General features: G+C 37.4%; 1 protein-coding gene across 1 annotated transcript; it reads left to right on the forward strand.

Moving 5' to 3' along the window:
* Positions 1-25,690: 25,690 nt before the first annotated feature.
* On the forward strand, positions 25,691-26,393 carry LOC141435538 (uncharacterized). Its single transcript, XM_074098236.1, has one exon. The coding sequence runs from the start codon at positions 25,787-25,789 to the stop codon at positions 26,093-26,095; it is 309 nt and encodes a 102-aa protein (XP_073954337.1). The 5' UTR covers positions 25,691-25,786; the 3' UTR covers positions 26,096-26,393.
* Positions 26,394-51,199: the final 24,806 nt, after the last annotated feature.

The raw sequence follows: 51,199 nt of genomic DNA on the forward strand, positions 1-51,199 counted from the left end.
GCGAAATAAGTGCTCAAAAATATCGCAAGACTCACTTGTATGATTGACAATACGTTAATGTTCTAATATTTTTGAGCATCTCTAGATTAGATACCTACCTCCGTTTGAATGATGTTGTTGTAGCCTACCGACAAAAAAATATTCAAAAGAAACAGAGCATGACTCGAAGCAAAACGTCGCGGACGCGGAGTCTTTAAAAGCATCTTTAATTAACGATTTGTGTTTAAGATTCCTTACACACGAAAGCGACACGCTTTACCAGCGACACATTGTACCTACTGGCATTTTTCAAGGTTTTAAATCACGCCTGGAAAAATAGGAATATAACTAAAACGATTTAATTTACACGTCTCCAGATATTGTTAGCCTATTTGAACTCTAAACAGGTCAAGGCGCTGTTTAGCTAAAAATATTAAACCTAAATTATGGTCATTTATCTTTAAATATACTGTAATGTTGCTAAACGGAGCAACCATTTATTTTAAAAACATTAAACAAACTTCAAGCTACACATGCTTGTGTCTTCATAATTCATTTTCAATGGCTGCCATTTATTTTTTAATGTAAATATCTAAGAAAAAATTATGACGTCTGTTACGCTAAACGGTTTGCACAATGAGTCTTTTATTTTGAAAGATGTTTCAATTTGCAATTGTTTTTATCTTGCATGATTACGAAAATAACTTCCAGTTTTTGTTAGTATTTGATTGCTTACTTACAATAAGGTGCAATGCACCTCGATTAGTTGAAAAGCACATTTTATCATTAACTAAACATTTTCTAACAGAAAATGTGATCAATCGACCAGAAGATCCTCCGTCTAATACTACCCGCCCGGAATGGTAAAGGTACTTCGACAAAATCCAGTTTAAAATTCTTGCAGAATTTTCTGTAAATGTGACATGACAAGGTTGAAAAGGTATGTATTAGCGAAGGGCATGCCACCCATGTATCGTATTCAAATTGTTTTTTTTTTTAAATTAACCTATTTTGCTTCCCACTGGTGAGCAAAGGCCTTTCTTTTGCTTCACTCTAACCTATCGAACGTTCAATCCTCAATTGATACAAAAAAAAAACCTTCTAAGAGCGTGTCGGACACGCCCAAAATAGGGTTCCGTAGCCATTATGAAAAAATTAAGTAATATTTTTCTAAGGATTTCGTATTTTATACGGAATCTTTCAAGTTTAGGTATATTTTATACCTTAGGCTGCTATTTACTCATAAACTACGAATAATTCTCAAGCAAACTTAGCCGTTATAGTTTTCCTTCAAAGTTTGATATACTTACTACCATCCCGATTTTTTTCAAATTTTTCCACTCACCGGTTTAGATTTTAGAGGGGGGGGGGGGGGGACGCTCGATTTTTATGAAAGTTTGCACTTTAAAGTTGAATATCTCGCAAACATATCACTGAATCGAAAAATTGTCTTCGCAAACCCGTATATTTATGTGTAACATATTTAAAGGTTTAATAACATTTATAATAAATTATACGTTTATAGTTCAACCTTTTTAATAACCCAAAGATGAGGCTTTTTGCAGTATTAAAAAAATTAGTATGACATATTTTACAAGAAGTTCTAAGTTCAAATTACAACGCATGTTATGTATGAGTATGAGATTTGTATTGTATGTACCTACTGGACACTTTTTCGTTCCGAATTCAATAACCCCTCTACTTACTTACCGCTTTTCAACAATGTTTGGCATTCTTAACTTATTTTGACTTTTAAAAGATGTAATCGCGACTGTATGTACGTATCATTTTTGATTAAGGGTTTTAAATGTGATTATTATATTTGTTTCTTAATCGAATTATATTTAAAAAATGAGTTTGTTTTGTAAACAGGTAGGTATATGTGGTTTTATTCGTATGTTACATTTAAATTATGTTCTCGCGGCTGAGGTGAAAAATTGTATCTGTAAAGTTTTTTTGCATCTCGTGTGTTTGAATCCCTTGCTGCTCTCAGGATTCTAACCTAGAATCACTCGCTGATTCAATTAAAGAATCCTTCGCATACTCGGGATTCAAAATCGACACTCGCAACAAAAAACAACTTTGCTCTCTTGTTGCACAAATAACTATTATCAATTAAAAATATATTTATATATAGGTATACTTACACAATACAAATCATCATTCGTTTATCATCTTTCATTGTATAAAACAGTCGCTATGAATGAATGTACGTTTTCCACGCTATCAGATGATAGGACTTGTAGGTTTGTAATTGAGCGCAAAAACTTTCCATGCGGTTCAAATAAATAAACATTGATATTAAACAATGGTTTTATAACGATGTACTTAACCCATCTTCTGATCAAGGTCACTTATGTCGCAGGCGTTAAGCAAATATAGGTTTATATTTAAGTAACAACATAGCATTATCAAAGAACACCTATACAAATAGCGTACCGACATTTCTGCGACGCTTATTTGTGGTTTAAGAAGCCACGGTGTGGCTAATAAGCGTAAAAACGCCAATTATTAAAATCAGTAATTTCATAAAGATGATGTCTAAAATATGCTTATTATGTTCTTTATTTTTCTTTCATTCTTAGGTTTAGGTTTACAGAAAAGTACATACAAAATAAAAATATTGTAAAAACCTAACCTAGTTTGCCGCCGGTGGCGGGGCAGGGCCCAAGCTACCGGTGGTCAGGGCCGCAGAGTGAGGAACCTCCGACGATGCGTGCCGTGTCCAGACGTACCGCCTTCTGTATCTGGCCATTGATCCAGCCATCTAGCGAGAGCCTCTTGAGATGTTTGCCGAAACGACTAGGTATCGGGACAATGATCGTCGAGTCAGCATCCCACATAGCGGTCATCTCGTGAGTCAAGTCAAGGTACTTGCTGAGTTTTTCCTTCTCGGCCTTCACGAGGTTCTCGTCATGTGGGATGGTGATGTCGACGAGCACTGCCTGGCGGTTTGATCGATCATTAATATTATTATTATTATTATTGTTAGCCTATTCTGTCCCACTGCTGAGCAAAGGCCTCCCCCCAATACTTACTGCTCACTGTCCCCTGCATACAAGGGCCAGTCCTTCAAGAAGTAGTCCAGTTCATCCCGCCATCGCCGTCTAGGCCTGCCAGGTCGCCTTTTCGAGTTGGTAGGCATCCACAATATGCTACAATACAATATAATACAATATAATTTACACTATATTTAATAGGTGGTGTGTTTCGACACGTGACAGGAAGGTTGAAACCAGAAATTCATTTTATACGTCATCTCATTAAAAAAATAGGTGTTTTTCTTCATGAAAATAATTAGGACATTGCATCATTACATAACTGAAGAGTTTTTGTCGGGTCAGTAACATTCGATAATGACTGTTAGTTCTAAGCCTGCACACGCCTGTGTGCTTGTGAAGTTCCCAGTCCGCATTGGGCTCGTGTGGGAACAACGGCTCAAGCCCTCTCGTCCTAAGCGGCTTGTGCCATGCAGTGGGACGTTTATTGTCGATATGATGTGATAATATTTTTTACCTTGTTTCTCAGCTACCAAATTATATTAAAAATAGCTTTTGGCCGCGGCTTCGTCCGTGTGGAATACGGTTATCGCGCGCTGTTCCCTCGGAAATGTGCATTTTCTGGGATACAAAGTAGCCTTTTTTTTTTTTTTTTATAAAACGAGGGGCAAACGAGCAGACGGTCACCTGATGGAGAGCGATCACCGTCGCCCATGGACACCCGCAACACGAGGGGAATCACAGGTGCGTTGCCGACCCTTTAAGGAATTGATAGGCTCGTTTTTAAAGATCCCTAAGTTGTAACGCTCCGGGAATGTTGCCGCTGTAAGCTGATTCCAGATCTTCGTCGTGCGAGGAAAGAAGTTTCGCTTAAAACGCACGGTACTAGACTGCCAATCATCAAGATGGTGAGGATGGAAAGACAGACGGTTCCTCGAAGTGCGGTAGTGGAATTTAGCCGCAGGCAGCAATTCGAAAAGTTCGTCAGAACACTCCCCATGGCCTATGTTACTCTCTGGCCCATAAAGTATCTCTATGCCAAAAATCACGTCAATCGGTCGCTCCGTTTCGACGTGAAAGACGGACAAGGATACAAACACACACACTTTCATATTTATAATATTAAGTATGGATGATAAATTTGTCTGTCTGACAAATACTTTATTAATCAATTATTTGTTAGACAGTCAAGTCGATTTACTCTTAGCATAAATATATACGCCTATGCTTATGACTGTCTGTAAACATGAGCACATACTTACGCCTCAAAAAAAGATATACCTATGCACTATTAATATTAAAAATAATCCTCTAGCTTCTAGAACCTTGATTTGGGGCTGCGCAACAGACGAGTAGACTGACTGACAGGTCAAGGTGAGGGGATCACGTACATTTTTACTGCGTTCTTCGTTATTTGGTTTTGACGTAACCGTGTTCTCTACGACATATAGGATCCTTCTGTAAATTTCTATCTTACGGCGTCAGGTGTACGTGTACCGCGGGTTCACGGAAAACATTCAGTTTTTTTTTAAACATCTGTAACCCCATTGTTATCAGGTAGTTAGGTAATAAGTTTTGTAGTTATTTTTATTTTATGGTGCGTGTAATAGTTTGACTTACCTAAGTATTTAACTTAAAAGGCTAATTTTTTAATGAACTCTCACTAATGAGCGCACATCCGTTGCCAACTGAGTTGACAGATTTTTAGAAACGTAAATCTGATAAATACAGTTTTTCATACGATCTAGTTTGAAAATATGAGCAACCTTTCCACTTCAGTTACCAATCTACCTACATCTAATTAGGAAATAGATATCTATAATTAGATAATTATACAAGTACGAGCCACTTAGGCAAAAAAATATTTAATAGAAATATATATACTTACCTTAATCAGGTGTTTGTCTTAACTTACTGAATAAAATACTTATGTTACAGTTATGTGATGTAGGTAGTTTGCATATTTTTCCTTAATCTACTCCCAAAAGATACCTCCATGTTTAAATTCATTTACCTATTTACACGTCCGTCTTTTGGATCATAGACTTACGGTGTTCCAATTTTCAACTCAATAAGGGTTCCGTTTTTTTAAAGTACGGCGGGACCATAAAGAATCGCGTAATTCAAACCTACGCATTTCCGTTCATATCAGCCTGTGAGTTAACCACAAGCATACGTAAACAGTTATCATATGCGTCGCAAAATACGTAAATATCGTTAAAAAGCGTGAAATTCCTTGATTAGATACGCAACGCGCGATAATCTAATCTCCGCGTCGCGTGACGTCGGCTGATCACAACATTATTAGAGGTTCACTGGCTGATCACGTGTGTACGATACCTTTCCTAATAAATTATTAGTAATTACTAACAGATGCAATTCAGTCAATATTAACTCATATATTTTTTAGGCTCAAATAAACAAGCGGCACAAATATTGAGTTTGCGACACTTGCTTTTGAGCCACTGGGACCACGTTTTAAACTTTAGGGTTTTTTTCTCATAGTTATTACAGCACCCGGGACTTATCAGGTTAACAAAACGAGTAATAATTGCCTTGAGATTTCAGCAGAGCCGGATTAACCCATAAGCAAATAGGCGATTGCTTAGGGCATCAAGTCTTGGGGGGCACCATAAACCCGTGACATAAACAACACCAAAAAAATAATTGCTAGCACATAGAAAGTAAGGCTGTTTGAAAATCAGCGCGTTTTAAATTGACTAGAGCGACTGACGTTCGGGAGCATTTTATACCCTGCTTGCTCTCTACGTAATGATCTATTAAAAGATCGATATTAGGTTACTTACTTATGAATGGAAGGGCACATGCGTTTGCTTAGTTAAGTCATCAAATAGTCTTAATCCGACACTAGGTTTCAGCCAAATAGCAGTGGCCGGTGGTCACGAGTAGATACGAAGAGAGTCTACTCGTGACCACGGCCACTGTAATGTGGCTGAAACTTCGAGGTTATTATTACTAATTATTACTCGTTTTGTTAGCGTTCCGGGTGCTATGGAGGTAATTTTGTATGGAGAGTGGGCCAAATTTTGTGCCGCTGAGTAAATAATAGTAATGGGACCATGGTCAGAACACACTAAATAAATATTACTAAGGTTTATCTGGCCGTTTCATTATGGCCGCAGGCGACTCCGTGGCTGGTATCTTGTCTACCTCTCTCAAAGACTAGGAATAGCAGTTCAAAGAGGTAATGCGCCCAATGTCCTGTGTAGGGTCGATGCCTGTGGCACAAAATCTCGACTAATTGTTTCCTAACTTGACTAATAGTTGTATTTTAGTTTATTTAAAGTTTTAGTCTATAATTGTATTTTATAATATTCTTATCGTAAATAGCTGGTATGTATTCTATATAATTACTGGCACTTGAGGTATCCCATCTTAGGCCTCTAGGTTGGCAACGCATCGCAATACCCAGGTTGCAGATGTTTATGGGCGGTGGTGATCTCTTACCATCAGGAGACCCACTTGCTCGTTTTCCATCCAGTCGAATAAAAAATAAATAAAAAAATATTTACAAATAATAGTGTTTCCCGGATAATATAAGTTTTAGTCCAAAATGTCCTTTATTTTTGTTAGGAAATACCAGACCTTTTTATAAGAGATCGTCCAGAAAATGTAAACATGTCATGTCGTCAAACACTGAAATCGACAAAATGACAATATTTAAAAGGTCATAAGCTAACAATATTCTGATCAGGTTAAAACACGCCACTCCTAGTTTCTTGTTTCACAATGTTTGCCTCTTATCTGTTCTTTCGTAATCATGGTGTAATCGTTCATAATTGGACATAAAAAATAACGTCAACCTTTTATACAATTCCGTTGGCAGATTAGAAATCCTTTAGTTCCAACTCTAATCTATGTTCTATCATGAGCTAAATTATATGATACTTAACTGTTGTAAAAATACACAGTGAAAATTTAACACCGGGTGTTACAAGAGCAAATAATTAAAACATAGATCGTGCTCGTCAAACTGAACTACATTAGTTCAGCGACTTTTAAAAATAATGGAGTCTTTAGATTTTTCCTTTTTCATACAAATTAAATACTGTAATCAATGTACGCCATCCTTGAACCCAACTGACGTCGCCTGTCACGCTAAAACATCAAGCATTTTGCTTTACATTGCTTCTTCGAATAAACATTAAAGTGTAATAAAAATTAAAAAAACTAATTATTTTTAAAAGTTGCTGAACTAATGTTGTTCAGTTTGAAGAGTACGGTCTATGCACTTGAATCATCTGTAAAAGATTTTTAAGTCCTATTATATCCTTATAGTCGTTACCCGTGACTCCGTCTGCGTAGAATTCTATATAAATATGAAATTTCCCGGGATAAAAACTATCCTATGTCCTTCCCCGGGACTCAAACTATCTGTATACCGAATTTCATCTAAATCGGTTCAGCGGCTTAGGCGTGATGCAGTAACAAACAGACTTACAAACATTCGCATTTATGATATTATAGTAAGATATTAGACGAATAGATGGGAGCAGACAGACTCACGGATAACAGCTAGGTTTGATAATATGGCGTAATATTCACGACAGGTTTAAACCCACTAAGTAGATCTATTCGCTTGTTAATCCAGTTAAAGCGAGCGTGACGCGGATGGTTCTATTAACATGACAAATTGTTGTGAAACCTCGTTTATTATACTTACGTATACAAAGTTTTCCAAATTATTATAAACCCAACTATCCCCCTCCCCCCCTACTTCCCCTTACTATCCCTTACTTCTGTCCATTGTAAAGGTTGCCTGGAGAGATCGCTCTGAAGACATAAGGCCGCCTATTGCTTACCTTAGAAAATCGTGTTTTCTGTACTGCTTACTGTGTTGGTGTGCAATGAAGAGTTATTGTATTGTATTGTATAGATTAAGCCGTGGTAGCCCAGTGGATGTGACCTATGGCTGCAGAACTTAGTTCTGAGTTCGACCCCAGACTTATTGTATCTCTGTGTTTTTCGGAGTTTATCTATAAAGATGTATTGTATGTATGTAAACTCTTAATTGTACAAAAGGAAAAAAAAAGAAAAAAAAATTGTCGAACTTTGAGATACTTGTACAAAGGCGGGCTTATCCCTTTATTAATGTGCGAAAATAAACTTGTTTACCATGAGCGTGTGCGAAATTTTCAATCCGTACTGTGCCGTAATTTTGGAAAAAAGGGGGTATAAAATGTAAAGTTGTTTTGATTAATAGATTTTCCTTAATATTCACTTCTTTTTTTATTCAATGCTACATCCACGATAAGCCTCACTAACTAGTTATAGTATGTACCTAATACTCGTTGATATTGTAACAAACAAGTGAACGCACACCTTGGTTTATAACAGCTTCTAGTCGATGCCCCCGTCGGTAATCTAATCGTCGGGTATCTATTAAAATAAATTACTTAACGTTTCTTTTGTTAACAACGTAAATGTAGACCTAGCTTACAAAATTTTAATGGCATTTATCTTCAATATTCATATCAACATTGTTTGGCGCGTGGATCACAAAATACACATTGTCTGACGCGACGCCGACGCACTACTAGGTACAACAAAAACAAGAAAACAAAAACTTGGGACATAAGAAAAAGGATTTTCTAACTCGCTACACTCTTCTTTTTTTTTTTTTTTTATTCGATTGGATGGCAAACGAGCAAGTGGGTCTCCTGATGTAGCGAAGATCACAACCGAGCCATAAAGTATCCTGCAACACGCCCAAGATGTAATTTTGCAGACGCGTTGCCAACCTAGAGGCCTAATATGGGATACCTCACGTGCCAATAATTTCACCGGCTTGTCTTACTCTCCACTCCGAAAAACAACAGTGCAAGCACACTCCTCATCATCATTTGTTGTGATCATGATTGTTGGGTGGGGATTGGTATTGATTATTAAATTCGATTGGTTGCATTCTCATTTGGCGTTCAAAAAGTACCAACTCGGCTCAATACTTACTACATATTATAGTACCCCCTTTCAGCACTCTCTCATAAAAACTATATCAAACAAGTGACTTATGACATCTCGTGTTCTTCTTTAATCCGGCTTATCGTGAAAGCCTTGCCTGCCATTACCGTCAGCTGCTGTTTCTCGCTCATTATGACCGTCTAAGACAATCGAAAAAAAAATCAGCACCCTTTCAAAAAATTAATACTACTTAAGTACTACTTACTTTACTTTTTTTCTCTGATGATTTCTTTCAAAAACTAACTAGGACAAATGTACCGTTTTGGCCACCTTAAGCCCGTTTTTGGCCAGTTAACATTTGAAGTCATATATAAAAAGTTATAGTATTAAAATAATATGTTTAGTTAGTTTTCAAAAGTTTATACTGAAATCAATAAAGTTTGTAATGATTTATTACTATAAATTTATTTCAAACGTATATTTAAACAATAAATGGCCACAGACGGTACTTCTGCCCTATATTTCAGTTATTTTCACCCGTTTTCTACTGATTCATAATAAGTAAGTATTATGGTAATGACTTCAACAACAACAATTTAAAACTGCACAAGCAGTTTTGACTCTAAGTAGACATTTACGTAGAGGCATTGAACTTTACTCATGAATCAGTGAAAATAAGTTGTTATGTGTTTGGGTATGGTTTGGAAACGCCTAGAACGACGTTGTTTGGATAATAATGAGACGCGGCACGAAAGACTAACTTTATATCAGAGGGTAAAGTTTTGTCGTAAAAAACAAAATTATTTATGTGTCCCACTGTCTGGCCTAGTTCCATTTTCAAAAAAGGAGGAGGTTCTATGTTCCAATGTTTGTATTTTTTTTATGTATGTTCACCGATTACTCAGTCAATTGTGGACCGATTTTCAAAATTCTTTCTTTATTCGAAAGAGTATTCTTTTGAGGTGGTTCCATTGTCACCAAGTCAAGATCTGATGATAGGATCCTAGGGAAATCGAGGGCAAACCTCAAATTTTATAGGCACACCTATGGCGATTTTGGCATTTTTAGCATTAAGATGAGCATTTACATTCAGAAAGTATCATTTGGTAACCTGTACCTGATGAAGAAGACCGTAGATAACCAATGGAACTCATCAAAGCTAAGTTATGCTCGCTCGTATATAAACGATCATGATTAATATACCTAGATAAGCAACTAAGAAGAAGCTTTAAGTTAATGATTCTTTCGAACTTATCTGATGCTGAAGCCAGAAGGTAGGCAACGGAACTCTGTTATAAAACAACGGAACTAAGTCGTGTTTGGGCTTAATGGAATCGTTGTAAGTACTTTGGCTACGAATCACTAAAAAGTGAGACATAAAGAAATTTTTTAACGAAAAAGTAAAACCGACTCCAAAAAAATTAAAAAAATAACAAAAAATGGAACCGACTACAAAACCTTTAAAATATTTTTCTAGGTACGCACTAGCTCGAAGTCGGTGACTCAGCACGACCTAGCAGGAGTGATTGAAGCCCATAGTATGAGATGAGGTGAGGTGTAGGTAGTCGTCTACACTATTGTTCCACACAACAGAGCATGCCTTAAATAGTAAGTAAATAGCATTGTCTTTTTTGATCTGCAAATTACCCATTTATGCAAAAGTGACTAAATATTATTATGCAGAATAATTAGCTCCGTTTCACATCACGCGACTTCTGTTTATGTGTGATTATATAATTACGATGTCCCAAATTAACGTTAAAATTCTTTTCTCGAAATAACTTTAGATTACACTAAACAAAGATTTCAGGACGAGACACGGCGAAGAAAGAAGCTCGCATTTAACTTGCAGATTTTGGCCGGATGATTATTTGCATATCTTAAATTTACATACTTTGACGTCATAATACGTAGATAAAATACAACTTGACGTGTTGTGATGTTTAATTGCTAGACATAATCTACGTCACGATAACTGAAAATACATATTTAAGTAACAAAAGTAAGCTAAACAAGTTTTGTTTTTAAAACAAGCTATTATTTAGATACTTAGAGGCCATCCATAAGACAACCATGGGGACTTTACGTCAAAAGCGAATCCTCCTGTGGCTATTTGACTAACGCTCTGGTATTCATTCACCATCTATTTCTACCATCATCTTATATCGTGTGAGGGAAAGAAGTGGTGAAAATCACTACTCAGAATTACCATTAAGTGCGTTAGACTCTGGCTTATAAATCAGATTTACGAGTAGGTACGCTGCCATTTTTCAACGTCTGATCAGTTCTATCACGAGCGCTTCCATAATCAGTGTCGACAAATTAGTGCCTATCTAGCTGTAAGAGTCAATGGAAAGAGGCTGAAAGGTATAGGTACTTTAGACATTCTAGCCCCCTCACTCCTCTATCTAATTGCCAATTGTCAAAAAAAAATCAAAATCAAAATATTTTATTTATACAGTATAAAACTAAGCTAATTACAGAAAACATATTTATCAACTACGGTGTTGTATACTGCTCAAAAATTCCCTGACCGAGTTACCTCCAATTAATTAATTAAGTTAATTGTATTCCAGCGATATCACATTATAACACATATTAAAACGACAGGTACGAAATATTTTCCAACATGACGTAGTAGAACATTATAAGCCCCGTCGTAAAATACGTATACTGCCACATGTTGCGCCTAACGTAACTAATTAGGTTCACGTTCACGTATACAAAACGGCTTGGTCTCTACAGTTGTTCTTGGCAATTTGTAATTAATTAATCATTTGAAAGAAAGAAAGGAAATACATTTATTTAACGCCATAAAACAAACATAGAACAGATAAAGACATATGACGCTAAATAGGTCCCCACTCAGCATAATGGCACGGCTAGCCGTGGCGCTGATTTTCAGTGAGGGCCTTATCTAAAAACTAACTTAAAATAAAAATCAAAAATAAAATAAAAAAATATTAAATTGTATGGCAACACCGGCTTAAACAGTTCATTTCGTTTTGCACTATACTGATACAACTTCTATTCCCCTGATTTGAATTGTTGAGGGACTTCAGGAGTAATAATTACGATTAACAGTGTATTTTAAAAGCGTACTAGGTTCTTTATGAACTTCCATACCTATCACTGAACTAAAATTAGAGTAGTTAGCTAGTTTTTTTATCCAACCCGGATCCAGAATCGGAGCCTACGCCTACGTGATAGGTGGACGAGATTTTAGTGCAGCACGTAAGCGGGACGATGAGCTCCCGCGCTAAGCATTGACATCCTATATGACTTCCGTTTCAAAAGTAACGGATCGGAACCGAAACGGATGTGTAATACCAAACGGAAGTTCCGACTTAACGGAAACGGAACCGGAGCTTCGTAACAACCCTGCCTCACAGCATGATAATATTTTAGGACAGTATGACCACTTTCTTGGGAAAATGGTGTAATGATTTCCCCTTGTTTTACACACCGTACACACATACTGACGACCGGATGGCCAAGTGGTTTTGAGAACCTGGCTACGAAGCTTGAGGTCCTGGGCACAGCATAGATAATACTTATCCTGGGTTCGATTTCCGGCCGGGATAGATATTTGTATGAATAATACCGCCCTGCTGGGCTACTACGTAACTCGAAACTCGAAGTTTTTATCGTACCGCCCCTCTCGCTCTCGTATTAAACAGTATAAGTGTCACGACACGAACTTCGAGTTTCGAGTTTCGTAGTAGCCCTGCTGCTCACTCTCACGTCAGGTTCTGTGGACTAAGGACAGAGTAAAAAGTATTAAGAATGATATTGGAACGCTTGATCCCAAAAATCGACCCAATAAAATCGAAATTATTCGACAATTTTAACTTTCAGTGAAACATCACCTACGAGACAGAGGGCCTACTCCGACATTCGAAAATCGAAGTTCGTATCGTACCGTCCCTGTCACTCGTATTAAAGAGTGTAAGTGTCAGGGGGACCGAAAGACACGAACTTCGATTTTAAACCCCGCAGTTTCGTGACATCGGCTTCTTGTTTGTCTCTTAATAAGCCCATCACCATAATTACCTACGGGCGAGTGCCATCCAGTGTCGTTCAAACTAATCCAGTTCAATCCAGATCCATTCCGGTAGGTTTTGACCATTAGTTTAAATTAGGTAACGATCGGGAGCGAGCATTTCTATCCAGTGATATCTGGTATTTGAAGAAGTCTTTATAGTTACCTAGTGAGAAAAATGCTGAAATGTATGTATACATTACAGGTTTTAAAGTTTCGCGATTTTCACTCATAGTTGTAATTACAATCGGGATTTAAATACGACAAAATTCAATTAACTTCAATTATAATTCAATTAATCTTCAATTAATTAATTTATATATTGAATGCACTGATTGAATGAGTAAAAGAACTAAAAGTTCTTTATTAAGTAAAAATCATTCATTCATTACATTAATCATTAATAAATTAGTTACTATTTACTGCACTGGGATTAACTTCATAAAATATGTTTTGTCTGTTCTAGAAAAACAGTTCTTATAATTTAACTTTGAATTTTGCCGTACCTACTTCATTCGTTTGCCTGTATACATAGGTACGTTATGTGACATCGATCGGTACAATTATATTTTACATTACCTACACACAAAGTATGGAATATTTTTGGTAGATAAAATATTTTCAACTGAAATAACCGCAGATAAGAAATGTACACAGATAAACAAAACAGTGCAATGATGTTTGTGCTAAAATTGTGTTATTTCAGTTACTATGTATTTTTACACTAAAATGTAGGTTAGGATGAGTAATTTAGAACAATATTTTTAAAGAAAATAGAATTATACTGTGGCAGGAAAAACAAACAACATTTAGTTAGGCACACTACGTACAGTAAGAGCTATAAAAACTGCTGCTTGTTTAGGTGTCATTCATTGATTTTGTAGTGACGATTTTGGACTTTTTACCTCCTTATCCCCATGTAAGGGTAAATTAGATTGCTCGGACTTCCTTCTTAAGTAAGATTTAGGTATCTTGTCATTATTGCTCTTGACAATAATTTGAGGAATTCGTCAAAAGGCATTATTCCGTTGAATTCAACGGGAAATGTAGAGCAAACGAAAATATTCAAATTATTCTGTCGTTATTTCTGTATAAGGTGTCAACCATAATAAAAAAGTAGGATTAGGATGTGGAAAAACTAGGACAATTAAGTACCTGTACTGTATATGAGTAGTAAGCAATATTTCAATTACCTAATGTATAAAAAACAGTTTTAAATAATTCAAGGTTACTTACACTAAATATATGGAGCTCATTATAGGTATTCAATGTTTCAATCCCGTAACAAATGTATTTAACGTAGAAAAAAAAATGCCTGCCCAAATTTTAAAATTCTCTTATCAGAGCGCTTTAAAAACGCAACGCTTCTTAAAAACTTTCCAAGACGCCCGGGACACCTTAAAAAGCAGGATATCTTGGGAAAACAGGACAGTTGGCAATCCTATTTATTTTCGAATGACCTCAATCCAAACTTCTAGATACCGCGACGGCATAAAAACTTGACACCGAATGAGATAGGTTTCTACTTTGGCCAGACAACTGGCAGCTACTTAAGTATTCTTCTTTTTTTATGGTCTGCTATACGACACTGAATTTGTTTGCGGCCTGTGTTTTTCCATATTTTCGTTTAAAATGTGGAACAATAGGGAACAATCGTTCGGTTTGGCCGTGACTTGTCTGTCTGTCTGTCTGTACAAACATAACAATGCACGTCCGCGATGTTTTTTCACTTCATCATGGTTTTCAAGTTTCAACTCATGTGTGTCGAATGTGTATTCTTTTATGCTTAAGTCTAAAATGTTGCTTATTTAAATATCATTGCAAATAAGAACAATTTTAAATTACTCTTTAGATGAAAACTAACAGAATTAATTTTCTGCTACTTTGAAGTTATTTTATTATATAGCAGTCGAAATTGTATTATTTAGTTTTTACGATATTAATTAAAACTTAGCACCTCTACAAAAGATTGCGAATGCGATATCTGTTTAGGGATATCTACTCATACCAAACCAAGGGAACAGTCGCTTACCTGTAGCAAGATCAATAATGTTACGATATAACGATTCTCTTTAGTTAAAAGTATTCCGTAAAAGTCCATTTTTCATCAATTAACTTAAATCGCAATAAAAGCCAGGAAAATAAACATCTGGCTTTTCAGCCACATTTTCTTCACGCGTTTCGCTCGCGGAACATTTTATTTCTTTAATCGTTCTTTCTGATACACATAAAACAATAAAGTATGCTATAAACTAGGCCAGCTGCCCTACTAAACCATTTAAGTCGCGTGCGTTGTTGCGTAATGTCACTTTTTCATTGCCTATAGGGCTTGTCTAGTATCAGGGGGACTACTACGAAATTCGGAAATCGAAGTTCGTATCGTACCGTCCCTCTCACTCTCGTATTAAATAATATTAGCGTCAGCGGGACGGCAAGATACGAAGTTCAAATTTTGCATTTCGCAGTATCGGTAGGGCCTGGAACGGTCGATGTCCGGCGACAGCAGGACCTACTGTAACTGCCCCGGATCTTATCGTGGCCGTGAAGTGTTGTGTGTCAAGGAGAATTGATGAAGTCTTACTTAGATGAATATTGTAATACAAGCTTTTTTAGCGACTATACTTGCATCAAACACCGTTGCTATAATAAAATCATTCAACAATATACAGTCAGTCAAACATCTAGGTTATTTTTAAGTACAACACCTCGGTCAATAAAGTAACCAGCATTGTTATAAAATTAACGTATATAAAATTTCAAGTCAATCCGACCGCTGGAAGTAGGTCAAAATAAACCCCCAAGATTTGACCCGACAAGAACACAAATAAATGAACTATTGTTATTATTAAAGAACAACAACAAACAGGTCAAGTTAAATAAAAGTTTGTAAAAATTGGCCAAGTACGAGTCAGATTAGCGTACCTTACAAATTTGTTGATATAGTATATGAATATCCAGTGTTAGCAGAACCCCTCTTTTAAGCAAAATATACGCAGTGTAGGGTTATTTTAGATGGTATAGACAGAATACTTTATAAAGTACACTATCTCATCCCACGTAAACATTCTCTAGACTCATAATCAAATGAATCTACATATTTCTTGCTACTTCATTTTCATCTTTCAAACTAACCATCTTAGTGCCGATAAAATTTACAACTTCCTTCTGCACCAAGATAATGCAAACATTTTATATTCACGAAAAACGCTTCCTATAGTCTCGGACTAATACTAACACAAACACAGGAAGTTTTTCTTCTACGCATTTACAACTCACTTGTAAATAAAGCCCTTTTCCTTAAAATTAACTCAAATACATCACTAATAAGCCGGCCTGTTCCTCGGTAACCTCTATTTGGCTTATTGCCAGTGCTGATGAACAGTTCATCTTCAAAACTTCGTATCTCACAAGATTATTCAGTTCTATATTCCACCTTACCTCTCCCAGAGAGAGCTGATATTTGGAATTAATGAAGTCTCTATACGATACGATTTGAAGTGAATATAGATGAGATCAGAGTATCGTGTCCGTATTTTCCTTGGAAAAGCGATTTTCCGAGTAAATCGTGCTTGACGGACGACGCGTACGCATAAATCTTAATTTTTAACGAGATGTTGGCGGTTATTTTGTTTCTCAAGGATTTAGTTTGATTTATATTTGACAGTTCTTCGTACCGGAGTCACTCTGTCTGTAACGAACTGATTTTGACAGGGAAATGGACCGACTTTGCGGAAGAATGATAGCTAATAAATATTTGTGATTGAAAGACAAATGACTTCGTTCCTGGGAAGTTATCTAGATTATGTATACCTACCTTCAGAGATGAAATTAAATCAACTTAATCAATAGATAATATTTACAAATAGAATGCATTTCCCTTCGCGCCTCGTCAAAATCTTTATAATCAATTCAACGTGTTTCATTTCAAAAGTATGTAGTTTATGGCAAATACTACTTGATATCGATCACTACTTAATATTTACTTTTATTACTTAATAAAACTACTATTTACTTTCGACGTATGGTCAACGTAGGATTAGTAGGACATTTTGTCATTATCTAAAGCCAATTGCTTGTTATTGCGAACCACAAACACCAATATTCCCCAACATACTCGTATGCATCAAAACAATAACAAATTAGGGCAACCCAACTGCGTTGTATTTTGTTATCACTCGATTATAATTATTAATTACCTATACCCAAGTGGGGAAATAACAAACATGTGTATCAATCAATACATAAATACGTAGAGATAGCGTATGTCAGATTGAGTGTGAAGATTATCTTGATCAATGGTCATATAGCGCTGCCAAATAATGCGTGATTTTGCGTGATAGAAGACAAAATTAAACTTGGCCGTTTTGCTTCGTACATTGTTTTCTGAAACAATGGGCTTCTATCAATGTGAACCCTAACAATAGTCAAAGAAAAGGGTCGGATTCCTTAGAGAATTATACACACGCGAAGAATTTAACCCGATTTTATTACTATTGTGTACATTACATTGCTACTTATATTCGTTTCTCTAAATTCTGTTTAGATTTCCCTCTTAGCATGTTAAGTTTAAATAGTACCGTAGTAGTATAGTAGTGGACCTAAGATGCTACCTTTAGGTAAGCTTCGTTAAATTTTAATGCTTGCACATCCTTGAGGTAACTCACAATCTGTATTAGGAAATAATTAAAAAAAAAATAAGTCACACGTCAGTCTGAGTAAGCGGTTAGGATTTAACTGAAGGCTTTATACGTACTAAACTTTTAAAGTGCGCTTTGTTATGGGTAAATAGGGTCACAAGCTTGTTTATGGTCACAATGCAATAAACAACCTATCTTACTTTACTACACACTTCGAATACCCTGATGCGACAATACGGTTTTATCGGCTAGTCGATAAAATTTTATACGATTTATACGGGTTTTCCCACATTGTTATCTGATAAGAGGGCAAGATTGTCGTCAGGATAGTGACAGTTTCCAGACCGTGTAAACTGTACCAAAAATGTTTATCTAACATCACATGAGCATGAATCTGTACAAAAAAGAATGAAAGTAAATTTTTAGTCACCATCCTAATTTTTGATATATGATTGTGTGCCGTTTAAGTATTTTTCATCGCATTATTAACATTTTTAACGTTGAGTTGTACTTAGTAATGCGATCAGATGATTTGAAAATTTCCATAGAACAACACATTTAGAATTTAAGAGTATAGTAGATTAATATTAAATTATTTTATAGTTTTTAAGTAGGTTAATAATACCATTTTTCATACTTACAAAATGGTGGCGATTGTAAAGTAGGTAGATAATAAATAATTTTCATACGTAAAACTGTAGCCATCTGGGTGTGCCAAATATCATTGTAACGACCATTAATGTGAAATTTATTTTCGTTTATTCAACCGCATCACAAACCTGATATATGTGTGCGTGTTAACGATCATGTCTAATTGATTGCTTGTATTTCATAATAGTTTGTGGTATTATCAATTAAGATCTAGTAGAATTCGACACGTGTTGATGAGATGAGATAGGGCAGTTTGAGCTGGACTTTGAATGTATGGGCCAAAAATTCCGTCGTCTTCATTTACAATGCGTACTTAGGTACATAAAGACATGCAGATTGTTCGTGTCTCTAGGCGTAGCACGAGATTCCATTCCAAATCCATCCAAAAAGATCCCAATTAAAAAAATAGCGGACACTCAAACAATGATTCTCATGGGTTAGTAGAAGCTTACGAACTAAGTATGTTAGTAATTTATTTCTAAAAGGGACATAGGTTTATTGATCATAGTGCCGATCAGTTGACGGTCCCCACTGACGGCAATCACGTTCAGTACATTAGCAGCAGAAGTGGATGAACAGTTATGGTGCTCAAACTAACCTACACACGACTCTACCACAAAACAGATAGATACAGAAGTCAATCACATGTATGTACTTCACTTTTCATATCTCCGCTCGGCGGTCGCACTAGAGTTGTCTGTCAACTATGGCTTATGCACAAAAACTATCGTAGTAGTGACACTCGTATCTAGACCAAAATATTTTAATTTTAATGTCATTGTTATCATACTGGTAGCTTAAAAAACGACAATTCACCGTTTAATATTATTTTTATTTCGAAAATACAAACTGAAACATAGATGCACAGAAAAAGAGACCAGCGGTGGGAATCGAACCCAGGTCCTCAGCATTCCGTGCTGCGTGTCAACCCCTACACTACCACTGGACAGAAGTACAGACACGAATTTTTCCTATGCACCACACTTTATTGTATGGAGTACGTAGGACACCAATGCCGTGGGAATATCGGGACAAGAAGTGTCTGTGTTCCAGGGATTCAATTACCTACATACTCGTAAATATGTACCATCAGCCAAATATGTGGTCTACCACCCTAAAGTTGATAATCAACGTGTCAAGCAAATTGTCAGAGACTCAAAACGAACGAACAATCGTATGCATGTCATAAAACAATAATGCCAATCTTGTTGAGAGGGCTGAATCACCACGCGAATATGTTAGCGCAGGTTGTGGTGGGATTTCCTCGACAAATAAACTTCAAAGTATCTTGTGATGATCACTGTTTATTTACCATAAAATAATGGTGGCAATCTGCCTTAACGATTACACGTATAAAACTAGATTTAATACTATCATAACAACAGAGCGAGATCAAAGGTGATAAGTTTGCTTGCAGCCATTGCAACGGAAGGAAGAAAAGTGTTGCATGCATACAAATTCCAATAAATCTGTTAAAAATTTATAGACCACTTATTTGGCTGATGGTACATATACACACACAGGGGCCGGCACGCGCTAGAACGCACGTCGTCGCCACCCATCTAGTTTAGACCGACCTAAATTACATTTAACAATTTTATGACTTTAAAGATTAGTTAAATGAATTTACTTACTTCATACAATTTATTCCTACTGCGCAGTGGAAAGATTACCTATCAACTAAGACAAAGTTATTTATTACCAACTTCGTGTCCTTGCGCGGACATCTCAAATGTCCGGTCACAAGAAACATATCGAATTGAAATTGCACGAATGTAAAACTTATGACATTTACAGAAGATTCATGTAAGCAAATGTATGGAATTATGCAAGTGGCGGATATTGGCTGTTATTATTACAATTATATCAATTTTAATTAATACCTAAGTGATCATGATCAATGTGGTGATTAAGATTAAATGTTGCATGTGACTACATGTGCAAGATAGCTACGTCTGTGCGACAATATGTATATTTCATGCAAAGACCCACCTACCGCTACCTCATATACCGCTTAAAATAATATCTAAAATGATCCCACACTGTGTTCATTTTGCTTGGGATAGGGGCGCTGCTGAGACTGTACTAATTTGTACGGAACTCCCGGTGCACAAGTCCGATCCGAACTTAGCCGGTTGTTTTTATGATATGATGATATATGTAGGTATGAGTAAAAATATCCTACAAATGCCTATAATATTCGGGAAGTGACGAGCACGTGACGAGCGAGTTCCCAAAGTTCCGGGGAAGGGGAATGAAAGCAAGGGGGGGGGGGGTGGCGTCCGGCACCTTCATTTACCGCATCAAATGTACAACTCAAAATGCGCAACTCTGTTATAAATAGGCCGAAAGAGGCTTTCTCATCTCAACATATAACATAACCTTTGGTTCACTCACACACTTACCTCTTGTTTAAGTAATTATTACTCACATACATGTTGATACAAAATTTTTTGAAGGCACTTTTTTCTCGACTACACTTGGATTGTCATTAAGTCTTTATCCGTACTAAATTTCAAGTTAATTGACTGACAGTAAATAAAAGCTAAACTGCTTCTGACATTTATTTAAACACATTTTATAGGTACATTAATAAAAAGAAGATTAAAAAAACAAGAGTTAAAGGTGTATGACGTAAATTTTTATATAAAACCCGTCAACATTGATTTATTGACATTGTCAACCGTTGTGGTATCTAAAACTGCCTAACTACAAAATGCCTTAAATAGGGTTACAATTTTAAAAATTAATCACCAAACTTCTGTAGCATAAAATCGGGAAAAAGTTTAAAAGATTCTCACTCTTCTAAAGCATTCCCGGTTTAGTCATAAAATACGTCATCTAACTTCCATTTTAGGATATCGTATCTCTGTTTATATCCGGTGCGTCAACATGCCAGGAAATCCAATCGTCGTATAAACTGTCGATTTTCCCTGACTATAATAGTCGGTGATTTTCGGGGAGAATTCCTCAAAGGTAATTGATAAAATTTATGACACGAGGTCAACAAACAGGGCGCGATTAAATGATCAGTCGTAGGATCAGTCCTTTAAATTGGACCTAAGTTGTAGTGTAGCGTCCGTCTGTCATCCGTGTCCTACAACTTTTTGACTGAGTAGTCAAAGAAAATCCCTGGGGCCCGACACGAGATTAATTCAATCATTTCGTCTTCGCCTATCCCACGCGTACGCACAGCAAAATGAGAGGGCTTGAGCTGTAGTTTGCACCGCATTGACTTGCATTGTAAAGCTCGCGGTAATTCTTGGGCAACAGCTTAGTCGAATAGAATAATAGTTTCCCTTCCATTTGACATTTGCCGTAGTCCGGTAAAAAAATTAAGACACAAAACCAACAATACAATTTTTGCATAAGCTTAGCTATCGTAAGTCGCGGTGAGCAAGGAAAATTATTTAGTTCATTCAACAATCAGGATTAAATATGCATGTTAAGGACGACCTTATGACCTAGCTATCCTTGATGAATCGTCGGCGCCATACCGCCCACGGGATGATATGTTTTCCCTACTACAAGACAAGACCATAAATAATTTCATAATGTTAGCATTAGTAAGGTTTTTCTGACCGATCAATCTGATCTGCCCACGTCCACCCACTGGCGGGAAGCCTTTATCACGCTTCTATTCTTAAGATATCTCGTAAATCGCTATTCTTGTGTATTCTAACCTTTTGTATAAAGAATTGAACAATTTGCTTGGTGGGTGCCGGAGAACGGCCAGCGACATCGAGGCAGACCGACAAGGAGATGGCGGGACGATTTGGACACGTACGCAAAAGACTCGCCTGACATAGCGTCAGAACGGGTGTTGTGGTCAAGAGAGGAGGTCTTTGCCCAGCAGTGGGACACTATACAAGCTACTTAAAAAAAAATACAATTTAATTTACTTTTTTTAGGGTTCCATACCTCAAAAGGGAAAAACGGAACCCTTATATTATCACTTTTTGTCCATCTGTATGTTTGCTGCCATGACCATTTTTCTCGGGAACGCGTGAAGGTATCAAGTTTTTTTTTCACAGCTTCAAGGGACTGTAGACTTGAATATATATAGTTTGGATTTCAACTCGATATCTCCACGCGTTCCCGAGATAAAGGGTCTTGACAGACAGACAGACAGACGGACGGACGGACAACAAAGTGATCTTATAAGGGTTCCATTTTTTTCGTTTTGAGGTACGGAACCCGCTGCAAAAGCCGAAACAGCAAAACGCACCAAGTAGGTATGTTACAAATGAATCACACAAGTCGTATTTCATGTGGACATATATTTTTGGTAGAATTACTAATTATTTTTTCTTTAAACGAGCTAAAATTAGGCCAGGCACTGTCAATGTGCATAAGACATCAAATAAATAACCAGTGTTCATGGTTGGGTTTCCTTTCAAGCTCTACTTAGTTTGAGTCCCCGGGAAGGACATAGGATAGTTTTATACCGGAAAATTTCGCACTTAGTTTCCGTGGGATAGTAAGCGAATTCTAAACGATCGGAGTCGCGGGCAATATCTAGTTACTCGTAATATGTCAGTAATCCATTTTGTCTGTATTCACGATGGTTTTAACAAATTAAACTAAGCCTGCTGATCGAATGAACATGTTTTTGCGTAATTGTAGTGCTGGAAAACCCAATGAGGTAATTCCGTGAAACTTTCAGGAATAGACAATTTCTCGCTACGCTACATTTAATAGATTTAAATGATAAGTTTACTAGCTACAGTGTCTGTCTATAAATCAATTCTCCTTCGTCGTAAACCGAGTAATAGTGCTAATAAACGACCAGATGGCCTAGTGGTTAGAGAACCTGACTACGAAGCTTGAGGTCCCGGGTTCGATTCCCGTGTCGGGGCAGATATTTGTATGAAAAATACGAATGTTTGTTCTCGGGTCTTGGGTGTTTACTATGTATTTAAGTATGTATCTATCTATATAATTACGTTTATCCGTTGCTTAGAACCCATAACACAAGCTTTGCTAAGCTTACTTTGGACTAGGTCAATTGGTGTGAATTGTCCCGTGATATTATTTATTTATTTAATAAACGGAATTGGGCATTTCTATTTACCGTTGTACCTACCCTGAATTTATTCCTCCGTTTTCAAGAAAATGTGGGAGGTAGACTCAGTCCATGATTCCGAGATGTAAAAACAGGGTCTCCAGATGTGTCCTCAAAATATTGTATGGATGTGTCCGTTTTGTTACGAATTTTTCTTAATAATTTACGTAAGAAAATGGACACACCCATACAATATTTTGGGCCCTGTTTTTCCAGCTCGGAATCATGGACTGAGTCTACCTCCCAAATTTGGTTAAATCGGTGAGATAAACTCATGGTACGGTCAGCATCAAAAGTAGCTGGTCACTTTTTTACTCTGTCACATTAACATATTTGTCAATCTTGTATGGCGCTAAGTACCTACGTGGCTGTAAAACGACAAAGTACAAAAGTAACCAGCTACTTTTGGTGCTGACTGTACAACGGTAGACAGAAATGCCCAATTTCGAACAACGCTTTCGTCATCGGAAATGTAATAAGTTTATAATTTTCTACTAGTACAACTATAAAAAACTTTTAGCACCTACACATTTTATAATTAAGTACATAGGTAATAAATAGTGATTCATTTTTGGATAGAAATAATGGATAAAAAATGGTTAATTAAACACTAAGTATTATTGTTGGTATTTTCACTAATTGCCGGAGATGTTTACATTCCAAACCATTAAACAAACAAAACACAAAACAACAAACACAAACATTATTGTTAACTATTTACTAGAACACGTTACACGTTTTAATTTAATTAACTTTCTGTGATTTTATAGGTACAGTCAAAGTTGCAAAAATACGTATACACGACTTTATGTATGTCGTGTATGTGTATACCTACATATTTTTGTTACTTTGGCAGTGTCGATATCTTTGCACTTGACTGTACCTGATTATTTAGGTTTCGTTGACATAATACAAAATTATCAATAATGAACTGTTAATTAGTACATTATTAAAATGATGATATTTACTGGAATTCACTATTAAATATAGTAAGTAATTGTATATCAACAAACACATAGTAAGAGATACAGAAAACACAGAGATATAATTTTTCAATGGTAAGCAATAAATGTAAAAAGTAAACGTAAAAGTAAGCGGTAAATATACTGCAGAAAATAGTCCTAAACACACATAAACACAACGAGAAAAGCTTCTAAGACATTTCCTCTGAAAATGGCGTAATATATTTACGGAAAGCTCAGACAATCCGGATATAGAACATCTCGGGTGTCGTTATGCCAAGTGGCCGGTAAACGCAATCAGTTGTTTAAGAGGCAAAATCAAATCCCAATCTAGATTCCCGAGTGCCGTCGAGTGGCAAAGTAGGATTCTATTTACACTCGTCACGCATATTTCGTATCTCAAATCTCCAACTTTACGAGACTGGCTGATATAATACGAGATATGATCGAGGTACCTTTATTTATCTCCCAACACAATAGCTAATTGACAAAGGAAAATCCTCTCGTCATCTCAATCTGAATTTACCTGCGCCCAAAGCAATTTGTGAGTCACTGCAGTGTTTTCCAGTAACCTACTTTCGTTCAACGGATCTAATTTACTTGAAATTTGAAGCCATGTTAAACAATTATGTAGTGTCGTGTTTACTTTACTATTTTATCTAGTTCGTCGCGCTCCGAATGCATCGCTGCAGTGTATCATTCTCAATGAAAACAAGTTGTTTACCCTGCGTTACCGTTTAAGACAACGCCATACAAGGCAAATGTCACTGAATTAAATTCGGTAATAAATGTTAATGTTACGCACGTGTTCTTGATAAACCTTATAAAGGCACATAGCAAAATTATCTAGGTTTTTTTTTTATTTGACTGGATGGCAAACAAGCAAGTGGGTCTCCTGATGGTAAGAGATCACCACCGCCCATAAACATCTGCAACACCAGGGGTATTTCAGATGCGTTGCCAACCTAGAGGCCTAAGATGGGATACCTCAAGTGCCAGTTATTTCACCGGCTGTCTTACTCTCCACGCCGAAACACAACAGTGCAAGCACTGCTGCTTCACGGCAGGATTAGCGAGCAAGATGGTGGTAGCAATCCGGGCGGACCTTGCACAAGGTCCTACCACCTGCAAAAGGAAATATCTAGGTTATGGAAATATAGGTACTATACCGATCTATTGTTTTCCTAGGTCGTAAAGCTAATGCAGTTATTTATACCAACAATCCTCGGTTATCAGGCTTCAATCCTCTTAGAAAGCAGGTCAAGCTCAGAGGAGTAGTACGTAGGCTCGCTACATGCAGCCGAGACAGCCATCTCCGTTTGTCGCGTAATGTTCAATAATACATGAGCCGCCGTGACGCGAAACACAGACGAACTGCACACAAACTCATCTACAAACACAGCCGCGTGGCGGGTATAAATACGACCGGCCGGCCCGCCGCCCCGCACTTTGCTTCAAGCATTCGCGGAGAGCACATCGCATTAGTACTACATACTTATACAAACTCAATTCAATCGTTATCAGTCAACATGGTTGTTAAACTAGAAGCTGTTTCTGCGCTGTACGCCGACGGTTTCCCGACGCTTAAAGCGAGGGGCCGTGAGATGGAGTGCGCTGCTGCAGACTGCCCGCGCCGCCAGAAGCCGCGCCAGGTGGCCCTTCCAGCCCTGGTGGAAGATGACTCCGAAGTTGAGGAAGCCTTCGAGGCCGAACGGGAGCGCCCTTTCGTCCCCCGCGCCGACTACCTGCGCCGCCAGAAGTCTATCTCTCCCCAACGACGAGAGAGACTTCAACGCCACTTGGTGCTGCCTTCTCTGTCTGAAGATGAGGAGCCTTGATCAACTCGCTCACGGATGTTCGGATTGAAGTTCTGAAGGCGGTAGCCTGCAGTTTGGACCGGCGTCTTTTGGAGAAGAGGACCCCGAAGTGGCCGCCGTCACGGGTCCCCGGCTGCAATAACAAGTGATCGGACCAAGTGTTGAACGTTGCACCGTGCAGTTGATTCGTGAAGTGAAAAATTGTGGAAAAAATAGCTTTAAAACCAAGCGTTTTTGAAAGTTTTGAAAACTACCAACTAATAGGTAATTTAGATTAAGATTTTATAAAAATGAAGAAAATAAATTGATATTGATTACATTTCTGATTTTAATTTGATCCGCTATTCAATTACCCACTATGAAATGGCTTCTAAGTAACACATCACTCAGTATTCTGAGAACACAATGTTCAATTAAAATTCTGGGATGGTTACTGACGACCCATACAATTCTGTTAGCGTACATTGGCGCCGACATTGATTGATTATGATGATTGCACAAAAACGTGAAAATTGGAGTAGAAATATTTCTCAAAATCCATTGCAAACGGCGAATTTTGGTAAACAAGTCTTATCATTGGCAAAGAAGCGCAATCAGTTCTTTGAGAACTCTACAACGATTCAAAAGTAGCTAAACATAATGACATAAACTGACTTTAATTTGGAAAATACTGTTAACTCTGTTATAGGTTTCCAATTCAGATTTAAGACAACATTTTAAAGTATATTTACGCTCGTAACTTTTACTCCATTTGACCGTCCTACTTTGGTTACTCTTATCACAATTTGTTATGCAAGATAAGAGCTGGCCAAAGTAATATTCAATCAATATTTCGTAAGGAAACTTGAGTTTAATCGGCACAGTTTTACGTTTACCAAGATAAGCGACTTAATTAGTAACCTGATTTCCTTTGGAGTAGGAAGATCTCATCCAAGGAAAAGTTTTTATTGCCATCACTAGAGACATTTTACTTGCAATGACTCACTTATAGTTCCGTTGTAACTAGTGTAAACGATAATTGTTACCGAGGAGAAATAAAAACAACGAATGTGAACTAGACGACCAGTTGGAATATGGATGCGTGTGATATGTTTAAGTAAAATGAGAATGTTTTCCAAAAAAAACCGGCCAAGAGCGTGTCGGACACGCCCAAAATAGGGTTCCGTAGCCATTACGAAAAAATTAAGTAATATTTTTTTATGGATTTCGTATTTTATACGGAATCTTCCAAGTTTAGGTATATTTTATACCTTAGGCTGCTATTTACTCATAAAGTACTAATAATTCTCAAGCAAACTTGGCCTCTATAGTTTTCCTTAAAAGTTTGATATACTTACTACCATCCTGAATTTTTTCAAATTTTTCCACTCACCGGTTTAGATTTTAGAGGGGGGACGCTCGATTTTAATGAAAATTTGCACTTAAAAGTTGAATATTTCGCAAACACATCACTGAATCGAAAAATCTTCTTAGCAAACCCCTAATGGTTTTGAAAGACCTATCCAAAGACTATAGGGTTGGATGAGAAAAAAAAATCACCCCCACTTTAGGTCTATGGGAGGTACCCTAAAAAAAATTTCTTTTAACTTTTAATTGTACCATTTTCTCGGCATAGTTTACCTATATATCCGTGCAAAATTACAGCTTTCTAGCATTGATAGTCCCTGAGCAAAGCCGCGGACGGACAGACAGACATGGCGAAACTATAAGGGTTCCGTTTTTGCCATTTTGGCTCCGGAACCCTAACAAAAACGGTGAAAGTGAAAAGTCGCTACTAACCAGCAGATACTACTAGCTTTCCGGCCATACCTACATAAATTAAACTTTCTCGGGTTTAACACGCTATTATTTAACTTCACCTTATAAGTGTACAGTCGAGGAAACTGAATCACGTACCAGGGTGAAACCTTTTCATAACTGCCGTGTCACGCCTAAGTAACGTAAATTGAGATACGTTAGTTAAGCTTAACAAAGCTAAACCATCTTTTCTAATGCTATTCGATCGGATACATGTCAGACATTTTTATTTAAGATAAGAGGTTAGATGTAGAGTCAGTAAAATAGCTTGCACTTATTAAAAATAGTTTTAAGCAAAACAAACATGTTAAGAGTTACGAGTCGAGTATATATACAATACAGTAGTACGGATTTTATATTGTTTTCCTATTTAATGGAAAGCAATATTATATGATTATTTTTATCCCGTAACTTTGCAAAGTTTCCGCGGGTCGCGGACAAACAGCTCTATAGTATGACATAACTCTTTTTCTTTATCTTTACATAGTATAAATACTTACCTAAAGAAATATGCAGCTGTTTATCTGTATGAATGTATGTGCGCTGAGATATTTTAAGTTACGCAGTGAATTTGTTATTTATATATTTGTTCACGGAAGGTTTACATATAGGGTACAATACATTATTCTATAGGAACTTCGCGCTTGAGTAGTTTGGGAGATAGGGTTTTTCCTTTAATTTTTCGCGTCCTTTCTTTAAAGTTGCTCCCACGCGAAGCCGGGACGTGTCGCTAGTGCGTATTATAAAACAGGAAAGCAACAGTAGCCGATTGAAAATTTTTAGTGTTTTGAAGTTCACTGGCATGTTGTTACGCTGATAGGATGATGGCCTGATTGAATTATTTATTATACGCTAACTACGTATTCACTGATAATGTGGGCGTTCAATGACAAAGAGACGCTCGCTGGCTTGGGTTAATAAAGTAAAGTAACAGTAGAATATTAATTAGTATGCTATTTGGTAGTAGTTTTCTTAATTTTTTAATTTCGTGAGGCTCACTCAACCCACTAATATGATAAATGTGACAGTTTGAAAGGCTGTTTGTTTGTTTGTTACTTACTCTTCACGTCTAAACTGCTGAACCGATTTAGATGAAATTCGGCGTACAGATAGTTTGAGTCCGGGGAAGGACATAGGATAGTTTTATCCCAGAAAAGTACATAGTTCCCGCAGGATAGCGATAAACGAATTCTACGCGGACAGAGTCGCGGGCAACAGGTATAGTAACTAATATACTTCCGGACTTAATCATGACTACTATTCAAATACGAATAACGACGAAATTTTCTAGGTGGGCCAATCAACTATTTTACCGACACTTTGGGCGTCTCCTGCGTTACCAAAATTGTCTCTGGCGTTACCAAAAAAATAATATAGTATATATAGATTAATGTCGGTAAAAAAGTTCATTGACCCACCGATTGATTGTTCATTGATGTACCGGCTGAATACTTATTAATGAACTGTATAGTCCTAATCTCAACAGTTGTAGAGTCAGAAAAACTCACAACCCACGCAAACCTATAAAAAAAACAATATCTTCTTTCATGAAACATCTCATCAATGACATTTGGGTAAAACCCAGCTTTCATTCGGAAAGGTCATTCAACTGACTCGTCCTGGCGTTACAATAGGTATCTAAAGACAAGTGGGTAATCAAATTAGAGACGTCTTTCCTCATGCTGGGGGCCTTCCCTTAGCCTCTAGAAACCAATGAATTTAAGCTGCGTTGGAACGTAAAAAAGAGCGAATGAATTTGAAAAAAAATCTCTCTTTTTATGTTAATAGATTCACAAGATGTTTTAAGTTTAATCCGAAATATTTTTGATCGAACTTGCAGTCAAGATTGACACCGGACACTTTGAACATCGATTTATGGATTGAAAATATGTGTCAACCGCAATTTCAAAAAAAAAAAAACAAAATAACCTTTACAGGAATATTCGGTCTTAACCCAACCATTTGCTGTAATACTTATTCTGAAACCATTCTGAATACTGTTTTTTTTATTCGACTGGATGGCAAACGAGCAAGTGGGTCTCCTGATAGTAAGAGATCACCACCGCCCGTAGACACCTGCCTGCAACACCAGGGGATTGCAGGGCGTTGGCCTAAGATGGGAAACCTCAAGTGCCAGTAATTTCACCGGCTGTCTTACTCTCCACGCCGAAACACAACAGTGCAAGCACTGCTGCTTCAAGGCAGGATTAGCAAGCAAGATGGTGGTAGCAATCCGGGCGGACCTTGCACAAGGTCCTACCACCTGCTGCTGTGTTTCATACATATCGGACTTACGGGGTCCCCTGAAGTCCGGGGCCATGTATCGACTCCAGCCTGCCCGGGAAAGACGGTATCTACTTTAATGTAAGTACTGTTATTTTTCGCTTAGTAAAAGTACTTACCTACTGTCAAAATATGCTTGTATGTATTTTTCGCGTCGGTGTCAAGATTTTTTTTATGGTATAGAGGGCAAACGAGCAAACGGATCGCCTGATGGTAAACGATTACCGTCGCCCATGGACACCTGCAACACCAGAAGAGTCGCAAGTGCGTTGCCGGCCTTTTAGGTAGGAGTACGCCCTTTTTTTGAAAGCTTGATGGTGTTATCAATTCGAGAATAACGCAGGCGATACTTCATTCCAAAGCTTTGCTGTGCGAGGCAGGAAATTTCTGGAAAAACGCACAGTAGAAGACTGCCAACCATCTATATATTCATATCATATTTGGCAAATTTAAGCATTAATTACCGATTAACGGACCTAAGTATGGAAACTAGCTAAACGGCAGTTGATGATCACGTTAATAATCATTAAAGTTAACTTCAAAGTTAATCTATGTTAAATAATATGAGTTAAAGTCAATTTCGTTAATTAACGATAACGGTCACAAATTTCTACTACTAGGTACATACTAGCGGTCGATGGCACGGCGTGTCGCTGTTCATTGCGCGGACAAGACGCTCGCCGCACAGTGGTGTGGCTGGAAGCACACGCAATGAACAGAAAAAAACGCACGATGCGTCGCCGATCAAACGATGTTGTAGTAGTAGTTATACCTGTTACGAGTACAGTTTTTTTGAGGGTTCAGTCGCCTTAGGGCCAAAGACACTGTCCTTGTTTTTGTTTACTTGTTTTTTTTTTTAGTTCCTTAATTTTACGTAGCGACATCTTGGTGTTAATCGATATCCGTATAGCAGATTTTAAAATCTTTTCATAGGTATAGGATAGGGCCTATCCGATAGGCCTTACTCAACTTAATGAGTTGTACTAATTAATGATGTAGTGGCAGCATCACTGATTGTTAACAGTATTAAATCTCAATATAATTTTTAAGGCAGGGGGCAACTCTTAAAAAAAGCCGCATCATCAGGATAGTGCACCGATCCAGCTCAGGCCCTATTCTACGAAGTCCGAAATTCGAACTTCGTATCTTGTTGTCCCGCTAAGGGGCTGTTTCACCATCCATTGATTACTGTTAACTGGCGGTTAGGTGTGATGCCGTCTCTATTTGTTTTGTTCGAATAGACGGAGACGGCATCACATTTAACCGTCGGTTAACGCTAATCAATGGATGGTGAAACAGCCCCTAAGTCCTAAGTTATTTAATACGAGTGAGAGGACGGTGCGAAACGAACTTCGATCTACGAATTTCGTAGTAGCCCCCCAGGGCCGAGCATAAAATCCTTGGAGATCATCTAAGTCACTATACTCCTGAAAAATTGCTTATGGCCGCTAACTGAGGATATGGGACCTTCAAGACGACTTTCTTGGAAAAATACTGTGCTTTCCCCTTGCTTCTACACCGCAGTAACGCTGTCCACCCTCACATCAGCTCCCTGAGTCTTTTACTACACCTACGGGTAGATGCATGGGGTCGATTCCAGGGTTGGCAGTTAGTAGTTTGTTTGCAGCAGCGCGCCATCAGCACCAGTGCTGCCTCCCCTGCAGCTGCCGACTCAAAATGCACGCCATAGGGGTAGAAAAGTTCGTCCTGCGATCTTTTTGGTGATACAGCGAGGCAATTAAAGTGTATTGGCATGACTATTCGTTCCTAAAGTATTTAGTATGTGTATCATGTAAGACCCGTTTTGCACAACTTTTCCTTAAGTTAAAGCGGCATTGGTTTGTTTACATTATGCTTCGCGTGACTCAGCATCGAGGTGGACGATAACATTTGAGTATTGGTCACTCTTATGTACGTGGAAGAATGTTGTTTGAGCAAACATGTTGTTTTGTCGAAGACTCACGTGAGGGTTTTGGAGATGGCCGTAGATAAAACATGTCTTTGTAACGGTATAAATGTGCGAGGAATATCGAAAAAGGGCTTAACTAAGACGTGCAGCGGACAAATTTTTGAATTAATCACCCGAAAATAGTATTAAAAATTTGCGAATTGCTACAGAAGCATTACATAAATCTATTTAATACTTACTTCTAGAAATCGCTCTGAAGTGATAAAGCCGCTATTGCTTACCTTAAAAAATCTCTATATACCTGTGTTTACTGTATTGCTTACTATGTGTTGTTGTTAAATAAAGAGTCATTGTATTGTATTGTACACTATAGTTTGCTAAGGGCATTCTGGATATTAACATTCTGTACCTACACGAGTAGCTCAGATTTTCGAATAGTCACTCATTGTATAAAATATATAGCAACATGAATGAGTTACCTACTGATAGGTTGACAGAGAACACACAGCTAGAAAATTAAGAGCTAGAGATTTGTTTGGCTTTTGACTGTTTTTTCAGGATCAATTTGCTTAGTGAGATTTATATTATCGTTTCAAAGTGGCTCTATCTTCGTAGCAATAACTACTGAAGACTTCAAATTTAAAAAGATTTATAGTCAAAATACCACAAACGGGACTTATCACGCTAAAACACACAAGTAACATTTACCTCGACGTTTCAACCACATTACAGTGGCCGTGGTCACAAGTAGACTGAAGTGTAGGGTGTCAAGTCAGCGCGAATCCTTCGAACTACCCGCACTTGATCACAAAAAGTACCGGCACTCGTATCTCAAACTACCCGCACTTGTTAGGGTTCCGGAGCCAAAATGGCAAAAACGGAACCCTTATAGTTTCGTCATGTCGGTCTGTCTGTCTGTCCGTCCGTCCGTCCGCGGCTTTGCTCAGGGACAATCAATGATATAAAGCTGTAATTTTTCACGGATATATACATAAACTATGCCGATAAAATAGTACAATAAAAAATTAGAAAACTTTTTTTTTAGGGTACATCCCATAGACGTAAAGTGGGGGTATTTTTTTTTTCTCATCCAACCCTATAGTGTGGGGTATCGTTGGATAGGTCTGAAACCATTAGGGGTTTTCTAAGACAATTTTTCGATTCAGTGACTTCTTTGCGAAATATTCAACTTCCTCTAAAATCTAAACCGGTGGGTGGAAAAATTTGAAAAAATTCACGATGGTAGTAAATATATCAAACTTACAAGGAAAACTATAACGGCTAAGTTTGCTTGAGAATTATTAGTAGTTTAAGAGTACATAGCAGCCTAAGGTATAAAATACACCTAAACTTGGAAGATTCCGTATAAAATACGAAAGCCTTAGAAAAATATTACTTAATTTTTTCGTAATGGCTACGGAACCCTATTTTGGGCATGTCCGACACGCTCTTGGCCGGTTTTTTATTTGTCACCCTTCCAATACATCGAGGTAAATATTACTCCTGTGTTTTAGCGTGATAAGTCCCGTTTGTGGTATTTTGACTATGAGTGAAAATCACGAAAGTTTAAAACAAAAAGGTTGAGTTTAGCTTAGTCAGATGCTGTTTTCAGGATTTCCCAAAATTTCCACGGAACCACGGAATAAGGTTAAGGAATAAGCAAGAGAGTTCTGAGAAGAGGCATGTGCCCAGCAGTGGGACGTATATAGGCTGGGTTGATGATGATGATGATAAAGAAATAAAAACAGAGGATTTTTATACTGTTATTAGAGAGAGCTGATGCTTGGCAGAAATCTTCATTCAGGGTCATAGAGGTGCATTAAGTAACAAGGATAAAGATCTAGCCAATTCCATTTATGTACGGGAGTGTAGACGCAGGAAAAAGCTAGCGTGATTAGGTATATTTCATTGGTAAGTACCGTAATTTACTAAATCTTATGAACCACCAGATGGCCTAGTGGTTAGATAACCTACTGACTACGAAGCTTGAGGTCCCGGGTTCGATTCCCGTGTCGGGGCAGATATTTGTTTGAAAAATACGAAAGTTTGTATCGGGTCTTGGGTGTTTAATATGTATTTAAGTATGTATCTATCTATATAATTATATTTATCCGTTGCTTAGTACTCATAACACAAGCTATGCTAAGCTTACTTTGGGACTAGGTCAATTAGTGTGAATTGTCACGTGATATTTATTATTTATTTATGAAACAGCAAAAAAAACTTCTGCGTAATACGTACCTAAAAGGATATCTACGCACTCGACTGACTTAGGTTACCGTCGCGGTTATTTTGCGTTATATTTTTAAACGTGTTTTAAGGTCTATGATTTATTGGGACAAAACGTACGATACAGTCATTATTGACTGTCATATTTATTCAGTGGTAATACGTAAAAGTATGAATGGCTCGTTTAATATTCAGGGGGCTTTATTCATGTTAAATGAATGATAAAGAACCGCCTTTACTTTATAAAGGCTGATATTTTGCTGGAAATTTCGAGAATAACTTAACCCCGAAGCCGTATTCGACACTCGAAATGTGATATAGAAATAAAAGAACACGATGCTTAGTTACGTCTCTTAATTATGCACTATAGGTACTAAATATACCCATAATTCAAAGTAACTTATTTGAAATTACTACGACTCTTCTTCGTGCCAACCAATCAAAAGCACAAGATTAGACATTTTAAATAGCACCTACAATTGCCTGGAATCTAAAAGTCGTGAAAATATCCTGCAGTCTATTTTTTTTTTCAAAAGACGAGAATAAATAACCCTAAACTTTTTAGAGATTTTTATTATAAAACACCTATGTTGATATAGTAGATATTCGTGTGATATGTGATGGGGTGTCGAAGATTTGCGAAGCCTACGAAGGGTTAAAGAATAGGACATATTCTTCAGACCGCTTCTATATCACTTGAACCATCTCAAATAAAGATCCGGATGAATTACTCCATTACTTTAACCCGAAAAAACTCCGAAACTTACTCCCACTTAAGTTTGGCGGAGGGTGTTGGGAATAATGGAAGATAAGTTTTAATTTTGGCATTTAAAAAATTGTTTAAAGTTAGAAATTTATTCCTTTTGATTAAGATAAGTTGAAAATCCACCCACTCTTATGTTCATCACTCCCTGCTAAAGGTTAACTATGTAGCTTCTAACATTTAACGAAGTTATATAGTAGGTAGATATCTACGCACATATACGGGTGGTAAACAGATCGAGAGACAAAAGTTGTTTTTTCCCACGGACAAACGTTAATTGTACCTACCTAAAGAACAATGCCAAACTTCCATACAAGTTTTTGTTGACATTATTTGTTTCCGACTGACTACGGAAGAAAATTAAAATATAGGAAAATCTAGAATGTGAATGATGTGAATTTTGAATTAATTTTTGTCTAATTTACATAATATATTTCGAGTACTATTAGTTTTTCAACATATAAAAATTTAAACTCTACTATATTATTATAATACATGTCATCATTGGCAACACACTGGTTATATATACCTACATACGCAGCGCAAAATTTCTGACTAGTCCTTTTAGCAAAGGCCACGAGTAAGTAAGTAAGTAGGTACTTGAAACAAAAACTCTACTTGAATTCGTGGGTAAATTCCCTAGTACCTAACTGATTTAATCGTAAACGTCGTCATAAAGGTAAACATGAATTTGACTAAAGTACAACAATATTTGTGTTTAGACAAACACGTCGCATCCATGTGTGTAATATTTACATTACCTCGTCCAAAGGCCACGCCGTAATAGAAGGCGTGATGTAGGTGTGTTACCTCATATAATTACGAGATTGATCAAAAATGATACCTCAAGTGAGGTCATTTTGAAACATTAATGCTTAGATGATTTAATGGTAAACAAAAGCTTTATAAGGATGTAGATTATTGACTGAGTCAATGCTTATTGTAGAATGGATTTACCAAAGCATATTTAGTGATAATTTCGGTAATGTGACATTTATTTTACAATCATTATGCTATGTTTATAAATGTTATCGCTGAATATTATTAATTGTGTTGGAAGAAAGGGATTTATTTGTTCAATATTAGTTAATTAATAGTTTGTAGAAAAAAGTGCAGTTTGTAAATAAGTAAAAGACGTAGGTAGGTACTTAATGTATTTAGGTTAGATTCTTCCAAAAAATCATGCTTTAGAAAATATCAAATCCGTAACAAGCAATATTTATGCGTAGGTACATAGATAAGATACGTTCTATTCTGTGACCAGGTCAGAAACTTTTTTTTTGTTGCCTGCCTAACGCGTTTGCAATTATCTCACTAATGGACAAACATGTTATGATACTTGTTTATGATTACTTACCACTGAACTTCGCATTCGCCCTCTCCGCATTTTGTACTTATCTGGCCAGTCACTTGAGAACGTGTCTAGGTAATCCTGCAACTTCTACTAGGCCTCTAGATTATTTTAGCTTTGGCCTGCCCGCGTCGCTCTCTGAGTGCATGCAACAGACGTCCTGTCTCATTTGAGCTTGAAAACTGTAAAAAGACTATTTATATTCTCTTAAGAATTACCCTTACTACGTTTACGTTTTTGTTACTTACTAAGTTTCGCTCAGATTAACGCTCTAAATTTTCTCCCGCTAGCGTTCGTGTCGTCACAGAGTGTGTGTGTGTGTGTGTGTGTGTGTGTGTGTGTGTGTGTGTGTGTGTGTGTGTGTGTTTGTGTCGTATTTTTATTTCTAAGCGGGTCCCCCTCCTGAAAAAGAGCGCTGCGGCTTCTCTCTGTCTCCCTCCGTGGTCTCCCTCTCTCAAAAGCACGTGTTTTTACCTGACTGCCCGAAGAAGGGTTATTTCCGAGATAATACCAAGTTACATCGGTTGTTCACCCCCGAAAACTCCCACCTAGCTTTAAACAAAAGGGCCACAACCGTTTCCGAGATCCGAAAAACGAATAAATGTACAATAATTGCTCGTTTAAAGGTATTATCAGAAGACAAATAGTCAATTTATCTAAATACGTGTACAGATGCCATGACTCACAGATATAGATTAATCTATATCTGTGCAATGACTCCTATAACGCCCACACTTCGTCTCGTATAAACGTTTACCTTAATTTCCGAAACCTAATCCACAGCGTTTTATTATATTACCCTACCCTAATGCTGACATATTAAATAATAGCAGGATATTCGCCTTATTTTTCCCAGAAATGTCAGGTCGCTTGGGAATGGAGCTCATTATAATATTGTATGTCAGAATTATTGGGATGAACGCAAGTCCAAAGGGTTCGGTCTCTTAATCTAGTTATCTAACCATGTAGAGAAGATTTGGATGATGACATACAGTCTAACAAACTGATATTACCAGGTTGGGACCTTTTAATAATAAATTTCACTATGATTGCCTTCACAAAAGTATGGGGTTGCATCATGACATTTAGTAGCATCAACCCTGGTACGTACATGATTATTCGATTATTATTATTATTATTCTGTTTATTCGAGAGTACATGTCGTTTTCCGTGAGCCAAAATAAAAAAAAAACTTATCGTTTCAGTTTTCACATTTTCCTTTAGTTTACCTCAAAAGTAAGTACCTACTGTAACGTCGACATTATTTGCTACTATTACAGGCCCCATCCAGTATGTAAACCCTTCACTTTATTTTACAAAATTAAATAAATAATCACTTTTAACATACATTAAAATACGCGTGCCTGCACCTACCTTGCAATGGGACGTGTATTGTATAGGCCAAGATGATGATTATAATTGTATTGTATTGTAACTCTTTATTATACATAAAACATAAGAAAATTACAATTAACAAGAGAAAGAGATGTACAAATATTACACGTACAGTGGCGAACTTATCGGTTCTACGTTTTGTTTTTTCTTATTCGACTGGATGGCAAACGAGCAAGTGGGTCTCCTGATGGTAAGAGATCAGCACCGCCCATAGACACCTGCAACACCAGGGGGACTGCAGATGCCTTGCTAACCTATAGGCCTAAGATGGGATATCTCAAGTGCCAGTAATTTTACCGGCTGTCTTACTCTCCACGCCGAAACACGATTAGCAAGCAAGATGGTGGTAGCAATCCCGGCGGACCTTGCACAAGGTGGTAACACCTGCAAAACGTAACCTTTGAGTGCATGAGAGGAGCATTAGATTCAAGACTGACAAAGAAAGCTTTCTGCATCCTTCTTTATCATACGAGATTGTAAAGTCTCGCCAGTGATAGTCACAGCGAAGCTCTTTTACCACAAAATGCTGCAAGGGCGTTGCTAGCCGATGGCCCAGGGGGGGGGAAGTGCATGAAAATTATGAGCCTTACAGCTACGGCGATTGTAATAACTTTGGTTTGGTTGCTTTTCATTTGGCAACTTTTTAAGAATCTGTGTAATAATGATCGCCTTTTCTCGTAATAAGCTTTTGATAAACAGCAAGATTTTAGTCAGTGTTTGCACGGCGTCATTGTGAGTGCTCAATCGGGCTAGCCAAACCTCTCTGTTTACAGCAAACAGTCGTAAACATAGCCTAATGGCTATGTGTTTACTTGTCCGCAAACTAGCCAGTCCAGTACTAGTGGCCTTACCTCTAATTAAGAAATTAGTAGACACCCGCGGTGGAAACCGCTTTTGTTTAGTCTACATGCGGCCTACTGCTGCGTAAATTCCTCCCTGAATCACACACACATCTACTATTTTATACAAGACCTAGACATAGACATAACTTTATTTCGAAATCGAACTTAAAATAATACATAATTTACAGAAAAGAAAAACATTTGATGATGTCGAAAAGGAATTAACTCAGCATTATGATGCAGTAAGTATATGATGCCTACTACAGCGCTGATTTTCAGCCAACACCTTCATATCTTTGCACCTAATGTGTTGGACCGGAATCAACACAAATAAGTTTGTGTCGGAAAAGTGTACAATAAATAGGTAAGAATAAATTTATAGATTTACGAAGAACAACAATAGCTTATAATCTGTGATTAAATATGTAGAAACCAAACGCAAGTCTGATTAAAAGTCAAAATTAAGGTACTCGTGTTAGAGATATGAATAAGTAGTGCGGGGAGTGCTTTTGCAAATTAATTAAATATGTACTAAGTTTAAACTTAAAATTACTAATAGTGACTAATTACTACAACAAAACATTGCTTTTTTAGGGTCTTTACAAGGAACTCTTGTAATTTCGCCATGTCTCTTCTAGAAGGTACTAGAAAGCGGGATCTCACATCGGCATTTGAAATATGTATAGTTTTATCATACTTTGATTTAGTAATCAAATGTATAATGTATGCATACATTAGAAAAAATGTAACAAAAACTTTATTTGCGCATAATTCGGCACATAAGCCAACAGTAAAAAACAATAGAACTACTCCACTCAATTCCACTCAACTCCATTGACAACTTCAATATACTCGTAAATTCTAGAGACATGATATTTATGTAAATAATGTTTTAATATTATATTGAATAAATAACTAAACACATACTTAGATAAAATTATTTGTAAAGTAAGTGGGTGTACAGTCAGCATCTAAAGTAGCGAATCACTTTTGTACTCTGTCGCATTGACAATCTTGCGTGGCGTTTTCAAGTACGTGGCTGGAAAACGACAAAGTACAAAAGTGTATACAGTAGAATCCGGTTATAACGACGGCCAAGGGACCGGTGATATTACGTCGTACTAACCGGACGCCGTACTAAACGAACGGATGTACTTTCATGGTGGCTCATATTAAAACTAAACAAATGCCTATAATTACGTCGCTAAAAACGGTTGGTTGTTAAATACGAAGTCGTACTAAACGGACTACACTGTAGCTACTTTTGATGCTGACTGTACCTTGATGCGCATGAAATCTGTTTACCTGTAATAACTCGTATGTCGTATATTTTTATATGTATATGCATAATTATAGCTACGTGCATGTTTAGCGGAGGGCATTGAACCGTGGCCCGTACCCTGAACCAGCAGGCAAGGTCGCGTGGAATAACACAGTCAATAGCACAATGCCGTGAAGCCGTGATTATTTAGTTAAATACTATAATGTACATACGTGGTCAGCTCGTGATATTAGTACCTAGGTTAAATTACTAAATTAAGTTATTGATATTTACAATAAGTACAATGTACATCCTTACAGTAAAAAATGCAAACAAAATTATTGATGAAATAAATCTTTGTAGAACAATACATCCAATATCATGTAGTCTTATCATTAAAAACATTATATTATATGAAAATTCATTGAAAACTACAAATAAAATTAAATTACAAATAAATATATAAATAGTAAATATCATGGGACACTTGACATAAATTCATACTTAAATACATATTAAACATAAAAGACCCGAGAATAAACATTCCTATTATTCATACAAATATCTGCCCCGGCCGGGAATCGAACCCTCAAGCTTCATAGTCAGGGTCTCTAACCACTTGGCTATCCGGTCGTCGTAATATCTATCTATCTATATAAATAAAAATGAATCGTAAAATGTGTTGCTAAGCGCAAAACTCGGGAACGGCTGGACCTATTTCACTAATTCCTTTTTTGTTGTGTTTGTTATTGCCAGGAGTAGGTTTTTATGGAAGAACATTTAGAAAAATTACAACGGGGGCGAAGCCGGCAACGGCAACAAATGTGATTAAAACAATAAAAATCCCACAAAAACATTTCATGTTATGTTGCCAAGACGAGACCATGTAGCTCGCACTGTCAAAAAGTAATCAGATCTCTTGTAGAGCCAAGTTTCTTACCCTACGTGCCCAGCTCTAAATCTATAAGCCCTAATTTTACACTAAAGTTGCGACGAAATACTACAGCAGTAGTTCGTAGCGCGTAGCAGCGTTTTCCCGCTATTAATCTCGTAGGCGTGCAAACCGTGGACTAAACTGGCGAGTCGGCCGCACGAACCTTTTGCAATTCGTCATATGGGCTTGAACTTAAAAATCGATTCAATCTTTTAAACTCTTTCCGTGCGGAAATTATTTATACGAGTATTTTTTCAGTTGTTCATTTTTTCTTTCGCATGCGGAGCAAGTGTCGGGAAGAAAGGGTAGGGGATGATTTACTAAAAATCCTGAAATAGCAAGGACCCCTATATCAATTTTCAGACCTCTAGCATCAAAATTTGCGGAAGTCTCATACAAACTTTCACCCCCTAGTTTAAGGAGTTGGGGGGGGGGGGGGTAAAAATTTCAAGTTTTAAGATTTTTTCGTTGTTTGTATACTATTACTAGCTTACATACCAAATTTCAGCTTTCTAGGACTTCAGGAAAAACCTTAAGAATATTGATGATCATCAGTGAGTCAGTGACGAAATCGGGTATTTTAGATATCAATATAATCTAAAGTATAAGAGCTATGCAATTGAAACTTTATAGTTTTAATAAGTCAACCACTGACATCATATCCCGAAAATTTGGTTTATCTGGTATAATCCGAACCCAAGTTAAGAAGGTTCAAAAATACGACGAAGCGCTTCGAGAAAAGGTAGGTATAGTGCCCTTGCGCTTCGCTTGGCTCGTCTTGGCGGGGCACTCCCGTGCCCCCAGATATCACTCTCCCTCACTCAGAAGTGTCCTTATGTGAAGTCAAAAATCCCCCTCGAGTTACCCCGGGCATAAAGTGCCGATCATCAGTTAAATTACCCACAAATTAATTAAAGAAGTGCAAAAGCGTCTGGTCGACTCGACACTATTGGAGACCAAAGGGCAGGCAGCTATCTCTCCCAACGAATCGCCATCGGCCATCATCATTCAACAAGAAAATGCTACGGAACCCTATCCTGGGCGTGTCCGACACGCTCTTGGCCGGTTTTTAGATTTAATTTAGTTGGTATTAAGTTTTTAAGTTAGGTATATAGTTTATAGTTAAGTTTCACTTATGATTATTTTTTCTTAATATGTATATTCTTAGTCTTATTTAATTGAAAAATTTACCAAACGTTAAATTACTACATTTTAAGTTTACTGGTTTAGTAGCTCCATTGCATTCGTTTATAAGCCATAAGGTCGCCGCTGCTTGAACTATTATTTGACTCTACCTCTGTACGTTTTGGGTGACACTCTTTCCCGCCCCGGATAATACCGGGATGGAAATACCGACCCTGTTTTTCGTGTACACGCCCATAGAAGCTCCTGTCAGTTTCTATGAGCGTGTACACAAAAAACAGGGCCGGTATTTCCATGTCGGTGTTATCCGGGCCGGGAAAGAGTGTCACCCTACGTTTTTATCAATAATACAACTGGAAACCAATTGCATAACAAAGTACAAGTATAATAACGTTGTATTGAAATTCGAGTCTCTTAAACAAATACCTAAATACACCCTAAATAGAAAAATAAAAATAAATTTCACAAAACTTTAAGCTGACTTAGTAATGATGTCTAATATAAGCGACTACGTTTTGTTAAAATATTTCTGACGCTGAATCTTACTTGACCAATCAATATGAATACAGTTAGGTATTTATAATGATAGAAATCCCTCACCTTCTCACTCTTTATTTATTTCTAAAACCGCTAGTAAGTAATTCACAAGAGATGTTGCGAACCACGACACATATGTACTAAATAAAATGCTCTTGACGTCACAACTAATGTTTATAGAACAAAGCTCGTTTATTAATATTATATGGACGTCTGTGTATACTCCTAATTTTGTCGATTTGTTTGTACTGAGCAAACGCAAGTCCTAGAGCCGAAGGCCTTGTGACGCCGTTCGAGGAATTGCAAAATGTTTGCCAGCAACGCAAAACTTTGGTTACGTGGCTTGTTTACTTCGGATGCAAATTGACATACGAAATCCTGATATGTTCTGAGGTTATTGCTTTATACATTAGGATTAAGTTTACTCTATTATTGTAGGTACAGTCACCAGCATTCATATCTGCCACAGCGGTGCGTGTAAAAATATCTGACACGTCCTTCCGGCCCTAGAAATAGAGTCGGATCAGATATTTATGCACGCTTGTTGTGTCAGATATTGGTGCTGGTGACTGTACTGTTTTGATTCATAACCTCTTGTTATTGGCTACGTGCACGACGGTGGTGACGCGTAGCGGTGACAAATAATAACATTGTTTGATTTTTTGCAAATATAAATTAAACCAAAGATTAAAGATAAGTGCAATTTATTCAATTTATAACTCTAAAGTGGATATAATCATAAAAACCGGGTCAATATTAGATTCCAACCATAAACCGTGATAAATGGCAATCAATTAGTATTAGCCCAGCATGTAAGAAATGTTGAAGAAGTGCGACATAATGGCCAGTTACTTAATACAAGCCCATGTAATTCGTCAGACATAGGTGTGTGACACTAACGCCCTACAAAACCACTTTAAACAACAACTTTTCATTTACTGCTTGTAGGCTTCTTACCCTTCTTATTATTATCAATGATGCTCGTGTCGTCATTGGTGTAAAATGTGACTGCGTATTAAAATCCGAGCGGCAAGTGCTAGCATGTTGGTGTTTTGATATCCTTTGATATTCTTTGCTTTGATTTCCGAATCCGAATTTATTTCCAACTTTTGCCATGTTGTGCGCAGCAATCGTTGTCTGTACCCCCACCACCCGCTTCGCACGTCGCCAATACTCGTAGCCTAAATTAAATAAAGATATGTTGACTTGACTTTGATATGACACATACTGTCCTACGTGTTGTCTATTTGTACTTAATACTATTTTTGTGTCTTGTGTTGTGAATAAATGTATTTTCTTTCTTTTCTTTCTTTCTTTATATGAATATATTGGCATTTCAGTCTTCCTGCAAACATCTCATCTCGGCCTATATATGTCCCACTATACACAGGCCGTCTAACGCGCTGACGTTCGCAATCGCATTCACCATCTTTTATCACCCTCAAAAATGAACGGTATAAGAATACCGTGCGACAGAAAGTGGTGAAAAGGGTTGTGACTTCAAGTGCAGTCCATCCATCCATAGCATTAATTCGTCCGTCTTCGGACATAGGCCTCCTCTCCACTTCTCCACGCCTGGCGATCGACAGTCATATGCATCCATCCTCCACCCGCCTGTCGGCAGATATCGTCCTTCCACCTCATTGGTGGTCTCCCTCTACTGCGAGGCCTTGTGCTGTGGTCTCTCTCTCTCTCAAGTGCAGTATAGACAATAAAGGCCTCTGCACTGTTCTACTGCGATGTTCGGCCGGCTTCTACTGCCGTGAATCACTAATAACTGTGTTATTATTTAAAATTCATACATCAATCAATCAATCAAATCAGCCCTGGGCACGGAATATAACAACCTCTTAAAAAAACAGCATCTAAATTAAACAATTTATTGGTTAAAAGTATAAGTACAGATCTCAGTCTTAAGAGCAGTGCCCATAAGGATAAGAGGCTCAAGGAGACACATTAAAGCCCTTGGCTGCGAGGACGGAGCTGGGATTATATGAAGAATAGACTGCTATTGCCACCGAGAATCACACGAATTCAGGACATTCTCAAACACACCGACAGAACACGACAAGACGGCACAGACACAACTCCAGTTACAGTCACCAGCATTAATATCTGCCACAGCGGAGCGTGCAAAAATATCTGAGACGTCCTTCCGGCCCTATAGGAATAGAGTCGTATCAGATATTTTTGCATGCTTGTTGTGTCAGATATTAAATTGGTGCTGGTGACTGTACATACATTTGAAACAATTTATTTATTTGAATTGTTATTACTTCTATTAACACTACTACTACATCAGTAGTAAGTATCAACTTATATTAACACGTTTGGTTTTATGTGAAAAAAATAGATATTACATCAAATCAGCCCACATCCACCCACTGCTGGGTAAAGGCCTCTTCATTTTCACGTCACTTTGCCCAGTCCTGCGCTAGTCATATCCACAGTTTACCAACCAAATTAAAAAAGAAAAGAAACAAAGAAAGAAAAACATTTATTCGTGACATTTTTTACAAATAAAAGAAAAAGAAAAAAGGAAATAAATTTTGTCACGAAATGGTCCCAACTCAGCATGATGTCAACCTTGCGGCCGACGCTGGTCTTCCGTTGGATTCATAAATGTTGGACGTGAAATCAAAATTCCCATTCATTTTTCAACAATTTTCTACCAATTTCTGTTATGGCGTTATTATGCTACATCGCAACGGCCTCCAGTAGGGCCACTACGTCAAACAAATGGATTACATTACGGATCATTTCCGCTCACTCTTGACCGCCAATTGTGTTCAGGATGAGTGACGTCAATGTAAGAGTACAACACTGATTACTTATACTGCGGGTAAAAATAGAATAATTTAGAGCGTGCCGGTTTCGTAACTCACGGTTAGTGTCAGTGGCCGTTAAAGTCCGTACTGCGTCTTATCTGCCAGATAAGACATCAACGACTAGAGAGAAATGCTAAGGCGTCACGGATTAACGCTTATTAACTTAAACACGGCTGACGGCTTTTAAGCCACATTTTTTTATGCTACTGGTTGGCAAACGAGCAAGTGGGTCCCCTGATGATAAGAGATCACCACCGCCCATAAACATCTGCAACACCAGGGGTATCGCAGATGCGTTGCCAACCTAGAGGCCTAAGATGGGATACCTCAAGTGCTAGTAATTTCACCGACTGTCTTACTCTCCACGCCGAAACACAACAGTGCAAGCACTGCTGCTTCACGGTAGGATTAGCGAGCAAGATGGTGGTAGCAATCCGGGCGGACTTTGCACAAGGTCCTACCACCTGCACTCCACATAGGTGTTAAATGTTATTCCTATATTTCCATCTTATCAATGCACTTCGCGTTAGGTAAAAGTACTTAAATGTACATATTTAACCTTTTACTTACATTAAGTACACTGAAATATAGAATATTTATTCGGAATCGTATTGCAAAATAGAAGAGACTTGTGAAATTATTGTGTAACCATATTTAAACAGTCGTCTGTTTCAATATTTATGAGAAAATTAAAACGACATAAATCAACTTACACAATTAGCCTTCTGTTTACACAAAAAGTCTTTGTACTTAGGTAATTAACACACGTACTTACTATTAACTTATTCCTTTACTTTATAACGTTTAATTTCGAACAGTTAATTCTTCACTGCGTATTTAGTCAACCAAAATGTAATAAATAGGCATAGCAGTTCAAATAGGTAATGCGGCCAGTGTCCTAGGGTCGATGCTGTGGCTAAAAATCTCGACAACGTGTTAACTTTGAAGTTTAAGTCTAGTTTATATTAAGTTTTTAGTTTAAGTCTAATTTTTTTTTTTAATTATTCACTCAAATTATGGCGTGACCAATGTAAATAACGATAAATTTAATTTCATTTATTTATTTTGCTAAAACACACAGTTGGTACACATTTTCATGTCAGTAGTGCAACTTACATGAATGCATGTTCCGCCACGTTGAAGCATGCAAAATTTTAATAATAATAATTAAAATAATAATAATTAAATGAATGAATTAACCAGGAAATCACGGAGACTTAATAGTAGATTGTTCAACAAGGGACTAAAACAAGCCACAATAACACGACACGAGATGTATAGTTCGCGTGGCATTATGGTTGATTAGTCTCGCGTTAAACACTACTTTTCACTTTGAATGCGAGCAAAAACAACAATTTTCTGTAAAAAATTACAATATTACTTTTTAAAAATGTACCTACGCTCGACTAATTTAGAGGCCATATGTTCAAAATACAAATAGTAAAAAAAAATGCTGTGCCCAAAGGGTGATAAAAACGGGACCCTATTACTAAGACTCCGCTGTCCGTCTGTCTGTCTGTCTGTCAATAGGCTGTATCTCGATGAACCGTGATAGTTAGACAGTTGAAGTTTTCACAGATGATGTATTTCTGTTGCCTAATATTGCCTAATATTTAAAGAGGCTCAAATACAGCAAACGTGTTTTTTTGCCGTTTTTGAAAGAAAGAAAGAAAGAAAATAATTTATTTGCTAATTTATTTTGCTAATGTCGTATATGTATGAAACCTTTCGTGTGGGAGTCCGACTCGCTCGGTCGTTTTTTTTTAATTTAGCCCGCGCGAAGCCGGGCCGGGTCTCTAGTAATTTATAAAATAGCAGTAGAAAAAGTAGAGAGTAGTTTTTAACTTATTGAATTTTAGTAACGTAACGATAATATCATATTTTTTGGGACAGGAAAGATTTGCTTGTCATTCACCTACATTTTTACAGGAAACTGTTTACTAAACGAACTGAACTGGGGGCACTAGACGATGAAATCACCAAACCTGATTTTGGCGAGGTCACGTCTGATGAGATGACAAAGGAAAAAGGTTCGGTATAGGTTAAAGCGAAAGAAAAATACCTACTGTACTGCATGACTTTTGTATATTTGTTAAGTATTAATAAAACTAATACTCGTAATACTCATGTTTATTCTCGGTTCTTAGATGTTTAATATGTATTTAAGTATGTATTTATCTATATAAGTGTTTATCCGTTATTATAGTATCCATAGTACAAGCTTTGCTTAGTTTGGGACTAGGTCAGTTGGTGTCAAGTATCCCATGATATTTATTTATTTATTTTTATTTAAATTATATTAAAATATATAATTTGGGGGTTCTTGTTGTTGTCGCAGTAGTAGATACAAGTACAGTTAGGAGAACAAAGATAAAATAATAAATATGTATTGCGTTTTATGAACTGAAAATTTTCCAGTGCAGAAATTCATAAATTCGTAACTTTTCGCCGTGGCACACCGTTTGGGCCCCATCTTGCTTCAAATTCAGCATAATTTTTACTATTTTCAAAGGGCATTTCTATATAGGTACGTGTTATCAATAAATCAACTCCCAGATCGCGAAAAATAAAGGACTCCCATCTGCTTCTTCTTCAAGTGCCACTCCATTACTGAAGGTTAGCAGTCAGCTTCTTAGGGGCTCGATTCCCACACAAGAACCATTTTGGTTACGGTTATATTTAATGGAGTTAAAAAAGTTGATTTTCAGAGGTGCACGGAACCCTCGGCGAGCGGAGTCGACTCGAACTTGGCCGATTTTCTTCATAATCGCTTCCAGTAAGTACGCAGGTGTTACCCAAATAATTTCGTAAACAGATTATTTTTAACTCAAAAGTAAACACTTAAAAGGACGCAGTCTTTGCAAGCGATCTGTAATGACGCTCAACAACAACCCGGCAATCAGAATGGTATATTTTTTATATTAAAAACACAATAACAAAGATTAGCCTTGTTTTTGTTTTGTATTGCAGTCCGCGAGATATGTTACCGGTAAAAACATAATGTTTTGCCTGTTTTTGTTCTGCGAATCATCTTGTGGCGAAGTGGTTTTATTGGTAGACTATCAATGTACCTAAGATCCACCAGTTTGTTTTCTTAATAAAATTTTCATAATAACAAATATTCTGAAAGAAAAAAGTTCCTTTAGAGAAAGGAACTTGTTTTTCGCGGCGGATCTCTTTGAAATTTCTGAATAGAAAATTATAATTAAGGTTAAAAGAAAACTAACTAATAGGTACTAAGTTACTTCTTTAATAGGAGTAAAACGAGCATGGGGATCACCTGATGGGAAGCAATCACCACCGCCAATGGACTTCCACAACATGGCTATCACAACAGATGCATTGCCGGCCCTTTGAGATACTGATATGAAATTAAGATTGGTTCACTTGGTTGGTTGGCGTCACTGCTTAAGTGGCTAATAAGATAAGAATACGAATAAGAAACAAACAAGCTGAGATATGTGGTGCATAGGGGAAATTCGTGTCTGTACCGTTGTCCAGCAGTGGTTTAGCGGTATAGCACGCGGCACGGAATGCCGAGGACCTGGGTTCGATTCCCAGTGCTGGTCTTATTTTTCTGGTTTTTCTGTGCATCTATATTCCAGTTTGTATTTTCAACAAGAAAACAATTTCATTAAACAACTGATCAACGCAAGAATCACCTTACTGTCGTAATGAAAGATGAGTCGCACTCAAGTTTTTTTCCTCTCGCCCTTTTGGCCTGTTCACACACATTTGAGGTCAAGCATACATTAGCAGTGATAAAATGTCGGGATTCACTGCGTTTGTTGTAAATAAGTAATTATTCACGGACTCGTCGTCACTACGTATTGAATCAGTGATTAATTACAAAAGGAACGCCTACTTAGGCTGCCTGTCCATTGGAATGTAGCGAGGCAGCGAAGCGGAGCGAGGGAGTAGTAAGCGGAGTTCTTTGCGGACTGTCCCGTCCTGCGGAGCTAGCAGGGCCGTCTTTCACCTATTAGAGGCCCTGGCACAACATGCTGCAAGCATTCGGTAAGCCTGATTTTCAGGCGAGGGTTGAGTAGTTATCGGTTATCGTTTGGTAATGGAGTAGGGACTAGGGGGCCCAATGAATCGGGGGGCCTGGGCACGTGCCCAGTGTGCCCAGTGGGGAAGAGGAGCCTGAGAACTAGATAGTGTCACGTTTGGCAGACTGTTTTTCGCAACCTTTCCTTTCGCAATCTCTAAAACTGTAAATATTTTAGGATTTATTTCAGGGCCATCGTGTAGCCCTTTAGGTTAGGTTAGTTTTAATAAAAATCCTGAAATATTTACAGTTTCAGAAATGTTACACAGTTGAGAAATGAAACAGTTTGCCGAACATTATTCGCCGAAACATTAGTAAACCCTGGAGCACAGATGAATGATAACGACCGGTTGTTTAGTAGAACATAGAATTAGTATAGTATATTAGCAAGAGATGGCCGTTGGAGGCCGAAAAGTTCTCGAATGGAGACCATAGATCAGTACCACTACCATGAGTTTACAGTGACCGTACTCGATAGCGACGGCGTAAATTATTTGTATGGAGAATTGTAGAGCGCCTCTACAAATAACTTACGCCGTCGCTATCGAGTACAGTCACTGTAAACTCATGGTAGTGGTACAGCAAGCGCAGCGTAAGACCCACAAACAGATGGACAGGTGACTTGCTGCCTAAAAAGCCCAAGCTATGGATGCAAGCTGCTTCCAACCGAAGCAACTGGAGGTCTATGAAGCCTTATGACCATCAGTGTACATCCTGCGGCTGCTATATGAGCATGATAGTAGGACTTGTAATGGAATAGGACTAATTCCGATGGGGGTTGCCCTGGGGACGCCGTCATTGTTCCATGACCAAGGCTGGCACACTTGTCATTACACTAAGGAATATCCTCCCGTTATATCATTTATAGTCATGGCTTGTCCTCGATTTTTAATGAGGTAGGCAATCGAACTAAAAACATACATCTGTTACATAAAGTTTATCAATAAGTTGTAAAAATCCCTTTTTTTTTTTTATAAAATATAGTACCTATTTATTTCAAAAACAACATTTTTACAATACTCTTAACAACTAGAACTCCTGTTTTAACCGACTTGAAAAAGGAGGAGGTTCTATGTTCCTATGTTTGTATTTTTATGTATGTTCACCGATTCACTCAGCAATTGTGGACCGATTTTCAAAATTCTTTTTTTTATTCGAAAGGGTATTCTTCTGAGATAGTCCCATTGTCACCAAGTCAAGATCTGATGATGGGATCCTAGGGAAATCGAGGGCAAACCTCAAATTTTATAGGCACACCTATGGCGATTTTGGTATTTTTAGCATTAAGATGAGCATTTACATTCAGAAAGGATTATTTGGTAACCTGGACCTGATGAAGAAGACCGTGGCGTAGATGACCAATGGAACTCATCAAAGCTAAGTAATGCTCGCTCGTCTATAAACGATCATGATTAACATACCTAGATAAGCGAGTAAGAAGAAGCTTTAAGTTAATGATTCTTTTGAACTGATCTGATGCTGAAGCCAGAAGGTAGGCAACGGAACTCTGTTATAAAACAACGTAACTAAGTCGTGTTTGGGCTTAATGGAATCGTTGTGAGATATACTTTGGCTACAAATCACTAAAAAGTGAGAAATAACAAAAAAAAAGGCTAAAAAAACCTAGAAAAATATTTTTCTGGCTACCTACTAGCTCGAAGTCGGTGACTCAGCACGACCCAGCAGGAGTGATTGAAACCCATTTGTATGTAGGTGAGGTAGGACGACTATTGTTCCACTCTTGCGCGGCTCGTGCTGAGGCACGATTTCGAGCTAGTAGGTACCTAGAAAAATATTTTCAA

This window comes from Choristoneura fumiferana, chromosome 15, assembly GCF_025370935.1.
Source record: "Choristoneura fumiferana chromosome 15, NRCan_CFum_1, whole genome shotgun sequence".
Taxonomy (NCBI): Eukaryota; Metazoa; Arthropoda; class Insecta; order Lepidoptera; family Tortricidae; genus Choristoneura; species Choristoneura fumiferana.

What these genes read in the sequence shown, in the direction of transcription:
- LOC141435538 (XM_074098236.1), top strand. Translation starts at nt 25,787, where the DNA reads ATGGTTGTTAAACTAGAAGCTGTTTCTGCGCTGTACGCCGACGGTTTC.